Below are 72089 nucleotides of genomic sequence, written 5' to 3'. Positions count from 1 at the left end.
TCTCACATGGTAAAATTAGTTTGAACAGCCAGGAGCAATACAAACAGAACCACCGCGGTCCCGTTGTTTTGTAGGCAACATTTTATTTACTGACTGACCCATTCACTATAGGCAGCTAACCAGCAGTGTATACACCAAACCAGCCTCATGACGTCAGCAACAAAATGGCCACGCCCATAATGATAAATGCTTCAAAAATGCACATAACAAATCGTTTTTTCTTAGAAACTGCTTATTTTTATAACGTGATTTTTTCTGTGGCTTATCTAAATACTAATGTGATGCTATGAATATGTATTTATCGCTATGCTTCATCTCCACTTTAATAATAATAATAATAATTCATTTAATTTATATAGCGCTTCTCAATAACCCGAAGTCGCTGACAGTAGTCGGGAGCAGGAGTACAAACAAAGAAACGAAAGCAAAGAAACAAAAACAAAAACAACAAAGAAAGCAAAGAAACAAAAACAAAAGGATCATGAGACCATGGGGGGAACAGGGGAGACAGCCTGATAGCACAAAAAAGACTGGAGACAGACATCAATCAGGTTGGAGGGGAGGGGGGGGTTTAGGGGTGGGGGGGGTTGAAGGCAAGTGGGTTTTGAGGCGAGCTTTGAAGGTGGAGAGTGTAGGGGAGTCTCTGATGGACTGGGGGAGGGAGTTCCAGAGTCGGGGTGCAGTGCGAGAGAAGGCCCGATCTCCGAAGTTTTTAAGCTTGGATGTCGGGACAGTGAGGGAGGCAGTGGAGGAGGACCGGAGGGAACGGGTGGGGCGGTAGGGGAGAAGGAGATCAGTCAGGTAGGGGGGGGCCAGGCTGTGGAGGGCTTTGAAGGTGAGTCATGGGGACTCCACTTTGAAAAATAGACCGATTCCGTTCCTTACACCGCACAACGGTATCGGCCGCTAGAAGAAAGGTGTCTGCAAGCAAAATCTGAAAATCTCCCGAAGCAGGAGCAGTCATTTATATATCATATCTAGACCTCTTTTCTATTGGTCCAAAAACAGTGATGTCTCAGCGATATCATTCCACTAGCCAATAAACGCATAACACATAAAGATGAACTCTCCTCCCCTCCTAGTTGTATCTTTGCCATTGGCTCCCATCTACTCCACTGGGTTGTAACTTAAAAAGTAACAGAGTATGATATTGTGGAAATTCCCTCTGTGCTAGCAGAGAGGCCCCCAAGGTCATCGACACATTCCTAAGGGGGTCCAGCAGTATTTGAAACAAGCAATTTCCCTGTGTAATATATAATACATGCACTTTCATGAATAGCCTATACACTTATATATATATACAGATATATATATATACCTGTACAATACAGTACTCATATTTAATCCTCTATATATACATGTTAAATGCTCAATATACATTGGTGGATATGTTCTGCACATCTCATCATCATCATTCTCCCCATCATTCTCCCTCTGCTTCATAAAGACAAGGGCTAACTCTGCAGGATAGATAGATCTATGCATTCTGCATTCCATGCCGCGTTTCTGCCGTGTTTCTGACCTACTGACAATATTCTCTTCTCAACTCCTTTCTGACTGGGCATTCCATCCCAGTATACATCTCACATATAGACACATACAGTAACATATGCTTAGATTTAAAACAGATATATAATAACCATATGCTTAAACCTTTATATCTTACAAGTGACAGGGAGAACAGGATGTCATAATAACCAGTGTCACTAGTTGGCTTGTGACTCTCAACACTGTTGTTCCCTGGCTGGACGGCCCGATAGGATAGGGGCCACGTCGTTGCTTGGTATCCGGCGGGAAGACTTGCATCTGCTGTTCCCGGCCAATGCACCCCCAGTTGTTGTCGTCTGAAGAACACAATGTCATGGTTCTTATGGTCACCCCCTCTGACCTCTTGGATCTCTCCCGTAGTTTGAGGTAGGTCGAATTGTCACTTCTCGGGCGACCCCACAGGTCCCCGAGAATTGTAGCAGCAGTCCTCTATCGAAGTGTGGTTGGCCTGGTCGTGTGACCCTGTCCGTAGGCCACGCAGGACATCACAGATATAGTCCACAGAGGACTCATTTATTTTCTCTCTTTCAGGTCCATTCAGGGCTCTTGTCGCCCTGTAACTTGGGTCCAGGCCGATGTCTCTCTGTCTCCATATCACCGGATATGCGGGCATAATCGCTTAGACCCTTTGAACCTCCCTTACTAGGGCGCAGTTCCAGGCTAGGTCCCTTTCCACCCCTAGGCTTTACCATCCAGACTCCTCTGGACCGACAAGCCTTAGCTTTCTGCTTCCCGGCATTTTCTTTTCAAAAACACCGATCACAGAAACACTACTCGCTTACTAACTCATTCGGTTTCAGCTTATAGTGGCCTGACTGTACATTGAGCCGAACGCGACGGCCATTCCCATGGTCTTACTGCCATATGCGATCCGACCGGCAGGTGACGCAGTCGATAGCGATCCTAGATCCCGTAGTGTTTGTTGGCCACCCAGGTAAGAACCGACGGTCTGATCCCCACCCCACTTTGCTTTGGGTATGGAAACTTTTACCGTTTTCACCCGCCTTGCCTGTTCACAGAGGTGCCCGTGCACTTCTGCTAGGTGTGGACTGTCATCCACGTACCACGTGTTGCCCCCACACTTACGTGTGACACACACGCCGACTAGACGGTACCACGGTGGTATGTTGATTCATACCTCATCAGACACGAGGGCCATTCAGTATCTCCCCAGCACTATAAAACATATTTAACGTGCCCTCGGAACTTCGCAGTCCCACCGCCACCTGTTGGATACTAAGGTTCGGGGGGCCTAATCCCCTCCCTAATCCCCTGTTTCATCGCCTGCCCATTCTCCTCCAATCCTGAGCTCCAGGAGAGCTTTCAGAGAAGGCCCCTTGCTGATAGGTCTCAGTTTGGCCTGCTTAGCTCTCTTGTTCAGTCTAGGAGGTTCGTCCCTTGGGTACCGAACTCTCTCCCTAGATCTTGATCTAGATGAGGACCTTGAGGATGCTCTGGAGCTTGACCTATCCCGGTCTTCCTCCATTTCTGAGTTCTGATCTGGGTCAGTATATTCCTGTTTGCTATTTGCTGCGTCGTCCACTGACTCCGGGGGACAGCCCCCCCGTCTAAGAATGCTCCTGGCGCGAGATAGGGCAGGTTCTGATCCTTCCGGTCCAAACTATACTGTCGGTCTCCTTGGTGTATCCTTAAGGAGGGAGGTCGGTTCATCCCAGGATCGCAACATATTCTCCTTGATTATCTGATCCTTTATAGAGCGTACAGCTCTCTCTGCCACCCCGTTCGTATTGGGCTGATAGGGTACAGAGTATTGGGCCATTACACCCGCTTCCTCCAGTATAATCATCACGGAATCCATCTGCCCCTTGTGTTTCAGACCACTTCAGTACTCCAGTGTTTCAGACCACTTCAGGTTTCCTCGTTGTGTCTGGTACTGAAGAGAATACCACCGCCCTTTATAGGTCGTATCCACTGTCTGACATTATTTATTGTTCCCCCGACCTTGGGGTCGTAGTATGGTGCTCCAGACCCACCCCCCCCCCCCGAAACTGCCCTCCATTTCATTAGGTCATCGTGTCTCGTGAGACTGGGGAATCGTACCAATGCATATTATTCCATGCATGTTCCTGTGGGGGAGGGTTACGTACAATGTAGTACCTTTCTACTATTCTTCGAGGGTCGCATCCTATCTCCTGGGCTTTTACCAGATGAAGAATACCCCAATTCCCTACTTGACACGTTAACTTCCCACCACGCTTAGACCCTTTGAACCTCCCTTACTAGGGCGCAGTTCCAGGCTAGGTCCCTTTCCACCCCTAGGCTTTACCATCCAGACTCCTCTGGACCGACAAGCCTTAGCTTTCTGCTTCCCGGCATTTTCTTTTCAAAAACACCGATCACAGAAACACTACTCGCTTACTAACTCATTCGGTTTCAGCTTATAGTGGCCTGACTGTACATTGAGCCGAACGCGGCGGCCATTCCCATGGTCTTACTGCCATATGCGATCCGACCGGCAGGTGACGCAGTCGATAGCGATAACTGTCTAACTGTATATAACTGATTCCACAAGAGGGCGCTATAGGCGGAGCCGTTAATGCTGCCGCCAGGTAGAGGGTATTTAAGGAGATGTCGACTCCCCCTCTGTCTCTTCCACCTTCACTCTCAGAGGAGAAGGATGTATCATGTACTGCTGTGGAGCATGTGAAATAAACCACACCGTTTATGGCTAAAGATAGAAACCATGCCTCATGGACATATTATTGTCGCCCCATAGCAGACTCTGTCAACAGAGGGGATGCCATTATTACAGGAGGTTCAGTCTCTAGATCCATTAATGGCTCTAAAGATATCACGCCATCCTCGTGAGTAGAGGGGTTCAATAACTCGAAGAAGGCTTTTAAGACAGGTAAGCTAGTCTGAGAGCTAATTATACTATCAAATGCTGTTTGCAGGTATGTAGCTATTACACCAGGAGTCTCTTCTATAGGTATATGCTCTGGAATATCTTTTATTTCATGTAATAATGTATCTACAGTATCGACAATAAATGAGACATAGGTAGAGCTTTCTCCTTAGTTTTAGTTGTTACCCTTTCAGGAGGGTCAGGTGAATAACAGGTCGGTAAAACAGCGGGGTAGTGAGTTCATTATTTAGATATTGTATTTCTGCAAGTAGCTCTGGAGGGATCGTTGTATTTAGATGTTCTATTTCTGCAAGTAGCTCTGGAGGGATCCTTTCCATGTTTAGTTAGTAGGTATGTTTGTAAAAATGAATATACAAAATCACGTTGTGATATAATCATGTACGTACCCCTCATCCACACAAAAAAGAAAGAAAAAAAAGGATGAGATGTATAGGGGTCCCTACCTCTTAGAAGCTAGCATTCTCAAACATTACCATCCTCATCAAATCTTTGGCAAAGATCCCATATTGTAGTCTCTTTCAACAAGTTAATATAGGTATTTGAGGTCCCCTAAACATGTCTTTGAAGTTATTTGCTGTAAAGAAATTCTGCATTCTGTACATCTAGCAATGCTGCACGAGCCTGTAACGTCGAATGAAATTCAGATCAAACTGTCAAACTAGGTGTTGCAGATCAAATATGACTTAAGATCCAGCAATATCATATCAAACTTGCCAATCAAAATGTTGTCAGAAACATATTTTAGGTTCAACATGAGGTAGAAAAGAGTAAGTTTATGAGCAATCCCTCTTTTTGTATCATTTTGTACATAGAGAGAACAGTTGCTATGTGCAAAGCAACGGCAGCTATGTGTTGATCTATGAAGAATATAGCAACAAAGACATAATAATTTGGTGTCTTATTACTGGATCTTGTAAACTAGTCACAGTAGAACAGTAATACCATGCTTTGCCAGTGTTTTACCTACTCTAACGCTGCACAGAATCTTTTATTATAATTTGTATATATATATATATATATATATATAATATCTTTATTTATATATATATAATGAATTATATAAAATTAGGCATTTTCTTTTTAAAGTTGTTACCAACGGTTACAGGCAGAACTACACAAACATTCCGTGTGAGGCCTCTATTAAGAAACGCTAAAGCTGGAGTTAATAGGTTTTAGTCCAACAACAGTGATAGGCGAGGACATTGTCAACAATATATACAGTAGATGATGGAGGGGGAACGGGGTGAAGAGAGGAGAGCGTGGAAGAGAGATATGGGGATAAAGGGCCAAAGAGAAAATGGGGATAAACACAGCCATATGGCGTGTAGATGCGTTTGCACGCGCGCACACACACACGCACGCACGCACGCACGCACGCACGCACGCACACACACACACACACACACACACACACACACACACACACACACACACACACACACACACACACACACACACACACACACACACACACACACACACACACACACACACACACACACACACACACACACACACACACACACACACACACACACACACACACACACACACACACACACACACACACACACACACACACACACACACACACACACACACACACAAGCCTATCCCTTTCCTTTAGTTGGCCATCAATCATCAGTGACATGTTATTAACCATGATAGGTCTGGTGGCTGTATCTATATACAGAATGGCTCTATTTACACACACACACACACACACGCACATACACATACACACACACACAGAGACACACATTAATACATTAATGCACACACACACAGACACACACGCACGCACGCACGCACACACACACACACACACACACACACACACACACACACACACACACACACATACACAACATTACACGACTAGTACACATCTGTTCTTAAAGTGCTCTGCTGCAATCTATCATACAGTGAGGGAAAATACATTAGTTGTTAGCCAACTTCATATCTCTTTCTAACTGCCACAAACCAAACAGATCTCTTTGCCAAGAGACACACCAATGGTGTAACCAAACACATATACCAGGGGAGGAAATTAGGCCACTTTACTCACCAAATGCGAGTATTTTTTACGTTTGGCGAGTGATTCATGAAGACCACTCGCCAGTCTGGCGAGTATACAAAAAAAAACATTCTGCAATCACTGCACTGGCAAACGGTGCGCATCTTCTGAGTGCTCGCTTTAGTTGACAGTGCCACGAGAGCACTGCACAAGACCACCCGCGGACCAACGGGGAACTGCATCCAACCCTAGCACAACCCTCGAGTATAAGTTACTAAAGACACATTTAAATCACAGAGGTGTAATGTTAGTCTACTGGAACTGTATACAGTGGTTAGCTTCTAGTTAGCGTTTTAGCGATAGCTGCTTGCTAGCTAACGTTAGCCCCGTGTGCTCAAAGCAGCCAGCTGTGTATCTGTTATGACTATAATGTTTCCAAAAAAGCACCGGACTACGACGTAAGGTTAGACATTTTATTTCATGCTCAAAAGCCCCTGGCTTGCACATTGCAGTCACGAAAGGGGCTAGCTAAGCTCAACCAGTGCACTGTGCACAACAGCACACCAACCCAACTGACGTTACCACAACACTTGATGGTACTTCACAGCACTGTCGTAAGACCACCGTGCTGTCTTAAAGGCACAGTGTGCCTACCCAGATGCATACACAACATTGACGAGGCTTGACAACCGAGGTTCAAAGTTAACTTGATTGATTGATTGAAAACTTTATTAACAGATTGCAGAATGGGTACAATACAGTACGGCTCAATACACACAATTGTTAAGGGGATGCAGCCCAGATAAATACTTTCGTCTTGTTTACATCAGGGTCCCCCATTTTCAATTCATCATAACATATGACATACAGATAGACTACTGCTACATCTATACATTTCACATCTATCTATACACTTCACAACATACTTCGGTTTTTTTCTTTCACTGCCCAACCCAGTCCAACCCAGCATCTTTCACTGCCCAGTTCAGCCCAACCCAGTCCAGAATAGATACCTCTTTCATGTTAATATGTTTTATGCTAATATTGTGAAGAGTAGAGATTAATGTTTTATGCTAATAAATATTTTAAAGAGTAGAGACACGGTGTGATTATTTTACTATGATTGAAAATCAATTTAGACGAAGACATACAAAGAAGTAATTATCACAATTGGCGATTTTTTTTGTCTGGTAAAAAATCTGTTTGGCTGGTAAAAAAAATCAGATACTCGCCAGTTGGCTGGTAAGCCAAAAAGTTAGTTTCCTCCCCTGCATATACTATTACCCACCTAGGCTATTTACTGACAAACCCCCACATTTCCATTCCCAGAGCATGGGCGACCCACAGACACATTACTAGATATACAGCATTGGTACATGGGAGCTATTTCTATCTCTTAAGACTTCAAGGAGGAGCAGTAGTTATTTTCATCTACCACTATAGAGCTCAAACGTTTCAGGCCTTTAGATGTTTTGTTTTTATTTTTCCTCTTTGATTATGAAATCAAAAAATATTACTGCTGAGGAGAGATTTGAAACTTAACAAGGCTTCCGTGTCTCTGCCCTTCTCTGCTCTCTGACAGTTGCTCTCTGGCCAGTGGTTTGACACAAAGAATGATCATTCGTTTCCTCTTTGTGGCTGTTTCACATATAAGTGGAGGAGGGCTTTATACTTCAAATAGTTCAAGTGGAGGAGGGCTTTATACTTCAAATAGTTCTTATTTCACAAGGAAAAAAGCACCTATACCAAAGATTATAAAGATAATGATGTAGTTTACAGTAGTACAGTAGTACTAATGAATTTTATACCCAGTTTAATCACCTGTACATTGTATATTACTATTGCACTTTACTGTTGAAGTAACATTTAATTCATATGGCCAATTGATTTGATACTAAGTTAAACAAATACAGCTGTATGTCTGAAACGCACACACACACATATATTTTTGAAGGCTATTAGACAAATAACACCAGTAATTATGGCACATATTCATTTATAAGTAAGCAAACCTCTAAACAGGCCGAACTGGTCAGCTTCCCTTCATCAGAGCCACTGCAAATGAACTGAACACACACACACACACACACTAAACTAAACTGATTGAGTACTGGTGGGACCAGTGGCGTAGGGGAGGCCCCCGCACCCCCGCGGTGCGGGGGAGCCCTGGAGTTTAGGGGGCCCCGCCCCCACTGTAGGCTATCCTCACGCGGGAACAAGGCGCAGAGGGCGGGCCCCCCCCCTCCCTGCTATGTTGCTACGCACCCTGCCGTCAGCCGGCTGATAACTAATGTTCATTGGCAGGCTGGCCAGCGTTCAAAACAAAGCGGGAAGTATTGCTCATATAAATAACGTTCATTAGTTGCGTTGCCGGTAAACATGAAACATTTTAACATTCTCCAAAACCATTACTAATGCCAAAGCTTCTTTCTTTCACCATAGGATCGAGGCCTCTGCCAAGAATCTTCGCAAACTGCATGCTACCATGTCCTCCCTCCTCACTCCCCCCCCCCACCCCCTCCTCCCTCATCTTTTTCTGCCGAAGACTTTGCGATCTTCTTTGAGGAAAAAGTGGAGAACATCCGCAGCTCCTTCTCCCAGCCCCCACCCATTCCAAACACTGAATCCAGAACCTCATCCTTCACTCTGTCATCTTTCTCTCCGATTACAGAAGCCGAGACCCTGACACTGGTAACGTCGAACCGTCCGACTACATGCCAGCTGGACCAGCTACCCTCCCCACTCCTCCAGACCATAGCACCGGACATCCTCCCATTCCTAACTGCAACCATCAACTCCTCACTCAACTCGGGGGTGGTCCCCACCTCCCTAAAACAAGCCAGAGTCACGCCCCTCATAAAAAAACCAACCCTGAACCCCACCGTCATAGGCAACTATCGTCCTGTCTCTCTTCTCTCCTTCCTTTCTAAAACACTTGAACGTGCTGTATCCAACTAACTTACTGCTTATCTCTTACAGAATGACCTCCTAGACCCTAATCAGTCTGGCTTCCGGACTGGCCACTCCACAGAAACGGCCCTCATTGCGGTCACAGAGGCACTTCACTTAGCAAAAGCGAAAGGCCTCTCCTCTGTCCTGATTCTCCTAGATCTATCTGCAGCCTTCGACACAGTCAACCATCAGATCCTCCTCGCGGCCCTCGCAGGAATGGGAGTGGCTGGATCTGCGCTGACATGGCTGACATCATACCTCAATGACCGCTCCTACCAAGTGTCATGGAGAGGGACTCTGTCGGCCACCCGCACCCTGCGGACGGGTGTCCCCCAGGGCTCGGTCCTAGGACCCCTTCTCTTCTCCCTCTACACTAGATCACTGGGTAACATTATCACGTCTCATGGCTTCTCATATCATTGTTATGCCGATGATACTCAACTCTCCTTCCCTCCCTCAGATATCCACGTCTCTGAGCGGATCTCGGCCTGTCTGTCCGACATCTCCGCCTGGATGACGACCAACCACCTCAAACTGAACCTAAGCAAAACAGAATTGCTCCACCTGCCGGCCAAATCCTCCCTCCTGACCGACCTCTCCATCACAGTCGAGAATGCAGCTGTGACCGCATCCCCGACCGCCAAGAACCTTGGTGTTGTCCTCGACGACCAGTTAAACTTCTCTGCTCACATCGCAGTGACAACCAGAACCTGCAGATTCCTCCTGAGCAACGTCAGAAGGATCCGCCCTTTCCTGACAAAAGAAGCCACCCAACTCCTCGTCCAATCAACAGTCATCTCCCGCCTCGACTACTTCAACGCACTGCTAGCTGGCCTCCCGGCCACTGCCACCAAGCCTCTTCAACTCATTCAAAACGCAGCGGCCCGCCTGATCTCAAACCTACCGAAGTCGGCCCATGTCACCCCACTTCTTAGGGACCTGCACTGGCTCCCTATTGCTGCACGTATCCGCTTCAAGGCCCTCGACCTAGCATACCGTGCGGCAAAGGGAACCGCTCCCGCCTACCTCCGGTCAATGGTCTCTAACTACACACCCTCAAGACCCCTACGCTCTGCATCTTCTGGCCGCCTCAGACCTACTCCTATCAAAGCTCCGAGAGGGTCATCAAAGAGAAGCCGCTTATTCTCAGTCCTTGCCCCACAATGGTGGAATGAACTACCCACCCCAGTTAGGACAGCCGAATCCCGTCCAATCTTTCGCTGTCGACTAAAGATCTAAAGATCTTGTGGAATTTAAAACGGCACAATTAATGTATAAAGCAAAAAGTCATGCACTTCCAAGAAACATTCAAGAATTGTTCTTTGATAGGGAGGGGGGTTATAATCTGAGGGGAGAACACAATTTAAAAGTGCTAAATGTACGCACTACCATGAGAAGACACTGCATCTCGATATGTGGTGTGAAACTGTGGAACAGTCTAATTGTGGTGCTAAAGAAATGTCCAAACATGAGACAATTCATACTGATGTATAAGGAAATGATGTTCACAAGGTACAGGGATGAGGAAGGGACTTGATATTCACGGGTGTTTAAATTTTTATTTTATTTCTTTCATGTTTTACATATATAGTTTTGTGTTTTTTTGTTTTGCATATATATTTAGTTTTTCTTTTTTTTATGTTTTAAAATAGTACACTCATTTGAGTAGTGGAAAAGGGGTAGGATTAAATAAGTGTATACTTCTTCCTACTCCTTTTCGAATATGTAGATTGAGTTGTGTTTTGCTTTTGTTATTGTTTGTTTGTATTCATTGCATGTTCGAAATAAAGATTTCAAATAAAAAAAATCAAATCACTTCAACCATTATCTGAAATAATAATAAAAATATTTTTGTTGTCCTAATAAACTAACCTAGACTGTAACACGCAACACTTTGATGAATATTGTTACTCAGCTGATAGAGTTGTACCCTTCCTGATGACCTCGTACAGAACTTGTAAGTCGCTTTGGATAAAAGCGTCAGCTAAATGACTAAATGTAAATGTAAATGAAGCGCCACTACCCAAGCGGTGCTCAGAAAAGCAAAATGAGAGCCAAAGCCGAGCAGGAGAGGGCAAAACTACCTAAAATAACGTCATTGTTCCGGCAGGCAGCAAAGGTAGACGTAGTCTCTAACGTTACTGCCAGCTAGCCGTGCCCCCACAGACCCCAGCAGCCCTGTTACAGCCGAGCCAGCTATTCGTGCCTCACGATTCAAGACAGGTTAGAAACTTTAGAATTAGTGCTGTCAATAGATACAAATAAAAAAAAAACTTACTGTTTAAATCAGATGTATATTATATAGAAAGTTCCTACTGACCCTATACTGTTTAAATCAGATGTATCTATACAGAAAGTTCCTACTGACCCTATACAATAAACACTATGCAACAACCATCAAAATGCACACAGCACACACACCCACACGCACACACTCACTTAAACAAACAACACACTGCAGCACCCACTCTCCACACTTTAGATCACACAAACACACTTTATATTTATTGATAAAGGATTTGCACTACAACTCGTACACCTACTGTAAATTGTACCTAAATTGCACCTCATCCTATTTCTGCCTTGCACTATATAGTATTGTATATTAGTACACTACACAGTATTGTATATTATATGGTAACTCAGTTACGTCTACTCTGCATCGAACATTGTACATATGTCTATACTGAACACTGTGACCTAATTTTTTTACTTCTAATTTACATGCTATACTATGTTATTTTATTTCATACTTATCTTGTCTTGCACAGTCTCTGGAGCGTAACAGTAAGAAGCATTTTGTATAAAAGTATTCTGTACTTCTGTATGACAACTATTAAAGAAACTTGAAACTATACTGTTAAATCAGATGCATCTTTATACAGAAAGTTCCTACTGACCTATACTGTTTACAAAAGATGCCTGAAAAAATAAACATTTAAAAAAGCCACGATGTCTATCCCATGTACTCTATTATTGATTTAGGGGAGGGGGCGGGGCCCCATGGTCAGACCTGCGGGGGAGCCCCGACATATTGCGCAACGCCACTGGGTGGGACAGGATCACCCTCCCGGAGCCAAAATGAGTGAATTACCATGTAAAGGTGTAGGACGAAAGTCAGCCTTTGTTGTCTAAGAAATGTATTGTAATGATGCTATTTTAGACCAGTCCACACTAGTAGATACAGGGGTCGAGAAAATGTATAAATACCAAACTGTTTCGACATTAGGACACACGACAGGACCGACCGGACGTATGAAGAGAAATGTTAGTAATGTTTGGTGTCACACTTACTCATTCACTCATTATCACATTTGATCTAAAAATCATAAACTCTTTAGAAATTCTTGTTGCAAACTATACAACTAAATACAATAGAGGAAGTGATAAAGAGAGAAAGAGAATGAAAGAAATGTCAGTATTGAGTTTGTTTTCTAGAGAAGCAAAGAAAAGAGCAGAACACCATCAGGACGAAAAACAAGCCCCTGAAATAGAAAAAATAACCTCCATAACAAAAAAGTTTTCTGCTGAAACAGATATGACCTCAATCACCTTACCTCCCTGTGACAATAGGCAGGGAGGGGCAAATGTGGATATAACCCAGGCTGTAGTAACAGGACTACAATACCAACCAACACCTCAAGAACCAGAACAGCAACAACAAAGAGTGTCTCAGATGCCCCAGATGACACACATGCCCCAGCAACAGATGGGAAATAATCGTACCTATTTCAGACGAGAAAGGAATGGACCTCCTTACCAACCTCCAAGGAGACCCGCTATAATTGAATGCTGCAACTGCGTTGCCATTGGTCACATGAGCCGGGACTGTAATCAACCACAACACCGACCACAAGGTAATGCCAGGAGGAGAGACATTTTCCTAAGAGAGCAACCTTGGGCACAACAGATGCAGCACCACGGCCCTAATGTGGTAAGAGACTATACTTACAGGCAGAAATGCCATGGGACATAACCCAAGAAACCAGACCTAATTGCAACCAATATTGCAATGAGACAACAATAATACTGGTAATCAAAGACTATTTAAAGAAGGAACACAAAATGAAAGACAGTGTTCCACAGTGACATTGATAATAAGCAGACTCCTGTGAGCAACTGTAACCCAGGTTTCAGATTCATAACTATTTAGTCAAGAACATAAATAGTTAATGCCATTGAATAAGAACATAAATAGTTAAGACTATTATGTAAGAACATAAGTAGTTAATATTATTGGGTACCAAGTCCTTTGAATTACAGCATTGCCCTTTAATTTACTTCATGACGCGAGATAGATATCACGACAGCCACGCCTTGCTTTACAGAAGGTGAATCTGCACTGCGCAGATGAGATTCTTGATCCACGGAGAAGCCGCAGCTGAACGTTGCTGCTGCCAAGATGAAATAGCATGATAAAAACAGTTATCAAAGATTCCCCCATTTGCAAAACCGAAGAAGCGTTGCAGTTAAAGTAACCTGCGGTTTTGCAGGCCAGGTTTTTAGGTTTCCCCAGCACCCCGTTCCACCCTGGGAGCAGTTCCAGACCACCCATCACCACGTGTGCCCAGGCGGGACGAGGCGGTGTGCCGGACCGATACAAGATGGCGAGCCAACCCACTGAACCTCTGATATAGCTCAAGGTTAATGCCAGCCTGATTCTCAACTCCTGTTACCTCAACAGTCCGGTAGGATGGAACTGATTGAACTTGAATCATAAAAACGTCCATGGATTGAACTGACCTATACCCTTTTCTGATACACAAACTGATTGAACGAGAATACAAGGACATTCCAAGGGCTTCGACCCCGTTCACCTTTTGTTATTTTGATATTGTATTTTGTATTTGATTTGATTTAATTTGATATATGGGTACTGATATTTCTCCTATAAGAAGGGAGACTTAAAGCCCAACCTCCAGGTTAAACCCTACTGATCAATTATGGGTAGTTTACATCATTGGTATATAATTTCATTATTAATTTTTTTCCATTTGACACCGGAAATGCCACTCTGAAAGAGTTAAAAAGGTCCACGCACGAATAACATGCACGCGCGAATCAAAAAAGCTTATCAAACGCCGACGTCACAACAGGACAACAGGTGCATATTAATGAGCCGAATCTAAAAGCTTATCAGACGCTAGCACCTAGCACGGCCGTGACGTCACTTCAGGAAACGTATGCCTTATGTCCGTCCGGGTCATAGTACTAGATCAATGGTGGCTCACTCGGTGCATCACAGTTAGCCTATATCTCCGCCGTCCCTGCTACAGTCGGGACCACTACACTCACTGACGTTAGCCTATAGCCCGCCGTCCCTGCGGGTGGTTCTCTCCTCTTTGTGTGCCCCCGTCCCCGCGGAGGAGCTTGTGGACTCGACAACAGCGGCGGCCGCAGGGCGCCGGAGCCCGCAGCGCTAGTTAGCTCATAGCTATCGTGTAACACTAGCCTTTACGGGCTCGAGCACCCTACGGCTGCCGCCGCCGTCGCGTCCATGGGCCCCCCGGCAGGGCACCCGTGGGGACGGGGTGTACAGAGAGGAGAGAACCATTTTGGGTCGGCCGTTCATGCCGGCCAGCGAGCCGGATGTCGGGATATGTTGTTAGCACAATAGCTACCAAGCTAAGCTATGTTATCTACTAACGTTATAAACACAATATGTGTAGAACGACACAATGATTTACATTATTACAAATATGGTAACGTGGTTGTTGCTTTTACAAATAGTGGTTAGCTTTAGAGATGGATGGATGGCTATAATCACGGAGCAATAGTGAGGTGAAACACTCAGACACTTTCATTCGGCTAGTAGTAGCAAGCATATATCTATGGTAGCAAGGCTCTCTGCCTGCCACTAGCTGTGTGACTCTCAGCGCCCCCTGGTGAGCCCCCTGGTGCCCTGCACCTGTTGTGACGATCATTTCGATTACACACGCACGTTATGAACCATTGATTAAAATATGCACGTGCGTGGTGATTGTGTTGGGCAGACAAAATGTTTGATAAAAACGCTAAAACTGGGTCAATTTCAATACTTTTTTTCCCCCTTCTTCATGAAAGCCATTGTTGGCCTAGTCCACATTGTTTATTGAACAAAAATACAACGTGGAGGTTGACCTTTAAGGGTAATTACACCCAGTAAGATACTTGAACCACTGGTAAGATACTTGAACCATTGATATTCTCCTATAAGAAGGGAGACTTAAAGGGTAAATACGCCCAGTAAGATACCTGAACTACTGATGTTCTCTTGTAAAGAGGAAGAATTAAAGGGTAAATGTACCCAATAAGATACTTGAATCCCATTGATGACATTGATTATAGTTGAATCACTGATGGTTCTCCTGTAAAGAAAGAAGGTTTAAAGGGTAATTTCACCTAATAAGGTATTTGCATTCCCATAACCTAGAATATTCCATTTGGTACTTTTGTTGTGTTACACCTTCAAAGGAAGAGTTTAAAGGAGCATTTCACCTAATAAGGTATTTGCGTTCCCTGCACATTTAAAGGTTTAAATTAATATGTTTAAACATTTACCTATTGAAATGATAAACTGATATAGTGTTTACTAATGATAAACTGATATATAGTTTACTGACGATAAAAGGATACATCCAATATCCAACCTTGAACCTAGCTTTTAGCTAGAGATAACCTCAGAGACGTCTGAACCAAACCTATGTGTTGATCCAATCAATCTAGGATTTGATATCGAACTAACCCTCCTATAAGGAGAGGTTACTGAAAGAACCTAAGAGGGATTGTGGTAACCTTGACTGGAATTTCATAATCAATATGTCTGTATATAGGAAATATATGCAAAAGCTTTGGGTGCCTTTTGGAGCCAAATGGGTCTCAGTTTTCAGTGCTAAATGGAAAACCATACTGGAAGACAGTTGGAGAGACAGGGATAAGTCATAAAAGCCCCAATATGCTAAACTGTTTGTGACACCTTCAAGGGGAGTCTTGAAGACTGTTGGGTAAACTGTAGGAGCAAATCCCCCACTTGAGAACTGTTTAAATCCATACAATTATAGATTGGAGACAAGCACACTGTTACATCATCACTGAAACTGCAAATATCTGTTTATAATGGCTAATTCAAATAATGCCTTAAGTACATATATGATATGAGAAGATTAGATCTTCCCACGCTCAGAGTGGGAACCTCGAGTTGACTGTATGTAAATGTGGTGATCACATCCCACTGGGAGCCGAGGACAGCTGGTCTGAACAAGGGCAGACCAGCCCAGACTTGCTAAAAGAGAAATGTACTTATAGTATGTTAGACTGGAACTAATTCAAACAATATCATATTAAAAGGTAACTGACTTATTAGATAAAATAATATTTGAATGTCATTTAGAATGTCACCGGTTATGAAAGTAATAGTGTTATTTCACTCCTGGTATATTTATCACAGTTATATTATAAAGATTCAGTCTGGCAAAAGCAGGCTTGTGATATTTCATATAGGCAATTTGGTATTAAAATATAGACAACGCCACATTGGGTTAATGCTGAATATACATGTAAACTCATTACATTAAAGCTAAAGGTTCTAGTGTTAAAACTGTTAACTCATCGAGAAAGCCACAGCCCAAAAGGAGGGGGCCAGGCAGACCCCCCTCTGTTGCTGCAGGCCAGCCCACACGACAGGAGATCTTGGGACAGACAGCCCCCAGAAGACAGCTGATTGGAACCCCCTGGGGTCTGCGTCCTCCTTCTCTACTGATCCACCACTCCAGAGACTATGCGGTTGCCATTATGTAAGTAGACCATGGAATCACTGTTTTGTTGTGATATAGTGTAAATGTATCTTAGACCAGGTTTAACTATGTGATGGCAAAGGTATAGTCTATTTCATTGATGTAACAGGATTATTGTTATATGTACAGACTTGGTTGAGGTGTAAACCTCAACAATCCTTTTGTACAGCCTGTTTGATGTACTATGAAATAATCCCTGTATGTAAACAACCTTTTATTCACCTCTTTGAGCCCCGAGGCAATAAACCATTTGAGTTGAACTGTAGTTCTGTTGTCTGACTACACGTTTTATTCTCTACTGGATATTTGGAGTCAGATGAGGACCTGTTTCTATCATTCTCCTTCTTCCCTCTAGTTAGCAACCTCAATGCACTGTAATTAATCTAATGTATTGACTTAATATACGACAGGATACTTCAAACACCTGAACTAGTACTGTATGTCTGTATGTCTAGCTAGCGCGCATTTAATGAATAAACCGGTCATTATTATAATTCTGTCTCTGGTCCACTATTCTTTTAATTGTGCATATTACTCCTCTCCTCATTCAAACCTAGAACTGTGCCCGTGGCAAACAGCTGTTACAGTAAGTGACACAAGTGCTACATAAATTTGGCGAGCCAGCCAGGAGGAGTATATCACAGTTAACTGGACCAGTCTTTAAGGCAGAAACTTAAATAGCGTGTAGCGATGGACGTAGTTCAAACTAGCAGGGTGAAAATCCCTAATTCGGTCATAGTCAGCGGTATAATCGATATTACCACTGACGATGAACTGAATGACTTTCTGATGAAACACGGCTCCATTCGGAGAAACCTCCCCGTAGACCTATATCTCCGCCGTCCCTGCTACAGTCGGGACCACTACACTCACTGACGTTAGCCTATAGCCCGCCGTCCCTGCGGGTGGTTCTCTCCTCTTTGTGTGCCCCCGTCCCCGCGGAGGAGCTTGTGGACTCGACAACAGCGGCGGCCGCAGGGCGCCGGAGCCCGCAGCGCTAGTTAGCTCATAGCTATCGTGTAACACTAGCCTTTACGGGCTCGAGCACCCTACGGCTGCCGCCGCCGTCGCGTCCATGGGCCCCCCGGCAGGGCACCCGTGGGGACGGGGTGTACAGAGAGGAGAGAACCATTTTGGGTCGGCGGTTCATGCCGGCCAGCGAGCCGGATGTCGGGATATGTTGTTAGCACAATAGCTACCAAGCTAAGCTATGTTATCTACTAACGTTATAAACACAATATGTGTAGAACGACACAATGATTTACATTATTACAAATATGGTAACGTGGTTGTGGCTTTTACAAATAGTGGTTAGCTTTAGAGATGGATGGATGGCTATAATCACGGAGCAATAGTGAGGTGAAACAGATACACTTTCATTCGGCTAGTAGTAGCAAGCATATATCTATGGTAGCAAGGCTCTCTGCCTGCCACTAGCTGTGTGACTCTCAGCGCCCCCTGGTGAGCCCCCTGGTGCCCTGCACCTGTTGTGACGATCATTTCGATTACACACGCACGTTATGAACCATTGATTAAAATATGCACGTGCGTGGTGATTGTGTTGGGCAGACAAAATGTTTGATAAAAACGCTAAAACTGGGTCAATTTCAATACTTTTTTTCCCCCTTCTTCATGAAAGCCATTGTTGGCCTAGTCCACATTGTTTATTGAACAAAAATACAACGTGGAGGTTGACCTTTAAGGGTAATTACACCCAGTAAGATACTTGAACCACTGGTAAGATACTTGAACCATTGATATTCTCCTATAAGAAGGGAGACTTAAAGGGTAAATACGCCCAGTAAGATACCTGAACTACTGATGTTCTCTTGTAAAGAGGAAGAATTAAAGGGTAAATGTACCCAATAAGATACTTGAATCCCATTGATGACATTGATTATAGTTGAATCACTGATGGTTCTCCTGTAAAGAAAGAAGGTTTAAAGGGTAATTTCACCTAATAAGGTATTTGCATTCCCATAACCTAGAATATTCCATTTGGTACTTTTGTTGTGTTACACCTTCAAAGGAAGAGTTTAAAGGAGCATTTCACCTAATAAGGTATTTGCGTTCCCTGCACATTTAAAGGTTTAAATTAATATGTTTAAACATTTACCTATTGAAATGATAAACTGATATAGTGTTTACTAATGATAAACTGATATATAGTTTACTGACGATAAAAGGATACATCCAATATCCAACCTTGAACCTAGCTTTTAGCTAGAGATAACCTCAGAGACGTCTGAACCAAACCTATGTGTTGATCCAATCAATCTAGGATTTGATATCGAACTAACCCTCCTATAAGGAGAGGTTACTGAAAGAACCTAAGAGGGATTGTGGTAACCTTGACTGGAATTTCATAATCAATATGTCTGTATATAGGAAATATATGCAAAAGCTTTGGGTGCCTTTTGGAGCCAAATGGGTCTCAGTTTTCAGTGCTAAATGGAAAACCATACTGGAAGACAGTTGGAGAGACAGGGATAAGTCATAAAAGCCCCAATATGCTAAACTGTTTGTGACACCTTCAAGGGGAGTCTTGAAGACTGTTGGGTAAACTGTAGGAGCAAATCCCCCACTTGAGAACTGTTTAAATCCATACAATTATAGATTGGAGACAAGCACACTGTTACATCATCACTGAAACTGCAAATATCTGTTTATAATGGCTAATTCAAATAATGCCTTAAGTACATATATGATATGAGAAGATTAGATCTTCCCACGCTCAGAGTGGGAACCTCGAGTTGACTGTATGTAAATGTGGTGATCACATCCCACTGGGAGCCGAGGACAGCTGGTCTGAACAAGGGCAGACCAGCCCAGACTTGCTAAAAGAGAAATGTACTTATAGTATGTTAGACTGGAACTAATTCAAACAATATCATATTAAAAGGTAACTGACTTATTAGATAAAATAATATTTGAATGTCATTTAGAATGTCACCGGTTATGAAAGTAATAGTGTTATTTCACTCCTGGTATATTTATCACAGTTATATTATAAAGATTCAGTCTGGCAAAAGCAGGCTTGTGATATTTCATATAGGCAATTTGGTATTAAAATATAGACAACGCCACATTGGGTTAATGCTGAATATACATGTAAACTCATTACATTAAAGCTAAAGGTTCTAGTGTTAAAACTGTTAACTCATCGAGAAAGCCACAGCCCAAAAGGAGGGGGCCAGGCAGACCCCCCTCTGTTGCTGCAGGCCAGCCCACACGACAGGAGATCTTGGGACAGACAGCCCCCAGAAGACAGCTGATTGGAACCCCCTGGGGTCTGCGTCCTCCTTCTCTACTGATCCACCACTCCAGAGACTATGCGGTTGCCATTATGTAAGTAGACCATGGAATCACTGTTTTGTTGTGATATAGTGTAAATGTATCTTAGACCAGGTTTAACTATGTGATGGCAAAGGTATAGTCTATTTCATTGATGTAACAGGACTATTGTTATATGTACAGACTTGGTTGAGGTGTAAACCTCAACAATCCTTTTGTACAGCCTGTTTGATGTACTATGAAATAATCCCTGTATGTAAACAACATTTTATTCACCTCTTTGAGCCCCGAGGCAATAAACCATTTGAGTTGAACTGTAGTTCTGTTGTCTGACTACACGTTTTATTCTCTACTGGATATTTGGAGTCAGATGAGGACCTGTTTCTATCATTCTCCTTCTTCCCTCTAGTTAGCAACCTCAATGCACTGTAATTAATCTAATGTATTGACTTAATATACGACAGGATACTTCAAACACCTGAACTAGTACTGTATGTCTGTATGTCTAGCTAGCGCGCATTTAATGAATAAACCGGTCATTATTATAATTCTGTCTCTGGTCCACTATTCTTTTAATTGTGCATATTACTCCTCTCCTCATTCAAACCTAGAACTGTGCCCGTGGCAAACAGCTGTTACAGTAAGTGACACAAGTGCTACATAAATTTGGCGAGCCAGCCAGGAGGAGTATATCACAGTTAACTGGACCAGTCTTTAAGGCAGAAACTTAAATAGCGTGTAGCGATGGACGTAGTTCAAACTAGCAGGGTGAAAATCCCTAATTCGGTCATAGTCAGCGGTATAATCGATATTACCACTGACGATGAACTGAATGACTTTCTGATGAAACACGGCTCCATTCGGAGAAACCTCCCCGTAGACCCTTCCAAGTTAGAGCCAGAACCACGTGTTATTATAGAATACGACAGTGGCGAAGCCGTGCAAGCACTTTCCCATTACCGACTAGACACGGACAACGCTAGTTACCTCATTAGAGACTTAGCCAGCGTTTATGTACCTGTAGTCAGCAACACGGCTACACAGACTTATCTCTCAGACCTAAAAGAGATAGCGAAACTAAGTGGTGAAGACCTCACGGAAGTCCTCAGGAGAGAGCTCTCCACCATCTGCGACATCCTCACCCTGAACGATCCTGAACCCCAAACTGACGAAGAAACAGGTGGGGAATTATTCGAAATGGCAGACCAACATGTTCCGGAGGCTGCAACACAAGCTAGCCCCTCACCCAGAACAATCCCAGAGCAGCAAGTCCGACTAGAGCACAGCCGGTCTCCTTCACCAGCGCGCTCTCAAGAGAATGCACAACCTGCTCTGAGACTCTCCGATGTCAACCCACCTGAGGTGCAAAAGATGATTGTGGAGCACATAGTGCGAAGCGAAGACTCAGCCATGCACAGCCAAGCATCACTGAGACTCAGACTCTTCTCTGGGCGAAGACCTCGGCCCGACAGAGAAGTAGACTACGAGACATGGCGTTCCAATGTGGGGCTTCTTCTCAAAGACACAAAATTGTCTGATCTACACAAGTCCCGGAAACTCCTAGATAGCCTCATGGCACCCGCCATCGACATCATAAGGCACGTGACACCTGAATGTCCCCCAGGAATGTACCTGGAGATCTTCGACTCCACCTTCGGAACCGTCGAAGATGGAGATGACCTTTTTGCAAAGTACCTCCATACAATGCAAAACAATGGAGAGAAACCTTCAGCTTACCTTCCACGACTACAGGTGATGCTGAATACCACCTACAGAAGAGGAGGAGTAGCTGCAACCGACCTTGATCAGCAACTTCTAAGACAATTCATCAGAGGCTGCTGGGACAACACCATGATAACCGAGCTGCAGCTAGAACAGAGAAAGAGAAACCCACCTACCTTTGCAGAGTTCCTCCTGTTACTCCGCACGGCAGGAGACAAGCGCTCTTCCAAAGAATGCCGCATGAGACAGTACCTCAACGTTTCAAAGCCAAGGGTATCCAGTAACTACCAGTCCAAAGTTTAAAGGCTCTAGTTGCAGACCTACAGACACAGCTCACAAGAATACCGAACGACAACAAGAGAAGACAAGCGAGGCCAGCTCCCAAGCAAGAAGCCCCGGCATCAGATAAACCGAAGCCGACGACTGACAGAGGTACTCCCAAGTCCCAAAAGTCAGAGACTCCAAACCCAAAGAACTACATGAGCAATAGACCAAGACCCTGGTATTGCTTCAGATGTGGAGAAGATGGACACATAAGACCCCACTGCGAGAGTGAACCAAACCCCTCTCTGGTGGTCTCGAAAAAGAAATTACTAGAGGAAAAACAGCATGCATGGGACGCTGAAAACAAAGCCTCCAAGCCCGATTTAAACTAAAGTGTGAGGATTGGCCCATTCCCGCCACATGCTTCAAGGTACTGTGAGGGGGATTAGCTCATTGCCGCCACACGCTTCTAGGTCAATTACCAATTGCCGTCACGCACCTGTCGTTTGTTTGTAATCAGCGCTCCAGAGCCCTTCATATACTCGGGTCTTTCTGTCAGTCGTTGTCGGGTCGTTTTGGATTACCACTGCTACTGCCTGTTCCCCCCGTTGTTGTGCCTCGTCTGTTTTTTCTTCAGGACGTCTATGGAAGTCGCCGCTGTTGTGTATCTCTATCATCCGTTGGAGCTGTGCCTCGTTGCCCGCTTTGCGCATTTGCGCTTTGGTGAGTTTTTGGAACAAACCTTTTGGATTCTCTGTTTTTTGTGTGTTTGGATAACACTGAAGATTTGCCGTTTTTGTTTTGTACTGTACTCAGCTAAACTTGTGTGTTGGTAACACTGAAGATTAAGTCACGTGTGATTGTACTGGGTGCAGCTAAACTTGTGTGTTGGTAACACTGAAGATTAAGTCACGTGTGATTATACTGGACTCAGCTAAGGAGGACTGGACTGCCTCTGTATTCCGTTGGCTTGTTTATTGACCACTCTCTCTCTCTCCGTTCCTCCCCGAGTTGGATCCTGGAGTAGCTGCAGAGCCGCAGAGGCAGCGGCGCCTCGCCGCTTCACCATCTCAATACCGGGACGATCTGCAGAGCCGCAGACAACTCTGCCAAGAACATTCTCCCCTTTGTTGTTCTTATTGTTATTTCGCTCATTCCTGTTTCAGAAATAAATACGCCCTAGTCTTTGGCTAACTTTGAACTACCTGTCTGTGCCGTGCTGTTGGGGTCGGTTTCAAACCATAACATTACGACCCGACCATGACAACCCCAGCCGACACAGACAGAGTTAGGGCAGCGTTGGCGGTCCAGATCGAATTGACCAATGACCACAGCCTACAGTTAGGTGCGGCTGTGGCTGCTGTGCAGGACCTCCGGGCCCAGGTCCAGCTTATTCTGGATTGCCTTGACACTCTGGCCACCCGGCAGACTACCCAGGGTAATCAGCCGGCTGTTATTCTGCACCAGCTACAGGCTCTCAGTGCAGCATTTAACACCCTGTTTTTAACCCCACCTGTCCCAGGAGTCTCAGCCAGATCACCACCCACAGCCGCGGCAGACCCCGCGCCTCCCGACCTCGCACCTCGGGAGCCCCGTCTCTCCGAACCACGTTTGTTCGAGGGTAACTTCGAGGATTGTGCCACATTCATCATGCAATGTGAGTTGGTTTTCCTTCATCAACCCAGCCGATTTTCGTCAGAGGGAGCCCGAGTAGCTTACATGACTAACCTTCTCACAGGCCGAGCAGCACAGTGGGTCACTGCTTCCTGGTCTATGAGGGCCGATTTTTGTTTCTCCTACCCAGACTTCGTGGCAGAGCTCCGAAGGGTTTTCCACCACCCAGCTCGTGGCCAGGACCCGGGAGCTCGGCTGGGCACCTTCCGGCAGGGCAGTGGCAGTGTCACCGACTACGCGCTGGAGTTCAGACTGGCCGCAACCGAGAGCGGTTGGAATGATCGGGCGCTTCATCTCACCTTCCTGAAGGGGCTCAACGACACTGTAAGGGACCAGCTCGCGACCCAAGAGGAGCCCGATTCTCTCGAGGGCCTAATCAGCCTCGCTATCCGCATCGACGGACGCCTCCGGGAGAGAAGGCGTGAGAGAGCACGACTGGGACCCCCAGACGTTCCCCAGACCGCCCGTCCTCGTGACCGTTCTGCTGACCGTCCTGCCCCCTCCGTGACTAGTGGTTTTTTTCCGTCCCGAGCTGTGACCGAGGAGGAACCCATGCAGATGGGATGCACCCGCCTTAGCCCGGCCGAACGGGAGTCCAGGCTCTGGTCCGGCCTTTGTCTCTACTGCGCCGGGGATGGACACCGTTTCTCCAATTGCCCTACCCGGCCAAGAGGACCAGGCTCGCCAGGACCCCGGGAGATCCTGGTGAGCCGTTTTTCCTGTTCCCACACCCGTGCACCACCTAACCGTCTGACGAGCGTCACCCTAGCCTGGGCGGACCAGCGGGCGACGGTGGGTGCACTCATTGACTCTGGTGCTGATGGGAGTTTCCTGGACGTTGAGTTTGCCACCCGGGCCAACATTCCACTTGAGGACCTCGAGAGGCCCTTGGAGGTTTTCGCGCTGGATCATCACCGCCTGGCTGACATCACTCAACGCACCTGTCCTGTCCTCCTCACCGTTGCTGGTAACCACGTTGAGAGACTCCAGTTTTTTATTACCAGATCCCCTCTTGTCCCAGTAGTCCTGGGTCGGCCCTGGCTCGCGCTGCATGAGCCCCACATCGCCTGGTCCTCCGGCACCATCAGGGGGTGGAGCTCCTCCGGTCATGCCCAGTGTCTTCAGGCGGCATCCAGTCCTTCGCCCCAGGGTTCCCCTTGTGTTCCTGTCTCCAGCCCCCTCACCGGGCCCCTGTCTCCGTCTCTGGCCCCCCTCGCCGGTTCCCTGTCCCTGTCTCCAGCCCCCCTCACTGGGTCCCTGTCCCCGTCTCCAGCCCCCCTCACCGGTCCTCTGTCCCCGTCCCCGGTCCCCCTTTCCGGGCCTCTGTCTCTATCCCCCTTTCCAGTGCCCCTGATCACCGGCTTCCTTCGGTCCCATCCGGGCAAGCCGAGGCGGGGTAGGTCGCCGGGTGGCTCTCGTGGAGGGGGGGGTACTGTGAGGATTGGCCCATTCCCGCCACACGCTTCAAGGTACTGTGAGGGGGATTGGCTCATTGCCACCACACGCTTCTAGGTCAATTACCAATTGCCGTCACGCACCTGTCGTTTGTTTGTAATCAGCGCTCCAGAGCCCTTCATATACTCGGGTCTTTCTGTTGTCGGGTCATTTTGGATTACCACTGCTACTGCCTGTTCCCCCCATTGTTGTGCCTCGTCTGTTTTTTCTTCAGGACGTCTATGGAAGTCGCAGCTGTTGTGTATCTCTATCATCCGTTGGAGCTGTGCCTCGTTGCCCGCTTTGCGCATTTGCGCTTTGGTGAGTTTTTGGAACGAACCTTTTGGATTCTCTGTTTTTTGTGTGTTTGGATAACACTGAAGATTTGCCGTTTTTGTTTTGTACTGGACTCAGCTAAACTTGTGTGTTGGTAACACTGAAGATTAAGTCACGTGTGATTGTACTGGGTGCAGCTAAACTTGTGTGTTGGTAACACTGAAGATTAAGTCACGTGTGATTATACTGGACACAGCTAAGGAGGACTGGACTGCCTCTGTATTCCGTTGGCTTGTTTATTGACCACTCTCTCTCTCTCCGTTCCTCCCCGAGTTGGATCCTGGAGTAGCTGCAGAGCCGCAGAGGCAGCGGCGCCTCGCCGCTTCACCATCTCAATACCGGGACGATCTGCAGAGCCGCAGACAACTCTGCCAAGAACATTCTCCCCTTTGTTGTTCTTATTGTTATTTCGCTCATTCCTGTTTCAGAAATAAATACGCCCTAGTCTTTGGCTAACTCTGAACTACCTGTCTGTGCCGTGCTGTTGGGGTCGGTTTCAAACCATAACATAAAGACAGTTTCTGCTGAGGGACAGGCGGGAACTGAGTCACAAGAGAGATGTCCCAGACGGAACTGGCGAGCCTCCAATATGTGCTCGGCCTCCCATACCAAAGAAGTAGCCCTACCAAAAGGACTGGTTGGAGCTAAATGCACTGCACAAGTAACCATAGAAGGTAAAGAGTGCAGCTGCTTACTCGATACAGGCTCCCAAGTGACAACGATCCCGAATTCCTTCTATCAAGAGAACATGTCTCATCTACCCATCCACTCCTTATACGACCTGCTTGAAGTGGAAGGAGCCAACGGTCAGGAAATTCCCTACCTCGGCTACGTCGAAACTACAATCAAGTTTCCCAAGAGCATGTTCGGAGTAGACATCGAAGCGCCCACCCTAGCGCTGATTGTGCCTGATATGCGCTCCTCTCTGTCATCAACGCTGATAGGCACAAACGCCCTAGATATCCTGTACAAGCAGTACGCAGACACCACATCTCAGAACTACCAATCCCTGCCATACAGCTACAAGGTAGTCTTGAAAACCCTTGGAGCCAGACATAAATAGTCTGCGGATTCCAGCATGGGCGAAGTGAAGCTACACAGTAAAGACCCTGAAACTATCGCTCCAGCTCAGACCAAAGTCCTTGAGGGATTAGTGAGTTGCAGAGCAACCAACGCAGGAAGATGGGTGATGATAGAGTCCCCAAGGTCAACAGCTTTTGCCAGGTGGAATACTGGTATCAGATGGCTTAGCAGAGCTACCATGAAAACTGCCACATTGTATACCAGTCATCCTCAAGAACGAGTCCGACCACTATATCACCCTGTCCCCGAAGGTTGTGATAGCCAAGATACATGCAGTCATGAGTGTCCAGTCCCTCAAGACACTTGACGCAGAACTATAGACAGACCCTAACCAAAAATCAAAGCTCAAGTTTGACTTTGGAGACTCTCCAGTACCCAAAGAGTGGAAAGAGAGGATAACTGAACGACTGAACTCCATGCAAGAAGTTTTCGCACACCACAATCTCGACTTCGGATGCACTGACAAGATAAAGCATCACATAAATCTCAATGACAAGACGCCATTCAAACATCGGGCGAGACCTATACACCCTCAAGATATAGAAGCTGTGCGCAACCACATTCAACAGCTCCTCGACACTGAAGTCATCCGAGAATCTGAATCACCCTTCTCGTCGCCAATTGTAGTCGTCAGGAAGAAGAACGGCGATGTCAGACTATGCATAGACTACAGGAAACTGAACCTCCAGACAGTAAAGGACTCATACGGCCTGCCTAACCTGGAGGATTCCTTTTCAGCACTCACTGGATCCAAATGGTTCTCAGTGCTAGATCTCAAATCTGGTTTTTACCAGATCGAAATGGAAGAAAAGGACAAGACAGCATTTGTCTGCCCGTTGGGATTCTTTGAGTTCAATAGGATGCCTCAAGGAATAACAAATGCCCCAAGCATGTTCCAGAGGCTTATGGAGCGGTGCGTGGGAGAACTGAACTTGAAGCAAGCCCTCGTTTTCCTGGACGATCTGATCGTTTTCTCTTCAACACTAGAGGAACACGAGGAGAGACTCATGCGAGTCCTGAGCCATCTGAAAGAGTATGGGCTAACACGAAAAGTCCAAATTCTTCCAGACCTCCGTAAGGTATGTAGGCCACATAGTGTCTGAGAAAGGAGTCAAAACGGACCCAGAAAAGACAACCGTACTCAAGACCTGGCCAAAGCCAACCAAACTGAAAGAACTGAGAACATTTCTAGGATTCTGCGGTTACTACCGTAGATTCGTCAAAGACTATTCAAAGATAGTGAAACCCCTCAACACACTTACTGCCGGATACCCTCCAACGAAGAAGCACGGAAAAGCTACAGTGAACACTGAGAAGTATTACGACCCTAAAGATCCCTTCAATGACAGATGGACCCCCGCTTGCCAGACAGATTTCGACGCTATCATAGAAAGGCTGACAACTGCCCCTGTTCTCGGTTTTGCCGACCCCAAACAGTCCTACATATTGCACACAGATGCAAGCACATTAGGTCTCGGCGCCGCCCTCTACCAGGAGCAGCAAGGACAGAAGCGTGTCATCGCTTATGCAAGCCGCGGATTGTCAAGATGTGAAACCAGGTATCTTGCCTTAAAATGGTCGGTAACTGAGAAGTTCCAGGATTACCTCTACGGAAGACCATTTCTCGCTGTCACTGATAGCAACCCACTGACATATGTCCTTACCACTGCTAAGCTTGATGCCGCAAGCTACAGATGGTTATCCGATCTATCAACCTTCGATTTCCAGCTGCAATACAGAGCTGGAAAACAGAATCAAGATGCTGATGGGCTGTCCAGACGACCACACAGCAGACCAGCTGATGACCCAATATCGAGAAAAGAGATGGAAAGAATACAACAGTTTGCGAAAAGACACCTCCCTGAACCAGAGCATGCAAACATGAGTGAAGACATCATTAGAGCGAAAGACACTTAGTTCGCGAAATGATCGACAACGGCTCTAAAGAGACACCATCCAGCATTGCATCGGTGGTATCACTTGCCCTCCACCCAAGTGCAATCCCAGACAGCTTCCAAGGAGAAGATCAGCTGGGTGGCCTACCCGTCGTTCCGCTGATAACTCCAGCCGAAATGAGAGAAAAGCAAAGAGCCGACACCTGTATCCGTCAAGTACTACAGCTTGTGGAGTCAGGGGAGAAACCTCCACCGACACTCAGAAAGGAAATCCCCGAACTTTACCTTCTACTAAGAGAGTGGAACCGGTTAGAAGTATTGGACGGAGTCCTGTACCGGAAGAGACAAGAAGGCGCACAGACCCATCATCAACTTGTGCTGCCTGAAGACCTGAGACCTATGGTCTTAAAGAGCCTTCACGATGACATGGGCCACATGGGCGTGGACCGAACCCTAGACCTTGTCCGAAAGCGATTCTATTGGCCCAAAATGTCAGCTGAAGTAGAAACAAATATCAGGACCTGCAACCGATGTGTACGGCGTAAAGTTCCACAAGAGAAAGCTGCCCCGTTGGTGAACATCACAGCCACAGGACCACTCGAGTTGCTGTGCATGGACTTTCTCAGCTTGGAACCAGACTCCAGTAACACAAAAGACATCTTGGTCATTACGGACCACTTTACGAAATACCCTGGAGAATCAGAAGAAAAGCCATTGGCAAGACTACGTCAAACCTCTAGTACACGCCTACAACTGTACTAAGAACGACACTACTGGATTCACCCCGTATGAGCTGATGTTCGGGCGATAGCCAAGGTTGCCTGTGGACATAGCCTTCAACTTACCTGTCAACTACCAGCCAGGCTCACAGTCGCAGTACGTCCGCAGTCTGAGATCCCACCTTGAAGCAAGTTACAGAGTAGCTACAGAAAATGCAAAGAAGACGGCGGACCGTAACAAAGCAAGATTCGACAAACGAGTTGTTGAGTCTACGCTGCAGGAAGGTGACAGGGTTCTCGTCAGAAACATCCGCATCAGAGGCAAGCACAAGCTAGCAGACCGGTGGGAAGCAGATATCTACATTGTAGTGAAACAAACTGGAAATGTCCCAGTCTATGTAGTGAGACCTGAAACCAGAGATGGTCCACTACGAACACTCCACCGAGACCTACTGCTACCTTGCGGATTCCTTCCTACTACCCCTGAGGAAAATGGACCTACTGTAAAAGACAAACCTAAGCGACCAAGAACTCGACAGAGCCCAAGAGAAGAAAGCTTGAATGAATCAGAGGGAGAAGACCCAGATGATGACTATCTTGATCTCACGTATCACTATGACCATGGAGGTCTAGTGGTGGAAACACAACCCTTTCCAGTGCCCACTGTTGAGCAAGACCCCTCAGACGCAGTCATTCTTCCTGAGGGAGCTCCAGGGACAACTGATGACCCGACGACACTGAACAAGACTATCCCATCCGCAGTGAGACCTACTGAAGGCAGTTTACCTGACCCAGATACAGCAGATCGGGAAAATTACTTACCTGACATGGATCAGGAAGAGAACAACCTACCTGAAAAGACCTTACCAGTTATGAGTTCAGAGGAGAACAATATTAACATGAATGAACCAGAAACCGAACCAGATGGACAGGAGAATGTCCAAGACAATGTGGAAAGAGAAGAGGAAAGAGATGTCAGAGATGGACAGGAGAATGTCCAAGACGATGTGGAAAAAGGAAAGGAAAGAGATGTCAGAGATGAACCCCCAAGAAGGTCGACAAGACATAGAGAACCTCCAAAAGTCCTGACTTATCCCCGACTAGGAAACCCACTAGTAACGATAATCCAGTCACTATTCCAGAGTCTAAGCTCAGTAATCACAGACTCTTTAGATGACTCCGACTCCCCAGAACCCCATAGGATTGTGATAATGTAGTCCTGGGATAATATGCACAGGGACGTGCATTAGGATAGAAGGGGAGGATATAACCCAGGTTTCAGATTAGTCAAGAACATAAATAGTTAATGCCATTGAATAAGAACATAAATAGTTAAGGCTATTATGTAAGAACATAAGTAGTTAATATTATTGGGTACCAAGTCCTTTGAATTACAGCATTGCCCTTTAATTTACTTCATGACACGAGATAGATATCACAACAGCCACGCCTTGCTTTACAGCAGGTGAATCTGCACTGCGCAGATGAGATTATTGATCCACGGAGAAGCCGCAGCTGAACGTTGCTGCTGCCGAGATGAAATAGCATGATAAAAACAGTTATCAAACAGTTATAAAAGATTCCCCCAGTTGCAAAACCAAAGAAGCGTTGCAGTTAAAGTAACCTGCGGTTTTGCAGGCCAGGTTTTTAGGTTTCCCCAGCACCCCGTTCCACCCTGGGAGCAGTTCCAGACCACCCATCACCACGTGTGCCCACGTGGGACGAGGCGGTGTGCCGGACCGATACAAGATGGCGAGCCAACCCACTGAACCTCTGATATAGCTCAAGGCTAATGCCAGCCTGATTCGAATACTCCTGTTGCTCAACTCCTGTTACCTCAACAGTCCGGTAGGATGGAACTGATTGAACTTGAATCATAAAAACGTCCACGGATTGAAATGACCTATACCCTTTTCTGATACACAAACTGATTGAACGAGAATACAAGGACATTCCAAGGGCTTCGACCCCGTTCACCTTTTGTTATTTTGATATTGTATTTTGTATTTGATTTGATTTAATTTGATATATGGGTACTGATATTTCTCCTATAAGAAGGGAGACTTAAGGGTAATTACACCCAGTAAGATACTTGAACCACTGGTAAGATACTTGAACCATTGATATTCTCCTATAAGAAGGGAGACTTAAAGGGTAAATACACCCAGTAAGATACCTGAACTACTGATGTTCTCTTGTAAAGAGGATGAGTTAAAGGGTCAATGTACCCAATAAGATACTTGAATCCCATTGATGACATTGATTATAGTTGAATCACTGATGGTTCTCCTGTAAAGAAAGAAGGTTTAAAGGGTAATTTCACCTAATAAGGTATTTGCATTCCCATAACCTAGAATATTCCATTTGGTACTTTTGTTGTGTTACACCTTCAAAGGAATAGTTTAAAGGAGCATTTCACCTAATAAGGTATTTGCGTTCCCTGCACATTTAAATGTTTAAATTAATATGTTTAAACATTTACCTATTGAAATGATAAACTGATATAGTGTTTACTAATGATAAACTGATATAGAGTTTACTGACGATAAAAGGATACATCCAATAACCAACCTTGAACCTACAGTAGCTTTTAGCTAGAGATAACCTCAGAGACGTCTGAACCAAACCTAATGTGTTGATCCAATCAATCTAGGATTTTATATCGAACTAGCCCTCCTATAAGGAGAGGTTACTGAAATAACCTAAAAGGGATACTTCAAACACCTGAACTAGTACTGTATGTCTGTATGTCTAGCTAGCGCGCATTTAATGAATAAACCGGTCATTGTTATAATTCTGTCTCTGGTCCACTATTCTTTTAATTGTGCATATTACTCCTCTCCTCATTCGAACCTAGAACTGTGCCCGTGGCAAACAGCTGTTACAGTAAATGACACAAGTGCTACACAACAAACACGTAGGAGTTATGCTGACCGACACTAAGGATATACAGTTTCAACGGAAAGGAGTATCTGGAGAAATCCAGACGAGAAGATTGTCATGAAGATGCTTTTTCAGGACAAGATGAGAGGCATCCGAAACTAGCACAGTGGACAATTGAGACATGTGAGACAACAGCCGAGAGGTGCCACCTCCCATGAGTGTTACGGACGAGCGGTTGGAAGGTGGCGGCCAGTGCAGGAGGTAACACACCATACTTCAAAGGGGAAACCCGAGAACGCTTGCCACTTGAACAGACAATAGACTATAAATTATTTTGGTCAACTGTCCAGTAGAAAACACATAACCCACAAGCATTACTAACAAATATATCCCAAAAAGTGAGAATGTTCTAATAGTAATAGAATCAAGTGTAGGATTTTAGTATTTTTGTTTTTCTATGTTTTTCTTTGTTTAATAAGATAATGATATGACACATCAGGAGTCTAATATTGACTGAAAAATTTGCTGACAAGTAGTCTGAAACTGAGCTATTTCACAAAAAACTTTTCCGCTCATTATCCAAACTAAAGGTTGGACTGATGAAACATATCAAGAAGGAATGGAAATTTCAAAAGCAGAATTCTCTATATGTAAAAGCTCATAGAATTCTGTGGGGTGGAAAAAGCACAAGCCGTCCTCACAAAAGATATTGGCTCAAGACTGGCCAAACTAGTCATATTAAAGTATAACATGTGTAATGACAGAAGGAACAATAGGTGAACACCACACAGACTCGGCTTAGACTCAGTGTCGAGAACAGAGTCACACATAAAATACAAATAAAATACATCACACATAAACTGTAGCTGTGGCCATTATATGGTTTCATTTAAATACGTTATTTAAGTTTGTAAGTCTAGTGTAATATTTGAGAATGTATTTATGTTGCATTTCTTATTTTCCTTATTATTTAATTTGCTACAATTTATAGTATATTCATTTTGACGTCTGGTTATATTATGGTGTCCCGTTAGGCTGCTCTCGCGTTTAACTTTTGGGACTGATTACGGCACCTGCGAGCAAGCGGCAGGGATGGTCGGAGTTGTACAGGTTCTACCACTACCAAGACTGTTGTCAAGAACAGAAGAATGAAAACCTCTTTTATGTAGCATGCAGCCAACGAGGTATTTAATGTTTGTTTGTATTTTGCTTTGCTGACGTGTTGTTTTTCATACTGTGTATATTATATTATTGTTTGTGTAACTGAGGGGTACAATTCCCTGACTGTATTGATAAGTATGGTATCATTAAACCACTACCGCTTTATGTACTTTAATTACTGGCCATACAGTACACGATATCTAAGTATGATGAACACTTTCCCACATATGAAATCAGGTCCACACAAAGGTAATAGTCAAATATTTAATATATAGCAAAAGGTACATATAATAGTTACTTATTACATTTATGATTTGAATTGAATGCTCTTGTAAGGCAAATGAGTACTCGTATGCAAATCAACACTGAATGTCCAATCTCTGGTTACACAGGAAGCAAGTATACAACCTGGCTCTTAGGGGATTATAGCGATGGTCACTTAATGATTATAGCTGGATAATATACTGAAGGGGTCCCGCCGGTTGTAAGCCAGTAGGGGGGGTAGGAGAGCCGTCGGCTGTATCCCGTCTGGTCAACGATTTCTAGGGAGAGTCCAGGTACAGAACACAGTGCCCGTAGAACCTTGATCCGCAGATGAATACACTTGGGCTCTCTTGTAGACGATAGCTGTAGCTGTAGCTGTCGGTCCACAACGAAGAAGAAGCGAGGCGACCTCAGTCTGGTCTGAGCGCCGTCTCACCTTGGCTCCTCTCGGGGTAAATCCAACACTCACCGGTGTTGGCGATTATCCGCTCCACAAATCAAAGCACCAAAGCAAATAGATATTCCATGCCGTATAGGGCTCAGTAGTCGTCGGGGTAGGTAATCCAATGTGCAGGTCCACTCGTCCTCGCCCAGAACTCCTCGGATGAAAGCACCACGCGTGGTCTGCCCAACCTGGTTAAGACTCTAGATAACGCGAGGAAACGATGGGGGTGCTGCTCACTTTAGAACTCTAACCGAACGATGCACCATACATAATAGACTATTATTACTTAATAGAAATACGGTGCCAAACTCTGGCAATTCAGCTATTAATTCGCACGAGGTCTCACTGCTATTCTAAGGCCAAACAGGCCGTACTACACCGCACGCGGTATCGTGGGGTGAGGCTTCACGTCTTGTTACTTAGTTGGGTAGAAGGGTAAAGGACTAAGAGGAATTCTACATTTCTTGCGCCATATTTATATGCACAGTGGACAAGTAGTGCCGCTCTGCTTTCGGTAGCCGTATTCCTGCGCGGAGCTGAGGCTAGTAAGGGCATGTCTCGTCGGTACCTTTGAACTTGAACGCCAGGGGCTTGTCCCTGGCGCCTGGTCCTTTTGTCCAATAAGAGAATGAACTATTATGGGCTGTAGTAGAATAAAGGGATATTCAGTGTATATGTACAAGGAATATACAAGGGATATCAAACGATATACAAATACTATTAAATATATATCCATAAATAAATATATATATTCGGTTTAATCTGATCCTTCACAACAGTTTGTGTTGACCTAACGCGACTTATGTTTTCTGTTTTTAAGTTTTCACGGTGGATTGGATGACCAATCTTTCAATAAACCCGTAGAAAGAAACCACTTGTGTCTGCTGTGCTTGGAGGGAGTTACAGTGAAAACTCGACTGTTCATCGACGCAAGTGGGCGATGAAGCAAGTCCAAGTTTAAGGCCGGCGTCCAGCGGACTTTCCCCGACAATTGTTTGCTGCGCACCGCCATCAAAGGACAGATGAGTCACAAACAATTCGCACTACACGCATAAACACAAAGAAGTAAGAAGATGCACACAGTTTAAAGATCAGCGTTTCAAGATAAAGCCATAAAGAACTTGGACATTATAAGTTAAGAGTGGTCTAAGAAGAGGGCTTTTGTAAACGTTTCTATAATATGTTTTACTGTGAATTCTAATTACTGTGGTGCGCGTGCTAAACGTTTGGACTTATTTGCCTATATAATTTAATTGAAGCTAACCATTTATACACACATTAAGGTGTCAACAACGTTAAAGTGTAAATATATTTTCTGATTGAACTACCGATTTCTAATTTAAAGTGTGTTTTGGAAATTATAACCTATAAAAAACAATTTATAAGTGAAGGCTATTATTGGCATTTAATATTTATGTTTTCTAAGTGTTCTGAAGTGCTTAATATATATATAGAGAGGTTATTTAGAAAGCCAATTGAATTAAGCAATTTGATTTATTTGGATATTACTGCATTTAATTCAAATTTGAGTACAGCAAATGTTAAAGGTTTAGAGGCTTATTTACAATTTTTTCTTTACAAATTTTGGTCAATTTAAAGTAGTGATTTACAAATGACAGAGCCAAGTGAGCCTGCAATTGAGGTAGGGGACAGTGTTTAGGGATAGTGCAAATTCCCAAGACCGACCTGAAGAAGGTCAGGTAGATGGTGCTGAAGCCCAGCAAGAGGAAAGGCAGCAACCAAAACGACCTCAAAGAACCAGAACTCTAACAGAGGAAAAGATCAAAGCACTTCAACAAAGATTCAACTACATTTACAATAAATGGAGGACACAAGTTAAATCTTCTAAAGGTCCGTTATCACAATCGACAGAACATTTGTCTAATGAGCTGCTTACAGATATCATTGCAGATGTCACAGGTCTTTCTAAAGTTGTCCAGAATATTTATGATGAACTACGTGACATCTCAACTCCAGACCAGGACAAGTCAAGTCAAGAGTTTTATTTGTCACGGCATACGAGTATACAATGAAATGCGGGTGGTCTTGCCCACAACGATGTGCAATACAGTGGTACAACATATAATAGAATCCAATACAAAAAACATTGTGCAATAACAGGCAACAGGTAACATGGTGTGACATCTCGGCATTTGTACATAGTTATTTACAGAGTATATAGGACATGCTAGGTAGCTTTGGTAGTGCAATACACTGTTACTGTTGTTAATGCTAGTTTAAAGTGGCCTTTCCTTTTGGCAATAAGTGTGGGTGTGTGCGGCATGAGTGTGTGCCCGCTCATGTTAAAGTGTCAAAGTGGCTGCTAGTGTGTGAGCGTGCACAGCATGCGTGTCGTGTGTGTGCTCATGTGTGCTTATGTGTGGATAGTTCAGTGTTCTGTGGTACTCAATGTTCATTGTTCAAGACTCTGATGGCCTGGGGGAAGAAGCTGAGCCTAAGCCTCTCTGTCCTAGTAGCTGGGGTTCGCAGGCGTCTGCCTGACCTCAGCAGCTGAAACAGGCTGTTATTGGGGTGGTGGGGGTCTTTCATTATTCTGCAGGCTCTGGATTTGCACCTCTTGTTGTATAGAACCTGCAGGGGAGGTAGTGCAATACCCGTTGTAACTGAGGGGTACAATTCCCTGACTGTATTGAGAGTATGGTATCATTAAACCACTACTGAGTTATGTACTTTAATTACTGGCCATACAGTACACAGGTATATGTGATGAACACCCACACAATAACACGGCTTAACAAAGAAAGTCCTGTTTGGAATATTTATTAGAAGAGCAGCAATATTAGATTACAGTATTGAGAATTAGGGTCGCGCTTGTATGGCGAAGAATGTGCATGAATAGGTCAAGAGCGTAAGTCCATGAGCATATTACGATGGGGATAATTAATACCACCTGTAGCATAAGAATTATATAAGGCACACTCGTAGGTCAGCTGGAGATACTAAGGGGGTTCCCTCCGGTTGTAAGCCAGCAGGGGGGAGGAATGTTCGAATGCAAAAGTCTGGATCAACGAGGAATCAATAAGCTCCAGCTACGGGAGGCGGTACATATACTCCCCTCGATCGGCAGACAAAAGCAGCAGCTATAATCCAAGTATGCGGGACAGCATGGATGAAAGCCAGCCAGCCTCTTCCTAGAGACGGGCTCGAGTGATGCTCCTCACGGGTAGATCCCACACAGCAGCGGGTAGACGGTTCTCTGCTCCAGCAGCCACAGTACCAAAAGCAGTATAATCCAGCCGGAAAAGGCTCTGCATTTGCCGGTGTAGATTCTCCTGTGCACGGTACTTCACATTTAATTAGGTCGAACTTGACGTTATTTCACTAAGCTCTGACACTTTTACTATCCTATTCGCACGCGGTTCTAAGTGCTCTATTTAGACCTGGGCATGTTGAGACATGTCTTAGCGGTGGCTTTGAACTAGACATTGGGGGTATGGCCGTTGGCGCCTAGGGGGTCGCTGTCCAATAGGAGAACGAATATTATGGTCTGGCCTGTACCTAGGTAAAGGGATATTCCGTGTATATGTACAAAGAATATACAAGGGATATCAAATGATATACAAATATTATACATGGGATCTCAAGCAATAAATATATATATTCGGTTTAATCTGACCCTTTGTAACAGCCGCCTCCTAATTAGTCCGCACCTAATTAGAGAAGCAGAGACAGATTAACCGTCTTGTCCACTACTCAATGTCCGTTGTGAGGAGTAGGGCAATTCACAAAGTCAGTGGGTCATGGTCGTCATTAAGGGAGTCGGGTAGCCTTGGCAACTCTATCAGCCTCGCCACGGGTCGGGTGTGTGTCCGTCCCTGGACGAGCACTTCTGCCGCTCTGACCTTTCCGTCGGCACCAGTGATCACTTTGCTTAAGCGGCCGGCCGGCCACGCAGCTCGGGGTAGTGACTGGTCTATGATCACGACGACTGTGTCCACTTTTAAGTTGTCCCCGTCCTTGACCCGCTTCTGACGGGCTGGAAGGGATGGTAGGGGGGTTAGGAGGAAGCGGGCCTGAGACTGCTTTGATCTGTGCTTGGCTGCGCCTCCACATCCTCCGTCTGTTCCTCTTGTTTGGTCTGTACCCCGTCTGAGGAGGGGCCGGTTCCGGCCGCACCATCAAGGAGTCGCTTGGGGTGCTGGGTTCGAGGTCAGCTACGTCTGGAGCGCAGCTGAGGGGGGTGGAGTTCGGAACTCCCTCTTGTGCCCACGGTTCTCTCACAGGCCTCTCGCCTAATGTCAATAGCCTCTCAACGGGCTGTACGAGAGAGTGGCCGGTGTCACTCACCTTTGTGTGCAGGCAGCGTGTAGGCATGGGTGGACTGTCAAGTCCGTAGAGGGGGCCCTGGAGCGTCCACCCCAGTCGGGTCTGAACCGCGACTGGGCATCCTTTGGGTCCGATGTGGGCCGCCTCAATTGGGAGAATGAGGTCCGCGTGGTCGGAGCCTATGAGCAGGGTCGGTGTGGCGCCGTCGATAAGCGGTATAGGTAGTCTGCGTAGGTGCTCGTACTTCGCCATCAGCTGTGGGATGGGGTAGGTGTACTGTGACAGGCCTATGTCGTGGCTGGTGAAGACGTTGGTAATACTATACTGCTTCTCGGGCTGGTCCACCGCTGCTATCTTGAAGGAGACATTTTCACCCTTTATGGTCTTCTGGTCTCTTCTGATGGTACGTATTGTCATTGTTCCTTTGGCACCCCGCAGGCCCAGCTGGTCTGCGGCGGAAGCGAGGAGGAGAGTCTTTTCAGACCCATCGTCTAGGACGGCGTAAGTGTCCAGGACCTTGTCCTCGTAGCTCAGGAGCACTCTGACCACTTTGATGAGCACTCGGGGGGTCCCACTATGCTGGTCTATATGGAGCACTCCTGTTGGCCGGTTGCCTTGGATCTTCTGGGGTGGTGCCGACTCGCGGTCGTCCGAGTAGCACCATGACTCCCAGTGTCTGCTGTAGCAGTCGGGACACCAGGGTGCGGTCTGGTGGATCTTCGGTACTGGTGCCACCGCCTCGGCCTGGTACATTACCGTGACGGGCCCACTTTGTTGTACTGGCGGACGCCTGTTGATGTCATGCAGGACCTCCAAGTGGGCGCCGCCGCACCTGCTGCACTCGGGGTAGTGACTGGTCTATGATCACGACGACTGTGTCCACTTTTAAGTTGTCCCCGTCCTTGACCCGCTTCTGACGGGCTGGAAGGGATGGTAGGGGGGTTAGGAGGAAGCGGGCCTGAGACTGCTTTGATCTGTGCTTGGCTGCGCCTCCACATCCTCCGTCTGTTCCTCTTGTTTGGTCTGTACCCCGTCTGAGGAGGGGCCGGTTCCGGCCGCTCCATCAAGGAGTCGCTTGGGGTGCTGGGTTCGAGGTCAGCTACGTCTGGAGCGCAGCTGAGGGGGGTGGAGTTCGGAACTCTCTCTTGTGCCCACGGTTCTCTCACAGGCCTCTCGCCTAATGTCAATAGCCTCTCAACGGGCTGTACGAGAGAGTGGCCGGTGTCACTCACCTTTGTGTGCAGGCAGCGTGTAGGCGTGGGTGGACTGTCAAGTCCGTAGAGGGGGCCCTGGAGCGTCCACCCCAGTCGGGTCTGAACCGCGACTGGGCATCCTTTGGGTCCGATGTGGGCTGCCTCAATTGGGAGAATGAGGTCCGCGTGGTCGGAGCCTATGAGCAGGGTCGGTGTGGCGCCGTCGATAAGCGGTATAGGTAGTCTGCGTAGGTGCTCGTACTTCGCCATCAGCTGTGGGATGGGGTAGGTGTACTGTGACAGGCCTATGTCGTGGCTGGTGAAGACGTTGGTAATACTATACTGCTTCTCGGGCTGGTCCACCGCTGCTATCTTGAAGGAGACATTTTCACCCTTTATGGTCTTCTGGTCTCTTCTGATGGTACGTATTGTCATTGTTCCTTTGGCACCCCGCAGGCCCAGCTGGTCTGCGGCGGAAGCGAGGAGGAGAGTCTTTTCAGACCCATCGTCTAGGACGGCGTAAGTGTCCAGGACCTTGTCCTCGTAGCTCAGGAGCACTCTGACCACTTTGATGAGCACTCGGGGGGTCCCGCTATGCTGGTCTATATGGAGCACTCCTGTTGGCCGGTTGCCTTGGATCTTCTGGGGTGGTGCCGACTCGCGGTCGTCCGAGTAGCACCATGACTCCCAGTGTCTGCTGTAGCAGTCGGGACACCAGGGGGCGGTCTGGTGGATCTTCGGTACTGGTGCCACCGCCTCGGCCTGGTACATTACCGTGACGGGCCCACTTTGTTGTCCTGGCGGACGCCTGTTGATGTCATGCAGGACCTCCAAGTGGGCGCCGCCGCACCTGCTGCACTTCTTCTTCAAACGGCACTCAGCTGCCATATGGCTGCGCGCGCAGCGGAAGCAGCGGCGGTGGTCTTTGATTCACTGACTCACCTCGTCCGTGGTCAGCTTCTTGAACTTGTCACATTGATACAGCCGATGTTCCCCTTCACAGTACTGGCATTCAATCTTCCACTCCTCTTTCGTCGAGGGGGTGTTGTGGTTCTTGTGCTGCGGTACTGATTCGGCTTGGTGCATAACGGTCACCGACCGGCGGTTATCATTTGATCCCCGAGGTCCTGGTCTTGGGCTTGGTCCACTCCACACGAACGTGTCCAGTCGTAGGCTGCTGACTTCTCTCGCGAGGAAGTCAGATAAGTCTAGGAGGGATGCCTCTGGGCCGTTGGGGTCGCGGTGGTCTCTCTGCCGCCGAAAACGCTCTTGTCGGGCGGGAGGGAGCTTCTCTAATATCCTTTCTACATTAGAGTTAGCGTACAGTTCATATATCCCTTTTTCCTTTTGGGACCCCAGCATCCCTACCAGGGACTGTACCTTGATAGAGAGGTCATCCAATGCTCTGTTGTCTCTGGCTGGGGGGAGGCGGTCGATATCTCTTATTTCCTGTATCACGTAGTCCCATATGCGTCCATAACGTTGGTCGAGGGCTACTAGAGCCGCGGTGTATGGGGTACTTGAGTTGGAATATGCCAGCGCTATATTATGCGCTCTGGGCACCTTCAGGTGCTTGAGGAGGATAGCATATTTGTACGTCTCATCGGGGACGTCGGACATCATAGTCTCTAAGCACATCCGTAGTTCCGTGTACTGTGCTCTGTCCTCGTTTGTAAAATCCGGGAACGTCGGTGTGCCAAGGTACGATGCCATGGATGGCTGGCACATCGGTGAGCGTTGGGGGAGAGGCCTCCTGGGCGAGTCTCCCCATACGTGCTGTCGTGGGCTGGTACTTGGTGGGTGCCAAAGCCCGGGTACCCAGGTGCTGTTCCTCGGGGCTGGCGGTGCGTCAAACTCACCCTTGAGTTGAGTCGGGGGTCTGTAACGCAGTGACTCGGGGCTGACGTCTGGGCTGTACTGGGCCTCCTGGTCCAGAGTATGTTGCTGCTGGTCGGGGCTGTACTGGGCCTCCTGGTCCAGAGTACGTTGCTGCTGGTCGGCTTGACATTCCTCCTCTTCCTCTTCCTCTTCCTCTGCTAGGTCCTGGAGTCTTCTAGTCAGTCTCTCGGCGACGTGGGCCGGTTCTTCCCGGTTGCTGGGTCTCGTATGGACCGGTCGGGGAGGGGGTTCGGAGACGTGGACAGGATCCTCCTGTTGGCGGGGTCCCGGGTCACTTGGTCGGGTAGGGGAATGTGCCCTAGACCCTTGTCGTGATGATCTCCGGGAGCTCCGTGCGGAGAGAGGGGGTGTCGCCATGGCAATCAATTGTTCCATCATCTGCGCCTGCAGCCGGTCGCGCTCTGCCTCGCGCTGGGCATGGGCGGCGTCGCGCACTGCTTCGCGCTGGGCATTGGCGGCGTCGCGCTGTGCATTGGCGCTGGCATGGGCGGCGTCGCGCTGTGCATTGGCGCTGGCATAGGCGGCGTCGCGCTGTGCATTGGCGGCGGCGCGCTGTGCATCGGCGCGGCCTCTTTCAATGTTCTCTTCCGTCTGAAGGCGTCTGGTCTCCAGTCTTATGCGGTCGTCTTCACTCCTTTGTTGCGCCTGGAGGCGCTCTCGCTCGATTGCAGCGTGTTCGCGCTCGCTCGTCTGTTGAGCCTGGAGGCGTTCTCTTTCCATGGTAGAATGTTTGCGCTCACTTAGTTGTTGCGCTTGAAGTCGATCGCGTTCGGTGGAGGCTGCCAGGGTGGCGATGAATGCCTGCGCCAGCATCTTGTCCGCTTCGCTGGGGGAAGACACTGACGGAGGTGATCGGCTTCTGGCAATGCTCGTTGGAGATTTGTTCTCTGGGCGCGCCTCGAGATCCGTCTCCGGGGCGCGCTTCTCTTCTGGTAGTGGGTCGGGTTCTGTCCCTGGAGCACTTTCTTTATCCTGGAGCTCTCCGGGGACCGTCCCGTTGACGTTGTCTGGGGGTATAGTCATGTCATGTCCCTCCTGGTCCCCCCGTGAGCTTGGTCAGTTACGTTAGAACCCACTAGGGTCTCTACTGGCAAGGTCGCCTGGTCGGTAGGGTTTGACATGCTTTGGCTATCCGCTTTATTTATTTTATCCGCCTTTAACGTCTGTATAAAGCTAGGTAGTAGACTGGCAGCGTAGTCCTCTAGGTAAGGAGGTGGCTGCCGTCTGCGCTGCGGGCGTTCTAGCTTAGGAGAGCCGTTTGTGGAGTGTTCACCGCTGGCCATGTCAATATTAATATTATATTAAATATTACACTGATACGATCCGGCTCGAAAGACCAATTGTAACTGAGGGGTACAATTCCCTGACTGTATTGAGAGTATGGTATCATTAAACCACTACTGAGTTATGTACTTTAATTACTGGCCATACAGTACACAGGTATATGTGATGAACACCCACACAATAACACGGCTTAACAAAGAAAGTCCTGTTTGGAATATTTATTAGAAGAGCAGCAATATTAGATTACAGTATTGAGAATTAGGGTCGCGCTTGTATGGCGAAGAATGTGCATGAATAGGTCAAGAGCGTAAGTCCATGAGCATATTACGATGGGGATAATTAATACCACCTGTAGCATAAGAATTATATAAGGCACACTTGTAGGTCAGCTGGAGATACTAAGGGGGTTCCCTCCGGTTGTAAGCCAGCAGGGGGAGGAATGTTCGAATGCAAAAGTCTGGATCAACGAGGAATCAATAAGCTCCAGCTACGGGAGGCGGTACATATACTCCCCTCGATCGGCAGACAAAAGCAGCAGCTATAATCCAAGTATGCGGGACAGCATGGATGAAAGCCAGCCAGCCTCTTCCTAGAGACGGGCTCGAGTGATGCTCCTCACGGGTAGATCCCACACAGCAGCGGGTAGACGGTTCTCTGCTCCAGCAGCCACAGTACCAAAAGCAGTATAATCCACCGGAAAAGGCTCTGCATTTGCCGGTGTAGATTCTCCTGTGCACGGTACTTCACATTTAATTAGGTCGAACTTGACGTTATTTCACTAAGCTTTGACACTTTTACTATCCTATTCGCACGCGGTTCTAAGTGCTCTATTTAGACGCGAGGTTGCTCCCTTCACTTGGTCGTTGACTCGTGGTGAAGGCTTCAACTTGTTGGGTTAACTAACTGCTGTATCCACCTGCGACGTATTTATACGTAAGGTGAATAATCTAGTGCCAACCTCAGTTCTGTCTCGTATTACTGCGCAAACCTGGGCATGTTGAGACATGTCTTAGCGGTGGCTTTGAACTAGACATTGGGGGTATGGCCGTTGGCGCCTAGGGGGTCGCTGTCCAATAGGAGAACGAATATTATGGTCTGGCCTGTACCTAGGTAAAGGGATATTCCGTGTATATGTACAAAGAATATACAAGGGATATCAAATGATATACAAATATTATACATGGGATCTCAAGCAATAAATATATATATTCGGTTTAATCTGACCCTTTGTAACACCCGTGGTACGCTCGGCTGAGCGCACCACTCTCTGTAGGGCCTTCTTGTCCTGTGACGTGCTGTTTCCATACCAGGCAGTGATGTTTCCGGTCAAGATGCTCTCTACAGCTCCTGAGTAGAAGGACTGGAGTATCTTCCCCGATACTCTGAACTTCCTTAACTGTCTCAGGTGGTAGAGGCGCTGTTTCGCCTTCTTTACTACTGTGTCTATGTGTGTTGACCATGTCAGATCCTCTGAGATGTGGACCCCCAGGTACTTAAAGCTGCTCACCCTGTCCACGGTAGCCCTGTTAATCATCAGTGGTGTGTGTGTCTCCTGCTGTCCTCTCCTATAATCCACGATCAGCTCCTTGGTTTTACCAATGTTCAGGAGCAGGCTGTTGTCCTGGCACCAGCGTTCCAGTACCTCAACCTCCTCCCGGTAGGCCTTCTCGTCGTTGTCCGTGATCAGCCCCAGCACCACCGTGTCGTCTGCGAACTTCACTATGGAGTTGGAGCTGAACTTGGCCACACAATCGTGTGTGTAGAGTGAGTACAGCAGGGGGCTCAGAACACAGCCCTGGGGGGACCCGATGCTCAGGGTGATGGTGTTGGAGGTCTGACCCCCCACCCTGACCGCCTGGGGTCTTTCACTCAGAAAGTCCAGTACCCAGGCGCTCAGGGCGGAGCTCAGACCCAGCTCGATCAGCTTGTCCACCAGTCTGGTGGGGACTATGGTGTTGAACGCTGAGCTGTAGTCAATGAACAACAGTCTCACATAGCCCCCCTTCTGACGGTCAAGGTGAGAGAGGGTGTTGTGCAGTACCTGGGAGACCGCGTCGTCAGTGGACCTGTTTGTCCTGTATGCAAATTGCATAGGGTCCATATCACTGGGGAGGGAGGCACAACTGTGGTCCTTGACCAGCCTCTCGAAACATTTCATGACCACAGAGGTGAGTGCCACCGGTCTGTAGTCATTTGGACATGTTGGGGAGGGTTTCTTCGGTACAGGGATGATGGTAGACATCTTGAAGCAGGCAGGGACCACTGACTCCGCCAGGGATTGATTAAATATGGCGGTGAACACCGGGGCCAGCTGGTTGGCACAGGACTTAAGTATGCGTGTAAGAGTGGATCTGTGTGCAGGGATATCGGAGTTAATTGTATCCAGAGCCTCATTTAGACTGGATGGAAGTGTGTTAGAAGGAGGAGAGAAAGAGTGGCCAGAAGCAGGCTCTCTCTTTGACTCAAGCACCTATAAATCTGGTTCTGACACTTCTTCCAGGAAAGGCACCTCAGTGCGTTCAAGCAGATCTTCTGTAAAGCGACGAGAAGCTGTCGCTGATGCTGCTGCAAGCCAAGCTGTTCTGGAAGTGTTAAAAGAACAAGAAAAAGAACAATTGGAAATACAGTGCCTAGAAGCAGAAGCTAAAAAGAAGATAGCTGAGCAAGAGGCAGCAGGCATAAAGCGTTGTTTAGAAGCAGAAGAGGTTAAGCGTAGTTTAGAACGAGAAGCAGAAGAGGTTGAACGAAGAATAAAGAGAGAGGAAGAGGAAGCTAAATTTAAAGCTCAACTGGAAGAAGAACATGGAGCTATACAAAGGACTCTGGAGGAAAAGCGGAGAAAGATACAGTATTTGGAGGCAGTGAAAGGTCTTAATGCAGCACAAGCAAGAATTCTTGTGTACGATCAAATGGAGGCCACAGAAGAAGAGCGGAAAGACGTACTAGAACATGAGAGGGTAGCAGACAACAAAGTGCCTGCTCCCACAAGTCCTCTGTCCCTGTATATGTCTCCCGTACCACAAGTTGTGACCACCTCCTCAAATGACAGTACAGCAGAGCTTGTTAAGATGCTGGCAGGCGCTTTAAGTGCCAACAGAATTCCAATTCCTGAACCTTCATTATTCAGTGGGGACCCATTGAAATACAATGACTGGAAACTCTTGTGGTAACCATAATTCAGCTTGTCCCATGAAGTATAGTATTACCTTAACAGTACAGTACTCTGCTGTTGTTCTGTATCTAAGTTGCTGGTTGCGTTACCCATAAGAGAATAGTACGGTGATGGAAGAATCATCAGGGGGAATGCAGAGCTCTCATCTAAAGTTGTTGCATTTATTGCATATAAAACACAATGTATTTAAAAGGTTTGAAATGTCCCACAAAGTTGAGTCTTTGTTGAAAAGAGTCTATATCCAAATAAATGTTGTTCAAAACAGCATTGAATCTATCTAGCTGATGCGAGTTCTTTGTTGTCTGGACAAACCAGGAAGTTCTTTGTCCGAGGTGATCTCTTTTGTTGTTGTTTGATTCGTTGCTATGGTGATGAGTTCCTCCGTCTGTTCTCGTTTTGCCGTCCTGCCGCTGGGGTCGTGTGTGTTCTGTCTTTCGTGTGTTCCCAGCACTCCCTTTTTATCAATGAGAAAGACACGTCTGTGTGACGTCATCAAAGGCCGTCCCCTAGACGTTTTTCCACCAATCACTGACTTTCAGTTTGAATCTCAAAGGAGGTTGTACTTTGTCCAACTGCTCCGTTTTTCATTGTTTCAAATCAGAGTAATAGAATTAGTCAAAAATAGGCTTAATACTTTTGGTATTAAGCCTCAAGATAGTTATAGTTGAATTCTGATTGATTCCCTAAACACAGACATATTATTCTTGACTCAAAAGCTTTTAGGTTTCAGATAAGAGTCAGTCTTTTATCATCAAGCCCAGTTTTATAGTGTTCTAATTATTTCTTTTAACTTATTCAATCTTCTATGTTAACAGTTATACTTAGTATCCTCTTAATTATTACAAATTAGATTCCGAAATGGCTTGATTTGTACAACTCAATGATCCTCTTCATAAATACAACATGTTTCATATCCTCACGTTTAAGATTACAAGTACAATATACCAGAAATATCTACAGCTTGTTTGGAGCTTAAATTAAGGATCTAAACATACATTTAGTTACAGCAATAGTGAAACTTAAACTCCTCCTCAGACTTCTGTCTCTAAGTGTGTGTCACAAGAGACTTCAGCGAGATAACAGTTACGTTATGTGCCCAGCTCTATTGTTCTAACTGTTGCCAACACTTGTATGTAAATTTACTCAGTGGTCACATTCCAAACCCCCTAACCCACACACTCTATTCTGAGAACAGAGTCTTTAATCACATCATGTTTCTAGTATTCTTACTGTGTCAATTATTAATCATTAACTTTTATAGACTAAAAGTGTATTGCATTCATTTTGCCCATAGCAATCTTTAGGGACATTTCTCAACACGTTTTATGAGCTATAATTAGCATTGAAGACAAGGAGAATATATACTACCTCCGTAGGTATGTAAGTGGACAAGCTAAGAAAGCACTTGATGGCTATTTCTTACTCGGAACCAAATTTGCCTATTTCTAAGATTTTGGAGGAGAGATACGGAAATCCATTTACAATAGCAAAATCATACAGAGACAAGCTCCAAGCATGGCCCAAGATGGGATCTAAGGACAGCTTTGAGCTCAGAGAGTTTGCAGATTTTCTCAGGAGTTGCGAGGCTGCCATGGTCCACATCAAGGCATTGGACATTTTAAATGACTAATGAAAACAGGAAAATTATTTTAAAGTTGCCTGATTGGCTAACGGCGAGATGGAACAGGATGGTTATCCAAGAAGAAGAAGAAAGTAACCAATTCCCCTCCTTCAGCCAATTTGTAAGATTTCTAACAAGAGAAGCGAAAATTGCCTGCAACCCTGTTACATCACTGCAGTCACTGAAACAAGGTGAGACTGAAAAACCAAAATGCCCAAGATATCAAAGCTTTGAACCAAAGGCACTGACCACATGTTCCAATGAAAAGACTGTCATAACATGCATTTTCTGTGAGAAGTACGGGCATACTTTGCATAAATGCAGGAAGTTCATGGAGAAAACAGTTTCAGACAGAGTCAAATTTGTTCAAACCGGAAAGCTATGTTTTGGTTGTCTTAAGTCTGGTCACTACTCAAAGAGCTGCAGCAGTAGGAATGTTTGCGAGATGTGCCACAAGCAGCATCCTACACATCTGCATGAGGAGCGAGCCAAAGAAGGACAAAGACCACCACAAGCCAAGCTAAAGCTAAATGAAGAAAAGCCAAGTACAAGTCAACAATGGTACAAAGAAAGCCCTCAATCAACACAATGCAAAGAAACAACCACAAACTCTACTTCACATAGAGTAATACTTCATGAAGCTAACACACAAACAACTGCAATAATTCCTGTCTGGCTTTCATCCACGACTCAACCAACACAAGAAGTCCTTGTTTACGCTCTGTTGGATTCTCAAAGCGACACAACCTTTGTTATAAGGGAAGTAGCAGAAACGTTGGAAGCAACCAAAGTCAAAGTCAAAGTCAAGCTCTCTACTATGACCTCAAGAACCACAGTAGTAAGCTCTGAAAGAATAGACAACTTAGAAATCCGTGGCTTTTACTCTGGTAAGAAGATATCTTTACCACCAGTCTACTCGTGGGATTTCATTCCAGCCAACAGAACACACATACCAACAGATGGAACTGCAAAAGCGTGGTCCCATCTAGATCACCTCCAAGGGAAGATTGCACCTATGCAGGACTGTAAAGTAGGTCTGCTCATTGGGTACGACTGCTCACAAACCCTGCTTCCAAGGGAAGTTGTGTCTGGTGAAGAAAGTCAGCCTTATGCACAGTGTACAGACCTTGGATGGAGTATTGTTGGCCATGGGAATCCCTGTGTAGACATCGGAATCAGCCATCGCATAGTATTGAGACAAGTAACAGCAGGTGTGAAACGTTCTGTTAATCTCAAAACTGAAGTACACTATGTGAGCCAAACCCAAGTAAAAGAAATGACTCCCTCAGACATAAGAGTTCTTGAATCAGACTTCTCAGAAAGAACTGGAGAACATGACCCTGTGTCTCAAGAACATCTCAAGTGCCTGTCGAAGTTGAGAGAAACCATCACGCAAAAGAACAATGGTCACTACGAAATGCCGTTACCATTCAAAGAAAAGAAAAAGAAAAGAAAAGGAAAAAGAAAAAAGAAGAAAAAACGACCTGTCAGAGTCTAGGTGGGAGAAATTAAGGAAGATGATCCTGAACTCCGCAAGGCTTTTGTGTGCAACCTGTCTATGTTCAAGGGCCATACACATAGAGAGGTGATTATGATATGACATAATATGATATGATAACTGATGCATTTATCAATGCCTTAAGAGGAAATGTTCGGCAAACAAAAGTGGCACAAGGATAAAAGGAACTCGAAGGTCAACGACATTGTTCTTCTACAGGATGGTCTGGCACCACGTAATGAATGGAAGCTGGCCAGAATTACAGACGTCTATCCAGGGTCAGATGGTAGGGTGAGAAAACTGAAATTGCTGGTGAGTGACACCACCTTTGACAAAAAAGGGAAACCTACAACTAAAAGAGTGTTCCTTGATAGACCTGTACAGAAGGTTGTAACGCTACTTGAAGCAGACTAATGTACTTAATGTTTTGCCTGAAATGTATGTTAGATGACATTTACATTTAGTCAGTTAGCTGACGCTTTTATCCAAAGCGACTTACAAGTTCTGTACAAGTCATCAGGAGGGGCACAACTCTATCAGCTGAATGATCACAAGAAATGTTTAATTTAGAAGTCGACCATTATGTTCAGAGAAATCCCACGTGTGTGCTTTTATGTAGCATGCAGCCAACGAGGTATTTAATGTTTGTTTGTATTTTGCTTTGCTGACGTGTTGTTTTTCATACTGTGTATATTATTGTTTGTGTTGACCTAACGCGACTTATGTTTTCTGTTTTAAGTTTTCACGGTGGATTGGAGGACCAAGCTTTCAATAAACCTGTAGAAAGAAACCACTTGTGTCTGCTGTGCTTGGAGGGAGTTACATAAATGCTACATGTCTTCTTTAAGAAGAGGCTGAACAGTAAAAATAGGAATAGATATATATGGGAAAGTAGAAAACACAGAATACAAGTTAAATGTGATAATAATCAGAGCCTTGTCAAAAGCCCTGTTCTTCCTGGTTGGATCTGAGGAGAGAGACACAAGAGAGGTAAGAAAGAAAAGTATTTCACTAATAGAAGTTATGCCCAAGCTGATGAAATAAATATGAAATTAGTTTTAGTAGGAAATAAGAAAGTTTAATCAGAAACTATTCTATAAACAAATGGACAAAATGACAGACATTGTAAATGAATATAAAGAGGTTAAGAAATGGAAAAACAAAGTAAGAAAAAACACACACACGGTTGAATCAGAATATGAAATCCTCTCCTACTATAGTTAGTAATTATTGTTTTTGTAAAGATAGAGATAGATTAGGTAGATAGATTAGGGAAATAACTAACATGGCCAAGGAGTCTCTACAAGTTATGTGTCCACAAGGAGACTACACAGAGCCGAGAAAAAGGCAATCCGCCCAGGAGCCAACCATGCACAGAGGTTAAACGAGCCAGCAAGCCAGCATGGGACGACAAAAGAGTGTCGAGAGAGGTGGCGCCATATACCACATCACATCAGAAGCTCCGGGTGGCCGAGACGACACCAGGGGCCACAGGAGGTGATCTGCAACAACTGGCACGATCGCCCACATGGTTCCAGAGTGGCACACTGCGAGAGGGCTCCAGACGACAAGGTGGTCAAGGAGAGCGGGCCGCAGCCAAAAGGTGGCAGATCCGGAGAGGGCGACCGGGGGAGCCAAGGTCGTGGGAGCCAGCCAGGAGATACCTGACCGACGGCGGTCGGGAAAAAGAGAGGATGATGGAGATACAGATGGAAAACGAGGGCTTCACTGCATTGGATTTTGACAACGCACCTGTCAGGGTGCAGATCCAGCAAGAGGCCACAGAGGCCACAGAGAACGACAACAAGACCCAGAAGATATAGCGAGGCTTGATGAAAAAACCAAGGACGCCTCTATCCCTATTGATTGTGGGGGGAAGATTCACCTCTCAAGAAACAAGAGAGGTGAAAAAAAATTAAAAATGTAATTTACAAAATAATTATTATTGTTATTATTACTATATTTCTCTTAACACTTTGAGCGCCACGCCTGGTTTTCCTTTTTACCGGCTGAATGCCACCATAGGCGCCAATGTTAACGTTAATATCGCCTAATCTATGTTTTAAATTATGGCTATGTGTCTAATCTGCCCATCGCATTATCAAAGACTATTTTCCAGTCAGTGCTGTCAAGGCAGATTGTTTTTTTATCGCGTCGTTTCCGTTTCAGAGCAGTTAGAAAAGCCCCCGTTTTGATATAAAAAACAGCTCATTCTGGAGCATTCTATGAAAATCGTCTTTTAGTGGAATATTCCACAACGTTGATATTCGTCTGCCTTTTTATGAATCGTTTTCAAATAAACGCTAGATGATCAATATTATACGTGCACGCAAGCACATTACGGCCGTGCACGGATAATCGCCTCGTTGATTTCCTCTCTGACTTTTACAGTGAAACCGAAAGAAGACATTTCACAAAACAGCCTATATCTTCATCAAACTTACTCTGATTATCCTAACACTTATAACATAGAGTCCTTACCTGACATCAGATGGTATCCAACTGGTATATTCCAATTCCTGATCACCATTCGAAAAAATCGATACGTGTATGGATCCAACACGACACTGTAGAACTCCATGATCAGCGGGGATCTGAGGTTCCAGAATGAACTGTGGTAACCCCGGCTGGGTCAGTGGACTGGAAAATGTGGAGTACCGGATTTTTTTCCCGATTCATTTTCATTGAGTCCATTCCAAAATCACTTATGTCATCTGGGAGACGACAGGGGGTGCTTTTTTCCACAGTGATCGCCGGCGCCGCTCGGCTATACTCGGGTAGGCTCGGTTGATGCAATAATTTTTCAGATCGCTAAAAAAAAAAAAAAAAAAAAAAATCCGAGAAATCTCGTGAGTGGCTTTCAACCACCTATAAAAAAACACGAGAAATCTCGTGAGTGGCGCGGAAAGAGTTAAAGAGAGGAAATGGACAGATGGACTAAAAACACTACAAGATGAACGACGGATGAACGACAAAAATGAACTTTTGAAAACGAACAATACGTGACTAACCAGAAGCAAGATCAGATCGTGGAAGAAGACAAAAGACCAACGACAAATTTCAATTTTATGACAAATGGACTATAATTAGTTTACTAATTTCTTTGATTATTATTTATTTTATTAATCATTTTAACATTATTTCTTTATTTCTTTTCTTTATTATCTTTCCCTGTATTATTCTTATTATTATTAACTTTATTGGTAGTTTCTTCTTTTTATTATTATTATTTCTTTTATTATGAATTACTCTGATTAATATTAATTTTCATTTAAAAATGTCTAGGAAAACTGAGTATAATTGTTTATCTTACTATTGATAGGTTGAAGACATTGAAAGATATTAATGGTTTAATTTAGTTAAATATAGGAATAACTTTAAAATAACGGTAACCAATTATAACGGAGGCCTAGGGCCTCCACAGGTGTGTTTGATAGAGCTGGCGGACACTATGTGTTACGAACGGGGTAAGTGGCTTCCAAGTTGTCGAAGAAGAACGAGACAGAGATAGGTTTACTCTTCCAAAACAGGTGTACTGTTTATTACCAGGGATAAGAGTATATGCAAGTACAGTGATAAAGACTTTAGGTCAGTGCTTGTTCCATCTGTATCTTGTCCGTAATTTAGGTGAAGCTCTAGCAAATGACAAAGGATAGAGCAAACGTTAAATAGGCACATACCAAACATTCCACGCTGTCAATGAGTGACAGCAGTCTGACAACCAATGACAGCACCCAGGTGTGACAGACAATTAGTGATGACAGCAATTCAGTGGTGACATACAAGGTGAACCCATAACAACAGGAAGTGACCCAGGTAGACAGTAGGATACTATCCTAAGGAGGATAGGCTCCCGAACGTTACAGTATCCCCCCCGACGAACGGCACCTGACGCATGCAGCCGCCGGAAATCATCGATCAGGCTGGGATCTAATATGTCCCTTTGAGGCACCCAAGAACGCTCTTCTACCCCGTACCCCTCCCAATCCACCAAGAACTGAAACCCCTTACCCCTCCGCCTACAACTCAGGATTCTCCGCACTGTATAGACAGGCTGACTGTCAATAATGCGGGGCGGAGGAACCGCAGGGAGTGGCGGGGACAAGGGCGATGAGAGGAATGGTTTCAACAGGGACACATGAAACGTCGGATGGACCCTCATAGAGGCCGGAAGGCGTAGTCTGTAAGCCATAGGATTCACCCGACGCACCACTTTAAAGGGACCTATAAAGCGAGGAGCCAGCTTCCTGGACTCCACCCGGAGAGAGAGATCACAAGTGGAAAGCCAAACCCGCTGTCCCGGACGGAAAACCAGAGCCGGACGACGCTTGCGGTTAGCTTGCCGCTGAGCCTTAACCGAGGCCTTCTGCAGCGCCGTCCACACTCTGTTCCACGTCCTGCGACAACGAGCCACATGTGCCTGGGCCAACGGCACCTCCACCTCCTGCTCCTGTTCGGGAAACAGAGGAGGTTGAAAACCATATTGACACTGAAAGGGAGACATACCAGTAGAGGAGGAGAGGAGGGTATTATGCGCATACTCAGCCCAGGCCAACCTCCTACTCCACATCACCGGACACCCAGCAACGTAGCACCTCAGAACGCCCTCCAGATCCTGGTTGACACGCTCCGTCTGCCCGTTCATCTGCGGATGGAACCCAGACGTTGGAGAACCAGCGGTCTTCCTCACTCGAGTGAGACTAAAGCCGTGCACAGCTCAGCCCTGGGAGACGCTTATGTCTGCGGGGTACAGTAAACGTTTCTCCTGGTACATTCTGAAGAGCACACCGCTGTATGTTGGAGAACCAGCGGTCTTCCTCACTCGAGTGAGACTAAAGCCGTGCACAGCTCAGCCCTGTGAGACGCTTATGTCTGCGGGGTACAGTAAACGTTTCTCCCGGTACATTCTGAAGAGCACACCGCTGTATGTTGGAGTACCAGCAGTCTTCCTCACTCGAGTGAGACTAAAGCCGTGCACTGCACAGTCTCTAACAGTGTAACAGTAAGAAGCATTTTGGATAAAAGTATTCTGTACTTCTGTATGACAACAATGTATGCCTTTCAAATGTTAAATGATTAAATGATACACAGCGAAATCTACGCTCTCGCCTCTCATCCTGCTTTCGCCAACGGCAGCGATGTGAAATGCGAAGCGAACTCCAGCAGTAGCGCACTTGCTCCTGGGGCTGCCGCGGGGTGTGGCCGCGGCGGGTCACGTGCCTGTCGGGGCCAATCAGGCCTACCCCGGAAGTAGGAACGGTTGCGGAACAGCTACAGGCCACCAGGCGAGCGTCGCTGAAGACCGGTGATGCATACAGCCACGTTGCGTTAGTAGTACAGACGATAGCAGGAGGGTTCACTAAGACCCACAGTTTAGCTGTGTTTAAGGTAGCCAAACAGTTTAGAGCGTGCCAGCCCAGTCGGCAGCCCCGCAGTGGTCGTCTCATCGACGCCGCAGAGGACACCTCTCCCACCAGCAGAGGTCGCCACAACACAGCACGCTCCTCCAGTTCCACCACTGCCCATGCTGTCTACCCCAGCCCGCTGGCTGTGCTCGCGAGATCGCCCGACGCCATCTTGTCACCCGGACGAGGAGTGGTGAGAGTGGATCCGCCATCTTGGCTAAGTACAGCGGTACCTTGTGTGCCCCAAAACAGTATCCATTCGAGCGAACGCTAACGACCAGTGTCTAGGGGTACCCCAACCATTATAAGCCGGCTTTAGTGTAGGTTTTTATTTTGTAACGTGGGCCCACATGTAAATTATTTCTTTTGTATTGTGATAACTGTGACGTTCTTGAATTCCCATTGAACTCCTTACCATGTGCCTGGGTCTTCCCCTAATCCAAGCGGGGTTTTGCAATAATGTATTGAGCACTAGGTGCCTATGTTGGGAATAGCGTTCCTGTTCTGAAGGTCCAGATTAACACATAAAGTCCATGTTTATTATTTTGTATACCTTATATATTGTTTATGTATATAAGATATATATTTTCACGACGTCTATTTACCTAACAGTATTTTATCATTCGCCTCTTTGCATATGTTCCATTCTTAACGCCGTAGGCGCGCGCGCATGCACCTGTAGACAGCGTGAGCGCATGCGCAGGGTTTTAGAACATGCCCGGGCATAGTGTGTGAGAGCAAAACGTTTGGCGCAGTTGTAAACAGACCACAAGCAACGTATCTTGATAGAGAGCTGGTCGGCTAATTAGATACAACAACAATATTGTCGAGCCACCATTGGAAGAGCATAGTGACTTGTTTGAGCGAAGTGAAGTAAATAATAATCTCTATAGATTTGCAGACGGGCAAATAAGAAAGGAACGTTGAGAGACTTTGGGCTGAACCCAGCGGCATTCTGGATTCAACTACCTATTACGGACTACATGCAGGTTAGCCTTAGCATAAAAGGGCTAACTAGCTAGTGACCATGCCAACGGGCGTTTGGAATATTAGCTATTAATCCTGCCATCGGGCGTTTGGAATACAGGAACCAGGTCCGTATGAGACCCCCTATCCAGCGACGACAGGATTATCCCACGTTGGTCTGCTGCTCTCTGGAGTAGGAACTCCAGAGAATATTCGTCTCCATCCTTCTCTTGCTCCCCCAGTGCTGTTCACTCCGGCTCCCTCCATTCAGAGCTCCAACGGTCGGGTACCAGTAGTTTAGGACTATACTTACCTCGGACATTGTTGCATTGACATTATATTAGTATCAGGAGATCTGTTATATAATATGTATGTTTGGCTTTAACATTAAAGTGATTATTCAACTTTGTATCACTGTCCCCTCGCAGTTAATAGAGTGTCCGCCATTTTGTGTACATTTAATGTCTGGCTAATTAATATTTAGTAGTGGTCTAACCTATCCTTTAAATACAGTCAGGGTTGTGTAGCCCCTTAGCTACAATTGGTCCTTCGAGCCAGAGTTATCAGTGATAATATGGCCAGCGGTGGACACTACCCAACCAGATCTCCCCATTAGAGTGCCCTAGGCGCCAGCGTCAGCCCCATCCCTACTTGGAGGGCTACGCTGTAGATTTACCTCATAGCTTATCCAAGAGGATGCTAAGCAGGGATAACATTGGTAGCTCAAGCATGCCCAACCTTACAGAGGAGTCAACCCTAGATGTAGAGACCCAAGCTAGTTTAAGTGAAACTAACTTAGCTTACCAGGGGGGACAAGCGAGGCATGACTTGACTAGACCCACAGAGTACCGCGCCCCCGAGATGGACCTCGGAGCGCGTGAGAAGACCAGATCGCCGCCCAGCCCAGGCAGCTCCGAATCAAGGTCATCAGCGTCATCCCCAAGCGGGGCCGATAGGAGGCTAGCGCAAGTCCTGATCGCCACGATAACCGCCTTGGCTGAAAGGGACCGCCTCCAGGCGCAATGCGAGAGTGAGCATGAACATCTCAGAGTGGAAGAGAGGCGCATCCAGGCTGAAAGGGACCGCCTCCAGGCGCAACGAGAGAGTGAGCGTGAACACCTCAGAGTGGAAGAGAGGCGCCTCCAGGCTGAAGAAAACATGGAGCGAGACCGCGTCAATGCGCATCGCGAGGCAGAACGAGACCGCCTACAAGCACAAATGATGGCGCAAGCGCTCCAGAATGTAACTCCCCATTCTTCCACCCGGAGCTCCCGGAGATCATCACGCCAAGGGTCGAGGGCACCCTCTCCGACCCGACGAAGCTACATGGGACCCCGCCTCAGGGAAGAACCTGCTTACGTTGCAGAGCAGCTAGCCGAGCGACTACAGAGCCTGACTGAGGACGAGGGAGGTCAGAGGGCCCACCTGCACTACTCCATCTCAGACCAGGAGGCCGAGCGCAGCCCCGGTCTCAGTCACGACACGCTGCGTCGTGAACCCCCAACACGTCCCAGTGGGGAGTTAGAACACCAGACGGCACTGAGGACCAGCGCCTGGCAACCCAGCCCCTGGTTCCCGCCCAGCACGAACCAACGCCCCAACGGACCGGGAGACTCGCCGAGAACGCCCCTCCCCCAACGTGTGTCAGTGTCACAGCCCTCCATGGCACCCTACATTGGGACACCCACATTCCCAGACTTCACAAGAGAAGACCGAGCGCAGTATACCGAGTTGCGTATGTGCCTAGAGACAATCATGTCAGGAGTAAAGGACGAGCCATACAAGTACGCCATCCTTCTTAAACATCTCAAGGTAACTAGAGCGCACAACATTGCGCTGGCATACTCCAATTCACAAACTCCCTATTCTGACGCCCTGGCTGCCCTCGACGGACGTTACGGACGTACGTGGGATTATGTCATTCTACCGGCACACGCCTCTGAGGACGGACCAGGAGGCGTCCACGACTAGACTGACCACTCGGCGGAGTGTGTACCGAACACTCGCCAGCCAGTACGACCCTATGGGGTGCATTCTCCCCTACACCACCCGGGCGAAGATGCTGGTGAGAGAACTGTGGGCCAAGGAGCAGGGCTGGGATGACCCCATATCCGAGCACCTAGCCACCACATGGAGAGAGTGGGAGGATGAACTTGTCTTACTCCGCGAGGTTGCCATCCCGTGGAGTTACTTCCCTCCTACCGTGCGCTTGGAGATGTGTCAGATAGACCTGCACGTCTTCAGCGACGCCTCGGAAGTGGCGTACGAATCAGTGGCCTACCTGAGAGCTCGAGAAGAGGGAGGAAAAGTCCACGTAGCCTTTGTCCTGGCCCGTTCGAGGATTGCTCCCCGCAAGCAGCAGTCGATTCCGCGACTGGAGCTCTGCGCAGCCCTGGTAGGCGCACAACTTGCCAAAATGGTGCAAAATGAACTCACCATACCGGTGCGTGAGATCATCCTATGGTCAGACTCTATGACCGTGATCACCTGGATCCAGTCCGCCTCCTGCCGGTACAAAGTGTTCGTAGGAGTCCGAGTATCGGAAATCCAAGACCTGGTAGGAGCGGAATGTTGGAGATATGTTGACACCAAGCAGAACCCGGCGGATGTCATAACACGGGGGATGTTCCTAGCCGACCTCACCCGTCCCAACTCATACAGTGATGGCCCAGAGTTCCTCAGACTCCCGGAGGAGAAGTGGCCTATCTCAACACCGCGGGATGCGAACCAGGACGAGTCAGAAATAAAAAAGTCCATGTTCTGCGGGCTGAGTCAAGCCCCGGCTCCAACGGGCCCAGACCTAGACGACTGTCGAACTCTGGAGAGTGCCCAAAAAAGGACATTCCTATGGCACCACCCGGAGCTTCCCCCCACCACAGACCTCAGTGCAGCTGCCTACAAGGAAGCGGAACTTCTTGTGCTGCAGAGGGCGCAGAGAGACTCTTTCCCAGAGGAAATGGAGTGTCTGATAAGGGAAAAGCCAGTCCCCTCAGACAGTCGACTCCTCACCTTAGCCCCAGAAATCGACGCCCAGGGCCTCATCAGGGTGGGGGGTCGGTTGAGACGGGCCCCGGACTTGGCCGAGGATATTAAGCATCCCATCGTCCTAAGCAGCCGACACAGGGTAACAGACCTGATCATTCAGAAATACGACGAGGTGGTGTGCCACGCGGGGACTAAGCGAGTCTTTGCGGAGATCCGGCGGTGCTTCTGGATACTCCAAGGGAGAGAAGCTGTACGCCGATTCCAACGAACTTGCCCGACCTGTCGCAAGTGGAGAGCACAGCCTATTATACCGAAGATGGCAGACCTGCCTCCCTGCCGCCTCAGAGTCGGCGAGCGGGCCTTCCATTCCACGAGCGTGGACTGCTTCGGCCCCTTCAATGTTAAGAGAGGAAGAGGAACAGAGAAGAGGTGGGGTATTGTGTATAAATGCATGACCACCAGAGCTGTCCACATTGAGCTCCTTCAGTCTATGAGTACCGACTCGTTCCTCATGTCATTCCGGAGGTTCCAAGCGAGGAGAGGGACCCCCTCAGTGCTATTGTCAGACCAAGGGACAAATTTCCGAGGAGGAGACACGGAACTGAGAGCGAGCTTCCTGAACACGGGTGAAGAACTCAAGGCTCGCCTCCCTCCGGCTCAGGTCACCTTCCAGTTCAATCCACCGAATGCTCCCCATTTCGGGGGAACGTGGGAGAGAGAGGTCCGATCAATAAAGACTGCTCTGTACACCGTGCTTGGAGCCCAGACAGTGGGCGATGAAGTCCTGGCTACGGTCCTCACCGAGATTGAGGGAGTTCTGAACTCCAAGCCCCTCGGCTATGTTTCAAGCGACGTAGCTGACGTCGACCCCATCACCCCAAACTACCTCTTGATGGGGCGGCTGGACCCTGCACTTCCTCAAACTGTGTACAGACAGGACGAGATGAGCGGAAGGAGAATGTGGAGACACAGCCAAGTGCTGGCCGACCAGTTTTGGGCCCGCTTCCTCCTACACTACTTACCCTCCCTTCAAGCCCGCCAGAAATGGGTGAAAGACAGAGACAACCTGACTGTGGGGACCGTCGTGATGATCATAGACCAGTCACTACCCCGAGCTACGTGGCCAGCCAGCCGCGTGAGCCGAGTAATCAAGGGCTCGGATGGGAAGGTCAGAGCTACAGTGTGAGAGCAAAACGTTTGGCGCAGTTGTAAACAGACCACAAGCAACGTATCTTGATAGAGAGCTGGGCCCTATTCCCCGTACCTGGTTCAACTAAGTCGATCAAGAGTCCCATTATCCAGATTCAATTAACCCGATGTTTGAATCCGGGATTTTCCTGTTCCTCGAACGCTGATTCAGTCTCGTTCATTCGAACCAGACTTGAGACTCAGGATAATTGCGCGCGGCCGCTTCAGTTGAAAAGACAGCAGGTGTCGATAGCAGAAATCCTGATTTCCTAACGGCATTGATTGATTGATTGATTGATTTAAAACTTTATTAACAGATTGCAGAATGGGTACAATGCAGTACGGCTCAATAGCCTCGCAGACAAGTTAAATGCATAATCTATAGGCTAATTTTAAATCCCTCATTACCCCAATCAATCAGATTATATTTCTTTAAACGTGCCTGCTGGCAGTAGGTTTATGGGTTGAATAATCAAATGAGATCTTGCTAGCGAAAATAATTAGTTCAACTCTTTCAGGATTAGGATACGGCTCTCTTATCCATTGATGGATGTATGGTGGATGTGTTATTTGTCTGGCACCATGGTGTAATGGATGGTCCTTATGTCTCTCACGCGGACGACCCGCGTTCGAATCCCCCTTAGTTTTTTTTCTTTTTGCAATGTAAATACTTCAATTTGGTGCACTTTGAGAGCTATATAAAGAATGACATCCTCAATGCATGTAGATTTATAATATTTTAACTTAAAACTAGGCAACTTTTGCGTATAGTCTTAATATTATATTCCAAAAAAATTATATTGGAAACGCGGGGTTTCGAACTAGGGTCGTCTGCTTGACAGGAGTGAGCACTAACCGTTGCACCACTGTGCCAGACGGGATATATCCATTGTGTATCCATCAATACAAGAGACCCGTGTTTCGAATATTTTTCTTTTGAATGAAGTTTTATCTCTTTATTCTCAAATGCATTAATGTGACGTCAACGGCTCATTCAATTGCTCAAATCCGTCAAACAGCGCATCTCATTCTCATCAGACATTTTAATCCCAGTTACAATATCACAATAACGTGTGAGTGATGATACAATTCAACAATCCTCAGATTCCTCGTAATTCATAATCCACAAAGACCACAATCCACGCATAGACACTTCAATTTTATGCTTGAATGAAACACAATCCGGGCGCTCCGTTAAGCAAATCTACAGCGGAGAATATATGAAACTAATCAGAGCCAAACGGCCGATTTCATTAATTAAAAATATCCCCGCGGGATTCACATTTGCAATGCGCCGTTATTAAAATAACCACATGCAGCGTGTATCGCGACTCCGAGCGCCGTATATGATGTGCATTATTTTATTTAGGACAAAGTAAATCTATAGGCTGAATATGATTTATTATCAGCATTTAGTTCTATTATTATACATTTCAAAAGCCCCCTCTAGGAAAACGAAGCACAAAAACATAATTCAGAATGGTATAATGGGATCTAGACTGTGAGAAATATTTCAGGAAGCGAGCTGGCATTTCTTTGCGAGGGCGTGGCCATGCAGGTTATCCAGCTAACTGAACTTAACCCTGCTCCGGACCAGGTTCAAACTTTCTGATCTGTTACCATGGTGATTTAGAAAATCCGACTTCGGGGAACAGAAAGGTCTGGCTTAAGTCAAGCTATGCTGGAAATTATCCGGCTAACTCAGTTAGCCAGGTACGGGGAACGGGGCCCTGGTTGGCTAATTAGATACAACAACAATATTGTCGAGCCACCATTGGAAGAGCATAGTGACTTGTTTGAGCGAAGTGAAGTAAATAATAATCTCTATAGATTTGCAGACGGGCAAATAAGAAAGGAACGTTGAGAGACTTTGGGCTGAACCCAGCGGCGTTCTGGATTCAACTACCTATTACGGACTACATGCAGGTTAGCCTTAGCATAAAAGGGCTAACTAGCTAGTGACCATGCCAACGGGCGTTTGGAATATTAGCTATTAATCCTGCCATCGGGCGTTTGGAATACAGGAACCAGGTCCGTATGAGACCCCCTATCCAGCGACGACAGGATTATCCCACGTTGGTCTGCAGCTCTCTGGAGTAGGAACTCCAGAGAATATTCGTCTCCATCCTTCTCTTGCTCCCCCTGTGCTGTTCACTCCGGCTCCCTCCATTCAGAGCTCCAACGGTCGGGTACCAGTAGTTTAGGACTATACTTACCTCGGACATTGTTGCATTGACATTATATTAGTATCAGGAGATCTGTGTTATATAATAGTATGTTTGGCTTTAACATTAAAGTGATTATTCAACTTTGTATCACTGTCCCCTCGCAGTTAATAGAGTGTCCGCCATTTTGTGTACATTTAATGTCTGGCTAATTAATATTTAGTAGTGGTCTAACCTATCCTTTAAATACAGTCAGGGTCGTGTAGCCCCTTAGCTACAGTTCCCCTATAATACAAGTGAGAGCACCAGGTGCCTAATGTGAATACATGCCATATGAGCCACATAAAGTATAAATTGTAACTTGCTAATTGACCAGGCTTACATAAAGGAGAAGTAAATGGGAGCACGGTGTGAGTGTCTATTTCTGATCATATGCTAACCTTGTTGACCGGGTAAATACATATGACTGTGGTATATTTATTTAACCCTTCCACCCCATTCGCAGCATATTATTAAGGGTCTCTACAGGTGGTCAAGGAAGGGTACTGCTTAAAGGGAAGCCCAATATCTTTATTGAACTAACAGCCACCGGGTGTGGGAGGGCTAACGGAGGTACTGGGGGAAGTGAGAGTGTGTGGGGAGCTACTGCTGACCGCCCTGGAAGGCGAGGAAGACCAGAGTACCACCCCCCAGGTTAGTAAATCCTGGGCCCCATCCGCTCCTGCTGCCCGCCCTCCAGAACGACATTCCGGGCACAAAGACGGGGGTGCAGATAGATTTAACTCTACTGTATCCTGCTACCAGGTGGCTGTGTATAACTACTCCCATAAACAGGGATAATCCACCCTTCTACATATATATAATTTATATATATAATTATATTAATAATAATAATAATAATAATAATAATAATAATAATAATAATAATAATAATAATAATAATAATAATAATAATAATAATAATAATAATAATAATAATAATAATTAATACTTTTAATGAGTTCAAAATTTAACCCCAAACCCCACAAAGCGGTTCCTTGAAGAACCTTTCTGAGGGGTTCCTCGAGGAACTTCTCCTGCAGGGGTTCCTCAAGGAACCTTTTTGAACTGAAAAGGTTCCTCCTGCAGGGGTTCCTCAAGGAACCTTTTTGAACTGAAAAGGTTCCTCCTGCAGGGGTTCCTCAAGGAACCTTTTTGAACTGAAAAGGTTCCTCCTGCAGGGGTTCCTCAAGGAACCTTTTTGAACTGAAAAGGTTCCTCCACAGTGGCAATGGTGAGGAACTCCAAAAGGTTCCTCGAGGCTCTTCTACTTCTAAGAGTGTAGGAGTCGCTGTTTACAATGACCAGGACCCACCCTCGCTGGGTTTCCCACCCGCTAACACTGCCAATTGTGTTAGTGTGGACAGTCGGCCAACCCGGAAGCACCACAGCTGGATTCGATCCCACTGTCTCTGTGGTGGTAGACAGACGCTTAGTCCGCTGCGCTACCCGGCCGCCCAATATATGTAAACTTTTTACCAATGAATATCGGTAAGACTTTACTTCATGGGGCACAAATAAAGTACCCAAGGAACTAGTGTGGAACTATGTGATGACAATGTAGCAACAAATATTATTCAGCCGGTTACAGTAACTTTCAGAAATGAGGTAGAAGCAGGTAGTCATTGTGAATTATGCTACTGGTAGTAGAAGAAGACATACTGGAAGGATCCCCCTGCACTGAGACATCAGGTCTGCAATCTCATGTAGTCATTGCTCCCGTCTCACGCAAACACACAGAAGCTGTTAACAAAGGCTATCAGGTCTGAGACTTCAGTAACAGTAACCTATGAGTTTCTAGGTACTTAATCGTTATTATTGTGCCCCCATACAGTAAATTGTTACCAATATATTCAAACCCGAGTTGCCGTTTTGCTGTGCCATTGAAATTGGGATGTTTTGAGCCCTCTTTACCCACATATCTCTCTAGCTATCAGGACATATGATTTGTGGAAATTCTTGGTATCTCTACTTTCATTTAGAGTTGTGTTTTGTAGATTTGAGGAAAACCTGGTTATACTTTACTACTAATCATATTACAACAGCAACACCTGTACAGGTATAGTCAGAGATCAACATTGATGTGAAAATATAATTGGGGGGAGCCAGTTCTCATCCGGTACAAATTTCAAATGAAGTTTCATCATTGCATTCAAATTACACAAACACACAAGGTCAAACCTAATTTCAACCATTAGAATCAGCTTTATTACCCCTGTGTTATAACAATGTGAAGAGGAGAAGAGAGAGAGTCTCTGAATCACTGGGCAGATATCCTTTCCCCATTTTATATTCTAAGATAATATACAACTCTTCATTTCAGACTTCTCTTGGGATGCGACATGACGACTGCGTTTGGGGGTTCTCGCGGTCGGTTGTGATGACAGTGGTGTGGAGGCGGAGGAGTGACTGATGACTTGGAGAGAGTCCGTCGTCAGGGAGAGTGATGGCTGAGAGACGGTTCCTGACAGTTTGGGAGAAGACCAGACAGGAGGAGAGACGGGGCAGCCAGCTAGCTCGACTCTCAAATCTGGGGAGAGAGATGGGGGGGGGGGGGGGGGCAGAAGAGTAAGAAGAAGCCCTTAAACCTTTGAGGTGTACATTTCTGTTGTCAAAACGTGACTTGTAGAGGTTTCATTGACCCAGCAGCCATATTGCAACATCGTCATTAGAACATTAAGTTCTCAAGATTCTAATCAGACCAGTTTGATTGTATACCTCAAAGGGTTAGGAGGAGGCTTGATTAGGAAGCGAGTGTAGCTGATGAAGATGCTTGTTATGGGAATTTAGCCTGCCGGGGGATCAAAAATGTAAAACATCTTCCATTAAGCTCCATTAGTTTAATATCCATCAAGACACATTCAGTCATGCAAGAGAACTAATTCAGACTGTGCAAAGCTCTCAACCAAAGCATGGCTAATGAACACATATAATCAGACAAGTGTGTAATCAGCTAATCATATTAATTAAACCTGGGAAGGATACATCAGACCGTCACATCCAGGTACTTTGCCTTTTTTTTCACGGCCACAGACACAGACCACGAGTTGTTTTCCCCCAAAAGGGGAATAGAGGCGTGGTGATCAGAATTCTGTGCGATTGATGTATTGCCAGTCTGATGTATGTTGACAACCAGGACCCTGCCTCAATTAAACCACAACCAGTCACACGGTAAAGTTGCACAATTAAATTTGGGGAGGGAGAAATAGGTGGATATAATTATGTGAATATAATAATACATTTATTTATATAGCACCATTCATACAGATTGCATTTCAAAGTGCTTTACACAGGAAAGAATAATAAAAAAAAAACAATAATAGCAACAAAATTAGAAAAAAATTAAATAAACAAATAAAATTATAAAAACGATAATAAAATATTTAAGTAAATATTATAGAAATAAAGAAAATAAGACAATAAAATAAAGATAATAATTAATTTAAAAGCTAGTTTAAAAAGGTATGTTTTGAGCTGTTTTTTAAAAGTGCCAACCAAGTCTACTGTCCTAATGACCTACGGGAGAGTGTTCCAAAGTTTTGGAGCATAGTAGCTGAAAGCACTTTCACCTCTTTTTTAGTTTTTTACAATGGGTACATTAAGGAGGTCGGCTGTGGTCGATCTAAGAGCTCAAGTTGGAACATAAAATGACAAGAAGTCAGTAATGTATGAAGGTGCTAAACCATTTATGGATAAGTAAAATAACTTTAAAATTAATTCTAAAGGATACAATACGCCAGTGTAAAACAGCTAAAACAGGTGTAATATGCTCTCGGTTTCTTGTTTTTGTTAAAAGTCTAGCAGCAGAGAATATAATACAATTATAATAACTCATAAGAACTCATGTCATTATAAATCAAAACAAAAAATATTTTAGGTAGTGTGAACCAAATCTAAGTCAAGCAGATACTTCATTTGTATAGTGAACCAGCCTATTTTAAATTAAACAAACATAGTAAAACTTTACTTTTTATGTAGCTTTCTAGATGGCTTAGCTTCAAACAGAATTCCAGGCTCTGTTTGTGACGTGATGATGACATGGCCTCTGACTTCAGAGAAAACGGTCTGCTCAGGGCTCCAGTCGCTTGTCTCATTTGGTTTTATCCCTTTACAATTCCACATCTCTCTTTGCCGTTTTTCAGCTCAAGGCTGTTTGTTAACAGAACTCAATTTAGGGCGACAATAATGTGGTCAAGAGGCATAGTTTCTATCTTGTGCCTGAACTGGCGTGGCTTCTTTTATTCACATGTCAGCAGCAGTAGTAGTACAACTCTTCTCTCTCTGAGAGACATTGGAGGAGAGAACGAAAGGGGTGGGCACCTTTCCTTTTATAGTTGCCCTAAGGTAGAATACCTGGGTGGCTCCGCCCAGAGCGCCCTCCAGTGGGGACAGATATATATGCAACTAGGCAATCACTGGTGGAGACAATTGTCTACGCAGGTAAACAGTTACTAGTGTAAACAGTCATATGTACATGTTAGGTTTTAAAGTTCAGACTGGAGCCACAAACCACCAGGAGAAGAAGGGTTGCAATCAAATATCCATTTTATTTAGCTGGATAATGATGATATGATGTTTTCATGTTGATTGCCATGTTTATTAAACAAAGTTCAACAGACGCATGGATGAGAGAGAGAGTCCTGGGTGTAATGGGAGGAAGTGAGGGAGGAAGTGGTCAGTACTACCACAGGTGCCACTGAACACCTTGTGGTGGTGTCTCCTTGTGGAGCGGAGGGGAAGTGTACCTTGCAGTTTGTCATAGTACAGTTAGACAGTTACTAACAATCCTATACAGAGTTTCTGATCTCAACACTGTCTTTTTAGTTTCAGTGGCATTTGTATTCAGCACCATTCCTATGGAACATCCTTCAGTGCAAATGAAAATGTGGAGAGTGTGTGTGTGTCTTAAAGCCTCCGGTTAGAGCTGTGGGCTCCCTTTGAGTCATTGGCTTCGGTGAGGCCTTGATACTGAAGAGCCTGGGACGTGCCGCCATTTGGGGGTGTAAGAGTTGCCACAGGCTGTCGTCTCTCCCCAAGTGTGTATGATAGTTGTGTGTGTGTGTGTGTGTGTGTGTGTGTGTGTGTGTGTGTGTGTGTGTGTGTGTGTGTGTGTGTGTGTGTGTGTGTGTGTGTGTGTGTGTGTGTGTGTGTGTGTGTGTGTGTGTGTGTGTGTGTGTGTGTGTGTGTGTGTGTGTGCGTGTGCGTGTGTGATTACCACACCCCTCCTCCAGTCGAGTGCGACTGGGGTCCTGAGGGAGTGGGAGGCTTTGCTTGTCTCAGGAGCGGTATAGTCATTCTGAGGGGGAAGTGATGACTCTGCCTGCCAACACGGTCATCACTATTCAACGGTGCACAGGTACCACATGAGACAGCATTGCCACTGCGACAGGCAGAAAAGGGACGGCTATGAGAGAGGACAGAAGAGATACTGTAGGCTGAGTTTCACGTTATGAGGCTTTTTTTCCACCTTGTCCACTCCGTTTCATTCACTTTGTCAGTCAGTCTGCCTATCCTTTATACTCTGCTCTCTCCTCTCTATCTTGCTCGTTTCTCTCTGTTGCGCTCTCCTCTCTTGCTCTCTCCTCTCTCTCTCTTGCTCTCTTGCAGACAGACAGATGGATAGAGGCAAACAGAGACAGCGTGTCAAGAGGTAGTGAATGTGAGATGAGGTGTCCGTCTGTCTCTCTCTCTATGTCTGTCTGTCAATCAGCTTGTCTGGAAGTCAATCGGTCAGTCTGTCTGCCTACCCTTATACTGTACTTTGCTCTCTTTTTTGTGCATCCTATCTCACATTGACTGCCTCTTGACTCGTCGTCTGTCTCTGCTGCTGTGTCTGTCTGTCACTCTATATGTCTGTCTGTGTGTGTGTCTCTCTCTCTATGTGTCCATCTGTCTCCCTGTGTTTCTGTCTGTCTATGTCTGCCTGTCTCTGCCTGTCCATCTCTCGTCTGTGCCTCTATCTCTCTCTATATATATCTCTGTATTGTCATGTTATCAATTAAGTCAGTCTCAGAGGCTTCAGTCATAATCAGTTCTTATAACAGCTCATTAAATATGCAGCTCAGGGGGAACTCACAGCACACCTAGACATAAAGCACACAGCACACACAAACACACACACTCACTGTGGAGATGGGAGGAAAGGGCGGATGGCCTATTTTGAATCGTAAAAATGTTTTAGATGTGCAGCACCTCATAGACCAGAAATGTCACTAACTCAGTCACACATTAATTAATTCAATTAGTTAATTCATTTATTCGTTCATACCTCTGCCAAGGCAAAGCCAGGGAGGAGGTTATATAATATATAATCAGTCCCATCTGTTTCAGTGACATATCTTGACAAGTTATGGCCAGATTGCTCTTCTACACTTCAGACAACTTGTTACGCCTCACATTCACCCATTCACTCGCGGCGCACAGGCGGCACAGGCAGCCATGCGAGGCGCCGACCGGCGCATCGGGAGCAATTAGCGATGAAGTGTCACTCAAAGACATCTCAACACGAAGGAGCCGGAATAGAACCGGGAACCTTCAGATTACCAGACGGCCGCTATACCTTCCGAGCCACTGCCATCCTTTTGAGTATAAAGAATTGCGATTGGTCTCCTCTGGGTCTGCACGTCACTGTCCCCTCCCCTAATTGGCTTCCCGGAGTCTCCTCCTGTCGAGATAATCTCCAATCAACCATCTGCCGCGTGTCATCACTGTGAGTCGCTGGCCTCGCCTTTTCTCCTCTTGCCCTGTTCCCTCTTTCCCCCGCTGATAAAGTCAAAATGCAATATTCCGTCCAAACAGTCGTTACTAAAACAAAACACAAACGCTTGAAAACAAAACCCTCAATTAATAGTGCACTGTCCCCTTGTGTGACACCATCCACATCGCATCAAAAAGGCAGTGTCAGCCGTTATCGGGGCTCTGTGTGTGTGTGTGCGTGCGTGCGTGCGTGCGTGCGTGCGTGTGTGTGTGTGTGTGTGTCAAGGCCCTCCCGTGATGGGTGTAATAGGCCTAGACAGATGGGCCACAGTCATGATGCCCCTCTATCCACCTGCTATACACACATGCACACGTATAACAATAAAAAAAACACACACACACACACACACACACACACACACACACACACACACACACACCTGAAGCGCAGCCTTGGCGTTTAGTGATGGGTAGTTGTATTGCCGCCTGTCCCGCTACTAGCCTTAATCTGTCGCTCAGAACAGCAGGCGAGCACTACGTCTGTGTCGTTTGTTTGTGATGTCGGTACAGAAATAGAATTGAAAAAGTCGGCTTTTAAAACCAGCCGTTCAGGTTTATGTCATCCAGAGTAAAAATAACTGGTCCACAGTCTGGGCGGCTGGCTGTTTTGCTACAGATGAGTTGAAGGCCTCGAGCTGCTCCTTCCAGCTTGGTACAGTGCTTTAGTGAGAGGTCCACATGTGTGTCTGTGTGTGAACATGGAGATGAGACAGGACAAGTTGATCAATGACGATCTGTCATTGTTCTCCTCCTTCCCATCATCTTCTTCATAATTGTCATCTTAATTTTCCGTCATCATCAATCATCATCAACCTCATTGTCCTCGTTCTCATCATGAATCAGCCAAAGGGTTCTATAAGGGTTTATTTCCTGTTGTTTGCTAATACAATAGCTGACAGGAAATACACTGGGGCCCGAGCTGTTCCCCTAGAAATTGAATTGTTCTGAAAAGTGTAACTATGTGGATTATTATGCAGGTCGGCAGATGAAAAGCGGTGCTCACTGGCGGATCTGATTCATCAACAACTATGTCAGTTACACTCAGCACTGTACAGAGGAGAGACTCAACCCTGTAGAGAGGAGAGCCTCTTTACTCAACCCTGTACAGAGGAGACGCTCTTTACTCAACACTGTACAGTGGAGAAGCTCTTTACTCAACCCTGTACAGAGGAGAACCTCTTTACTCAACACTGTAGATGATTACCCCTTTACTCAACACTGTACAGAGGAGAAGCTCTTTACTCAACACTGTACAGAGGAGAAGCTCTTTACTCAACACTGTACAGAGGAGAAGCTCTTTACTCAACACTGTACAGTGGAGAAGCTCTTTACTCAACACTGTACAGTGGAGAAGCTCTTTACTCAACACTGTAGAGAGGAGAACCTCTTTACTCAACACTGTACAGAGGAGAACCGCTTTACTAAACACTGTAGAGAGGAGAACCTCTTTACTCAACTCTACAGAGGAGAACCTCTTTACTCAACACTGTAGAGAGGAGAACCTCTTTACTAAACACTGTAGAGAAAATAACCTCTTTACTCAACACTGTAGAGAGGAGAACCTCTTTACTCAACACTCTACAGAGGAGAACCTCTTTACTCAACACTGTAGAGAGGAGAACCTCTTTACTCAACACTCTACAGAGGAGAACCTCTTTACTCAACACTCTACAGAGGAGAACCTCTTTACTCAACACTCTACAGCGAACCTCTTTACTCAAGACTGTAGAGAGGAGAACCTCTTTACTCAACACTCTACAGAGGAAAACCGCTTTACTCAACACTGTAGAGAACCTCTTTACTCAACACTCTACAGAGGAGAACCGCTTTACTCAACACTGTAGAGAACCTCTTTACTCAACACTCTACAGAGGAGAACCTCTTTACTCAACACTCTACAGAGGAGAACCTCTTTACTCAACACTGTAGAGAACCTCTTTACTCAACACTGTAGAGAGGAGAACCTCTTTACTCAACACTCTACAGAGGAGAACCGCTTTACTCAACACTGTAGAGAACCTCTTTACTCAACACTGTAGAGAGGAGAACCTCTTTACTCAACACTCTACAGAGGAGAACCTCTTTACTCAACACTGTAGAGAACCTCTTTACTCAACACTGTAGAGGGGAGAACCTCTTTACTCAACACTCTACAGAGGAGAACCTCTTTACTCAACACTGTAGAGAACCTCTTTACTCAACACTCTACAGAGGAGAACCTCTTTACTCAACACTGTAGAGAACCTCTTTACTCAACACTCTACAGAGGAGAACCTCTTTACTCAACACTGTAGAGAAAAGAACCTCTTTACTCAACACTGTAGAGAGGAGAACTTCTTTACTCAACACTCTACAGAGGAGAACCTTTACTCAACACTGTAGAGAACCTCTTTACTCAACACTGTAGAGAAAAGAACCTCTTTACTCAACACTGTAGAGAACCTCTTTACTCAACTCTGTAGAGAACCTCTTTACTCAACACTGTAGAGAACCTCTTTACTCAACACTGTAGAGAGGAGAACCTCTTTACTCAACACTCTACAGAGGAGAACCTCTTTACTCAACACTGTAGAGAACCTCTTTACTCAACACTCTACAGCGAACCTCTTTACTCAACACTCTATAGTCTATATCAGTCCACTGGGTGCTATCATTGACAAGGAGCCGACTCCCTAATCGCCACTTTTGCTGTATATACATCGTACAACATGTGAAACTATTTGAGCCATGTCTTTGTTGTTTGTCTTTTGTCATGTCTGTTACTTTTATAGTTTATATTATGTCTTTATTATTCTTACTGTCATTATTGTTGTTATTATTGTTAGTGCTATTGTTGTTAGTGTCTCTGTTATGAAGTCTACTGTATTGTGATGTCTTGTTCTATGTATGTTTAAAAAAAGAAAGAAAGAAAAAACATTTATAAAAATTAAATAAAAACACTCTACAGAGGAGAACCTCTTTACTCAACACTCTACAGTGGAGAACATCTTTACTTACGGACACTTGACAGAAACATTGATTGGCATCACCAAGCCTTAGCTTCCGTTAACAAGGGTTGTCAAGGACTTGTCACAGGAGTGCATTAGGGAGAATTCTACTCACTGGAGTGACAGCAGAGTTACAATACAATGCCAGTTAGGAGTCCCATTACCACAAATTGAAGAAGGTATATTTAATGGTAAAGACAACCCCCTGAGAAACAATCCCTCAATACAGTTCCTCTGTCTGGATCACTGAGTGTGGGTTGCTGCTGTGTGTATGCAATTGTGTGTGTGTGTGTG

This window comes from Notolepis coatsorum (genome assembly GCF_963971535.1).
Source record: "Notolepis coatsorum genome assembly, chromosome: 10".
Taxonomy (NCBI): Eukaryota; Metazoa; Chordata; class Actinopteri; order Aulopiformes; family Paralepididae; genus Notolepis; species Notolepis coatsorum.
The sequence above is the reverse complement of the archived record's forward strand: the minus strand, read 5'-3'. Positions refer to the sequence as shown.